Source organism: Coturnix japonica, chromosome 2 (genome assembly GCF_001577835.2).
Source record: "Coturnix japonica isolate 7356 chromosome 2, Coturnix japonica 2.1, whole genome shotgun sequence".
NCBI lineage: Eukaryota > Metazoa > Chordata > Aves > Galliformes > Phasianidae > Coturnix > Coturnix japonica.
The window spans coordinates 4,740,602-4,812,317 of NC_029517.1; the positions used below are offsets into that span (position 1 = coordinate 4,740,602).

The window sequence follows — 71,716 nt, forward strand, 5'->3', positions numbered from 1 at the left end:
TCTCAGTTACATCCTGGTTGCTGCTGAGATCTTGGCGAGTAAGACAGTCTCTATTTAACCTTATTTTTTTTATTATTTTTTTTTTCCCCTGTAAAATTAAATTAAAAAGGTATCCTCCCTCTCACTCTGTCTCAGTGATTAGGGTCTGCAATGCCTAGAGCCTGTACAGCAATCAGGATGGCATAAATAAATTATAATAAAATATATTATATAATATATAATAATATATTATTATTATTATTATATAAATTATGGCAGTGTGTTATCTTCTAATGTGACTCAGAATCAGCAAATATATGTGCTTGCAGTCCTTAGGAGTGCTTTAGAAAGGATTAAAAATATTAATTTCATAAACTGTGGGATATATAACTGATTCTAATTTGTTGTTGCATTCTTTGCCTTCACTCCCATGACTTACATTATTCACTTGGTTTATAATATGCACAATTATAACTAATTGTGTGTTCATGACTCAGAATGAGTCCTCTAGAAGTTCATCTCCATCGTGGAACAAATACGTTGAGTAAGTATCTGTGGATGTGTATGTATTTCAGTTCTATTGCCCTAATTGACTTTTTAACCTACTCTCTGTCTTTCATACAAGGTAGTTTATGAGGGGTTTGGAAAACTGTTGCTTGTGTTAGGACTTCATAAGCTTTTGCTTTGAGGCAGTATTTTTGTCTCTGGACTTAGTAACCACAATAATTATGGGGCTACGTGACAGCGTTAGTGTAGATTATGTTCTGCAGAAGTTCTGTTGAGCTACCATCCTGTCTGTCCTACCACTCCAGTTCATTACCCCACTTTGTGAAGTTACTTGGTATTCATTTGCGTTTCATAAAAATATTAGAAATAATAAAAATATCTTTATAATTAAAACAATAAAAATGTTAGAACACGAACTTCATTAGTGCTAACACAATGTAAAGGAAAAGATTCCAAATTAATTAATTTACAAACAATTATAAAATCTGTTTCATGATTTCTGATGCTGGAACAGCTTGGAGTGGCAAACTCTTAGGCAAGCAGGAACAAGAATCTGTGTGGCATTAATTCATACATCTCCAGAGGACACTTCCCTGCTTAAGAGAGCACTGAAGTTTAGATAAGAGTTATGCTTGCTGTTGACATGAAAACTGCTGTTCAAATGTATTTCAATGACAATTTTGGAATTATTCTTTCCAAATGAAGAGGGAAGCACTACATACATATAATTTCCTACTGCATTTACTGAGTACCAAATGAATGCCTTTTGAATTCCTTTGGGAGATCTCTACCTTGTTGAAATGATAAGTGCGCTCAATAAGTCCAGAAGAGCTTTTACTGATAATTTTCCATTAATAAGAATAATTGATGTCTTAAATTGAAAATCCTCAGATTTGCATTTCTGTAAGCTTTTTAACCATCTGTATAGAAATGGATGCAGTGTACCTCAAGTAAATAATACACTGAATATCCTACATTCACTTGGCTACTTGAAATAAGTATCAGGCATGAATTTTGATCCTTATTTTAGCAAGTAGCTGGAAGTTCTGTGTTACACAGATTCTGGAGACTAACTTGGAAGAGTCTGAAAGGGACTGCTGAATGCAAAAAATAAATAAAGGCACGTATGATAGCAGCCATGGAGGGATGGTTGTCAACTACTGTCTCAAACTCCTTGTAAGGACCCTGAAATAAGTTTTCCCTTCACTTCTCTATGACATTCCCTTGATTTGTTGGCCTACACAGTAAATAGTTTATCTGCATCTCTTATCCTCTTACAGTAATTGCTAATGTTGCTATTTTCCTTCGGTACTTAGATTTACTTTCACTGGCATTTACACTTTTGAATCACTGATAAAAATATTGGCAAGAGGCTTCTGTCTAAATGAATTCACTTTCCTTCGAGATCCCTGGAACTGGTTGGATTTCAGCGTGATCGTTATGGCGTAAGTGGAAACAAATGAAATATGGACTACCTGTGCTTCTGCTCAGTATTTAAAGATTTCATTGCTGGGTTGTCAAAGGCAGTCTGCAGTACAAAAAATAAAGACTAAAAAAAAATCTGAAACCATCTACTACAGATGGTCGTCTACAGTCAATAACCATCGACTTTTCCCTTGTTTTATCACTCTCTGTTCAACTATGATGCATTTATCTTTCAAAAAGGGAATGAAGCAAGATACAGCTAATCTCTACAGTCCCATCTCGTACCACTCTGTGGCCCTTGTACACGAATGAATGTGTATAATAGCTCTGCTGTCCAATGTGAGCTACTATTGAGAAAGAGGGTGTACATTTGAAAACAGAGCATTATGTATGGACACCAGCACAGTGGATTATGTTTGATACCATTCAAAATTCACTGTTCCAAGCTTTAGTTTATGATAATTATTAAGTTTTCATAGTGATTACAAGCAGCTATGGAAGGGAGATAGATTCAGATTGGTTCAGCCTGAACTGAATAACTTTGAGTGACATTTTTCTTTGTATTTTAAGTGCATATTACTTTAAGATACTGGCAAAAAATCAGCTTTACACAGATAAAGAGAAACCTTTATAAGTAAATTCACATAATTCAGAGAAAGCTTTCTGTTTTTGAATCTCAAAAAAAAAACAAAAACAAAAAAAACCCAAAACACCTCTTGGTATGTAGTTTATTAACATTCAAAATACATGCAGGATGATTAAAAGTTAAAAATGAACACTAAAATAACTATTTGGTTTATTCTAATCAAAGTGCCCTGCTTCTATAGGTTTGTGGGAGCATTCAGCAACAAGGGGAGCGTGTCGGTCCTTCGGACATTCAGGGTTCTGAGAGCTTTAAAAACCATTTCAGTAGTCCCAGGTAAGAAATCCTATGTGATTTATATCTGATTCTTTCCTCTGATCAAAATGTTTTATTTTCCTTCCTTCTCATTCCTTCTTTCCCTCCCCTTTCCCCTTTCCTCCCTTTCTCCCTTCCCTCCTTCCTCTATTCATTCATCCATTCCTTTCTTCCTTTTATTTTCTTTGTACATCGTTCACTGATTGCAGCTGAATTGGTAAACACAAGCGTTTTCCCAGTCCAGCTGGCCCAAGCAGAATAAACCAAGCAATATAAATAATATTGTGTTTAATTTTCTTTTATTATATAGTAATTATTTTGATAGCATGTTATTATGTTGATTTTACAGTGTTCTTCTAGCCTAGTCTATGTGTGATGGTTCAACAGAAACACCCCTGGCAACAGAACGGGCTTTATTATTAATCACCTTTCAGCATCCTTGGAACAAATCTTTTTTGTTGCTTTTCTCCCACTCATCTCTTAGTTATAAAGTTAGTCATTTTCTCATGACTAAATACAAACTCAGAATCAGCGTGTTGCCCCTGTGTTGTCTTTCTGGTCTTTTTGATCACATTCATTATTGCATGCAGATTTGGATGATGCTTGCTTGTCCCTCATCCTTGCCTAGATAACTTAAAGGGAATAATGGAACATCTGGGTCAATCAAATGTAAAAAAAAAAAAAAAGAAAAAAAGAAGTTCCTGTGTTAATTGCTGTCAGTTTTTCGTCTCCCTAGGACTCAAGGTCATTGTAGGTGCACTTATCCAGTCTGTTAAGAAACTTGCCAATGTGATGATCCTGACTGTTTTCTGCCTGAGCGTCTTCGCGCTCATAGGCCTCCAGCTTTTCAAGGGTAATCTGAGATACAAGTGCATGAAGAATTATACAGATTCCACCATCAGTGATTTTTTACATAACAAAACATGGGAATCCTTTGCAGCGTTTGCTAATTATACAGGTAATGTTCTTAATTCTTTCTTTATTTGACAATGTAATCACCTGCATGTGCATGTGTAACCACTGTTGTATATGAAGTTGAATATCAGGATGAGCAGCTACCTGATAATGCCCTTCATGCTGCCAGAGCAGCTTGCAGCCATCCAGGAATGTTCCCCTTCTTTTTGTTATAAACTCCTAATTTTTCAAGCTGTGTTTCTGAGAACCACATGACAACAAATGAAACATGGGGAAATTCTCTGATGTAATTCCCCAGAGTTCAGCTTTCCCTACATCTTGAAGAGTTCTAGCATCTTCACTGTGCTGCTCAGTTATGTTGTCTTCAGCTTGGAACAGAGGAATTTATTTAAAAGTCAAAATTACTTTCTTCTTCATAGCATACATAACTTATATCAGGTATGTATTTTATCTATAATAATAATTAATAACAATACTGACCTATCTGATAAGTCCAGCTGAGATCTGAGAAGCATCAGGAAGAGATGAGTTGTCCCTTACATCTGAGATAATAAACCCACATCTTAAGAGCATTAATTACCCTTTCGAACTGAAGACATTAATTCTAGTCTGCTGTTTGCTCAGGCATTAGAGTAATTCATGCACAGAGAAATAGAAGAGAATGAAGAGGGCATAGCTTCAGCATCCTGATGGACAAATCAGTATTTCTAGGCTGAGCAGCATTAGGACCTGTTTTCCAGCTGTGCTGAGTAGTGATGTGGTATGGCTTTTATCTGTATAGCCAGACACACTTTCTTCCTCCTCCAAGCAGGACTTCTTAATGCTTGGAAGCAGAAGTGGTCTATGTTACCCCCAGAATGCCCAAACTCTGTCTTAGAGAGCCAATTGACAGGAGCAATAGAATATGGTAATGGTTGCCAAATGTGAAGCTATTCTTGAGCCTGAAGCCTCCAGTTCTTCATTGGCTTCCATAGATGGGTCAAAGAGATAATATCATAAAAGCTTTCTGTTTTAAGGGATTCCCTCAGTCTGAAATGTATGCATATAGAGAAGCCTGTGTATAAGTGAGGAAAGGACATCTTGCAATAGGGAACAGTTGCTGTGAGTGTGGGGAAGCCCATTTCTTTTCCTTCAGTGTTCTTTCTGTATTTGTTTGAAGTGATTTTCATGTGTGTGCATATACACTCATAGCTCGCTGGTATTACCACCACCTCTATTAAAGTACAGAGGATGCAGACTAGAAAATGTATTGGTTTTACATTTCTTCTCTCTCGCTCTCTTTCTTTTGTTTACAGAACACTTTGCCATTAAGCCGGGTACCTCAGACATCTTGCTATGTGGTCCTAGCGCTGGGTAAATGTACTTCAGAATATTTCTTGTTTGGAACTTTTTTCTGCCTCAGTGCTTCTCTGTTTGCTTTGTCATAAGAAATGGAAATGAAGTAGAGATTCTTGGCTTTCCTTGACTGCAGAACTCAGTAAATTACAGCAGGGGACAGATAATTTAGTGTGTGTTGAGAATGAAGTGTGAACCTACAGTTGTCTTATTCAGGTCTCAATTCCTTCCAGAAGGGCTATCTTTCTCTTCCCTGTGGATGTATGAGGGTCTCATGGGAATGGTGCTGTAGGGTTGGCCTGGATTAGCAGTTTTTTCCAGCCTCTCTTTCTCTGTTGATGAATTATAGGTGCTGCTTTTTTCCTTCTCCATTTTCCAGCCAATTACTGCCTGGAGTAGAAGTTTGGCTTTCAGTGTAATGAAAAGCAGAGCTAAATAAATAATCCAAACTCTCATATGAACTGAAGTGTTTCTCCAAAACCTTCAGTTAAAAGAACTGCACTTCTCACTATCACCTCTAGGACCTGTCCTCCAGAATACACATGCAAGAAAATTGGGCCAAATCCTGATTACGGTTTCACCAGTTTTGATACATTTGGCTGGGCTTTTCTCTCCTTATTCCGCTTGATGACCCAGGACTACTGGGAACGTCTGTATCAGCAGGTACCAGCTTTGTGTTTTACTCAGAATCAGTCATGCAGACGGAGGAATATCCGAAGCACAAAATGGTTGGCAAAGAAACCTCAAATAAAAGAAGCAGCCACAAGTCATTGTGCCCTCATCCTCCCTTCTCTCCTCCAGCAAACTGTGGTCTATCCTTGACTCCCTAAAAAGGGATGTTCAAGTGCTTCCAAGCAATAGCCCTGTTACACTGCTGTCTTATAGCCTTCAAAAATTGCTTAAAGGGTTGTCTATTGTCCTTCAAAATATGATTCCTCAGCCATCCTCATGGGATATATTATGTGATCATAGGTTTGTATGCAATGGCATTATAAAGATGGGGGAGAAAGGGCTGAGGGAGGTACATTTCTCTTTAATCTTCCTAAAGCGTTTTGTCTAGAAATCCAAGTGCTTCTAAAGAATTTCAGAGACATGTTGAAAACCTACTTGGTATTAAATATGGTAATTTTTATCCCTGGGGTGTTGTGCTTACAGACCCTCAGAGCTTCTGGGAAGGTGTATATACTCTTCTTCATGCTGGTCATCTTTCTGGGCTCGTTTTATCTAGTCAATTTGATTCTGGCTGTAGTAACAATGGCATATGAAGACCAGAACAAGGCCACCATTGCTGAGACAGAGGCAAAAGAAAGGAAATTTCGGGAAGCCATGGAATTATTACAGAAGGATCAGGAGGTACGTAAATTATACCCTTGCAAAGTTTAGTCTCCATGCTATGTTACTAGACACATAAGAAAATGCATCAGTCCCTGTATACAGCCATATATGATAGTTAACTGTGGGAAGGGAAATGTTCTTAAAAGCAGTGAGATTCTTAGAGATACAGGAGAAATTCCTTGTTCTGCTGTGGTTGGTTTTTTTTTTCCCCATAGTTTTCCAACCATGAACTTTTCCACAGATAATGATCTTTAAAATCTGTTGTAAGAAATTTTAAAGACTGTAAAATATAAAATTCCATAAAGTATCAGCTTCCAAAGGAACATATGGTCATCTTCTGCTTCATCGTTTTGGATTGCTAAGCAGAGGAATATAGATTAATTCAGGTGTTAAAGTGCATTAACATCCAAGACAGAGCCCACTGTACTCGAGTGAAAAGTCACTTGTAACTTGCATAGTTTAGAAGTTTCTGGAATAAAATATTCCTCTGAATTTTGAAAACCTTCAAATCCTAAATTCAGTATGGGAAAGCAGTGAGCCACAGCGTGACTACAGTCCTATGGATACCCACAGGCAAGACTGAATTTTAATACTGCTTGGGTGTTTATTTGGGGCAATAAATATATATTCTACAGCATTACTTTCAAGCTGAGTATTTTTATTGTTAAGTAATTATGCCATATGGAGGAATAGGAGCTTTAGTGTGATTATTTTGCCCCTGGCAGGCGCAATACACACGATCATGTAACATACTGCAAATAGCAAATTGTTCTGTGCTCCATATGTTGCAGAAATTCTCTCCTCTTTCTTTTACTGTTATCACATATTGGAAAATTTTTACCAACTTTTGTGAAACACAGATTGTTAGGAAAAAAATAATATAGAGCACAGAAGTGTTTTCTTGCCGCTTGTTTTGTAAGTACCCAGCAAAAATGCCACCTGTGTTTTTGTTTTAATTTTAGTCACTGGCTGCGAAAGGGATTGATATCCTGTCAATGAGCTCCTTTGAAGGCTCTCCTTTGTCTGCCAAAGAAATCAAAGAAAGAAGCAATAGGAGAAAGAGAAATAAGTCCTTGGGGATAGAAGAGTCTGAAGAAGAACAGTTTCCCAAGTCACAGCTCACAGACAGTCAACGAAAGTTGGTAATCTATTGTCTGAATCTGAGATCCTTACAGCTTTTACAGGTTTAATACTAGAATAAATTGCTTGAAAGTGTGAAGTAAATCCCATGGCAAACACTAATCACTCTTTAGCTTTTAAAATAAACAACCTTATGAGATAAGGAGGAATTATATGCAAACTTTTCTTCCACTCTTTGCTTACAGCATTTCCTTTTCAAAGTAAAGTTTTAACAGCAGTTAAAATATGTTTTCTATAGCACCAAGGCATAGAAGAAGTGGATGAATATCAGAATTTAACTCTAGTGCCATCATTTTCTTTTTTAAAATTCTAATTTAAAATACGAATTTAATGCTTATCATAATAATAGCTGATAAAGCCAGCAGTATTTTTTATCTGCCTTTTAAAATCTAAACACAATCCTTCCTGAATAATCTAAATGAAATAAGAGTTTTAAACTTGTTATGGTTGACAAGAAATGTTCTGAAACTCTGAACTTTAATCAGTTCCCCAAATCTTCTCTACAATATTCTGCCATTCTCCCTTTATTTATTTCTTTGATCTTTCAGTCCCTCCTTGCCTTGCTGTATGGTCCCAATGCCGATCAGGTGAAACGCAGGCTTAGCCATGGCAGTGTATTCAATTTCCAAATACCTGCTTTAGAAGTTGACTCCAAAGCGTATTCCACTGATGAGGAAGCCCACAACATGGGGGAGAACAAGATCCAGGGCAGGTCAATGTCAGTGCCACAGGTGGGAAGACACTCCAGCATGCCAAGCCAGAAGAGCCATGGCTCCCACCCTGCCACCCCAAGCCGCATGCAGAGCAGCAAGCAGGCCAACGTGGACGACTGCAATGGCGTGATTTCAGTGATGGGAGGAGGGAGTGGCAAGGTGCATGGCTTAGATACAGCCCATTCTGAAGGGGTAATGCTTCCACCAGTAATGGAAGATATGGGGAAGGGTGATCTGGTAAGGAAAAATGCTATTTTAAGTATACACTTCGTATTATGGTTTCTTCATATGGTTGGTTCTTTTTAGCTTGGTTACTAGTGCTGGCATTGTAAACCACTAGGAAGTCTTCTTATCTTTTGCTCTGTCCAGGATGATTGTTTTGAGAAGCACCTTTAGCTCCTTCTCCTGTACAGCACCTTCAACATCTATAGCTTTTTCTGTAAGTCCCCTCTGCAAATGGATAGAGATATGTTATTACTATTTTACCGCTCATCTCTCTCCATTTCCATTACTCTCTGGAAGACTGTTAGGTCTGTTCGCCCTCACACATATTTCCAAGCTTTGTATTTGCCCTGTTGCTGTTACATGCTTGAGGGATCCATTTACAGTAGCCTTATTACTGATGTGTAGGACCTTTGTTCTCAACACTATTACATCTTGTAGACAGGTACATTTATTTGGCTGCGTGTCATCGTTCCTATTAACTTTCATAGTTACCCATCATTGCATCCTACTTCATTTTATTCCTGTGGTATCTCCCTAATTGTGTTTACTTCTTTAAGCAGCCAGCTGTGAATGATGAGAGCAGCATGATGCATTTACATCCTCAGCTATCAGTGGAGTACTTTAATGAGACACTTCAGAGACAAAGGGCAGCAAGTGCAGTCAGCATAATTACCAGTGTCTTAGAGGGTAAGTGGCTCCTCATTATGCTTATTTCAATCCTGAGGTAATGCTAGGGTAAAAGACCAAAATATCAATACATTTCTTAAAAGTTAACAGAGATTTATAGATGTGTAGTTAGGAATTACACGACTAACTATGCTTTTTTATTTTTTTAATTAAAAAGACTGCATTATAGCACATTCATCATGTACTAGAACTTCTCCTTCACCTTTCGTATCACATTTCATAGGACTGAGAAAGAGGTTGGAGTGATGATGGTTGGGAAGAATTTCTCTGGGGCATGAGAAGCGGGACTGGGGCAGTGGTTCCTCCTCTTTGTCCTGTGGCTGCTACTCCATCACGAATACGCACGCAGGCACAATCATTAAGATTACACAAACAGAATTAATTGCAGCGATTCCTGGACACTGAGCACTTAACGTACCGTTCTATGTGAATTTTTGAAGGCTGTATTACTGGCTGTTATTTTGCTGGCTGGTAATTTCATTTCATATCATTCTGGAAAAAAAAAGAAATCAGCCTAAATTTCCATTGTTTTCTGGATAATCCATACCTCCATAGTTCATGAATACCACCAGGTGCAGTGACTCCACCACCTCCGTAGGCAACCTCCGGTGCCCAACCACTCTTTCTGTGAAGTTCTTCCTAATATCCAGTCTGGATACTAGGAAAATGTGTCTTAGCTGCTACATTACATTACGTTAAGAGCCGTTTGGATGTGGTGCTCAGAGATGCGACTTAGCAGAGGGTTGTTAGAGTTAGGGTACTATGGGTAGGCTGCGGTTGGGCTTGATGATCTTTGAGGTCTTTTCCAACCTGAGTAATTCTATGATTCTATGATAACCCTTGGACTTATTAGTTGATGTAGGGACTACATGATCAGAGAAGCCTTGGGGCTCTATCTGAATTTTGAGGTTCCTTTTTAATTCTCTTGTCTTTTGAGTATTTGATTCAATTTAATACTTTTTTTTTTTTTTTCACCATCTTGCTTAGTAACAATTATTTAACTATAATGGAGTTTTCTTTTGCTTTTAGAACTTGAAGAATCACAACAGAAGTGCCCAAGATTCCTGAAAGATTTTGCTTTAAAGTATCTAATTTGGAACTGTTGTCCGCTTTGGTTGAGAATCAAGAAAAAAGTGGCTGCTTTCATAAAAGATCCCTTCATTGATCTCACAATAACACTTTGCATTGTTTTGAATACTTTGTTTATGGCTTTGGAACACAATAACATGACACATAATTTTAAATTAATGCTTAAAGTGGGCAACTCGGTAAGTGAATTTTCAACCACATGACCTTTTATACCAAAAACTGATTGATGAATGTTTTCGCTTGAGACACAAAGAGTAGCTGTAAAAATGAAAGGTTAGCAAACTCTATATTTATGAAGTGTACATTTCTAATACAGATGATTCCAAAATCTTATTGATGCAGTTCTAATGCACTTCGAGAAAGCAGAAAACAGCTCTCTCATTTTAACAGAAAGTACATTAGAAATTCATAAAAATTGGGTTTATTGATGTGTCTGTGAATGTTACCATAGTGGTGGAAACGTATTCTAAATAAGATTAATGAATGGTAACGTTTAGTCTGATGCTACTGTTTCTTGATTACAGATCTTTACAGGAATCTTCACTGCAGAAATGGTCTTAAAAATCATTGCTCTAGATCCCTACTATTATTTTCAGCAGCCCTGGAATATTTTTGACAGCGTAATTGTCACATTGAGTTTAATTGAGTTGACTTTATCCAAACCCAAAGGCAAAAAAGAAAGCCGAAAAGGAGGAACCCTATCAGTTTTGCGGTCCTTCAGACTGGTAAGCCTTACATATACATCATTCTATTTAACATTATGTTGTGAGTATTATAGAAGATAGTTCTTTTGTTTGTAGTTATGATGCAAGAAATTATTTTATTTTCTCAGCAGTGGGAATAAGAAATGTAGTTTTAAACTTGCAGTGTTAGAGTTGAAGTTTAATGCCATACATATTTCCATTTAATAAAGTAAGTAGTATTCAGAAAAAAAAAAATTCCAGAATATAGGTGCTATAAGACCGAAGTAAGAAACTGAAACACTAGCCTGAATAGTCTTACAAAAAATTGTCCTGATAAAAAGAATACTTAAAAATAGCTATAAATTGATGGCAAGGTGTTTGTACTGTGTACTATGAGCTGACTGGGCTTGTGCTGCAGAAAGAAAAATCTTTTTTCTGTTATACAGTGGCTGGTCTCTTAGCTTTGGTCATTTGTGTTACATGTAGACCGGGCACCACAACCTACATCAAGTGCACTGTACAAATTCCTGCCTGCATAGGCCAAGCAGTTCCCAGAACTAAGGGTAGCCAAACCCTCAAAGGACTTTGTTGGTTTATCTTTGCAATGTTGTACAGTTCTTGGGAAAATAAACCTGCAGATACTTTTCTAAAAGTGTTAGCGTCAAAGTGTCACAAACTTTAGATTGGTTGACAGTGTCTATAAAATGGTTTTTACAGGTTTGAACAGCAGAAAGGTGGGTTTTCTCTGCTGATGACTAACACAACTTTTTATGTTTTCACACAGCTGAGGGTCTTCAAACTAGCAAAGTCCTGGCCAACTTTAAACACCCTCATTAAAATCATTGGTAACTCCCTCGGTGCACTGAGTAACCTGACCTTCGTCCTGGCAATCATCGTTTTCATTTTTGCTATAGTAGGGGTGCAGCTTTTTGGAGGAAGCTATAGGACCCATGGTGATAGAATTAAAAAAAATGGTGAGATACGCTGGCACATGATGGACTTCTTCCATTCATTCCTTGTTGTCTTCCGTGTGTTGTGTGGGGAATGGATTGAGACCATGTGGGACTGCATGGTGGTAGCTGAAAAACCACTGTGCCTTCTTGTCTTCCTGCTGGTCATGGTAATAGGAAATTTAGTGGTGAGTTTTCCAATATTTTCTTGTCTTTATCCTGTCAATGCTAGAGACAACTTAATTGCCTTTTCTTCAATAAATAGTAGATCCCCAAAGCACATTTAAAACAGTTACCTGTGTTTGTTAGTCTGTAAAAGCCTGCTTTGCCTTTTGCCATTGAGCTTCTGCCCTTTTTTTCATGTTTTCAAGTCTTCCAAGATCCTTATCTGCAATAACCGAATCTACACTTGTATCACTGAAATTGGGATTTTCTTTAATCACCTCTATAGATGAATTCTCTGAAAGTCTGTTCACATAGCAAGAGCTACAGCTTATGCCAATCACTTCCATGAAGGTACTGCTGCAGATCCAGGTGTTATTCGCCCAGTGTAAATCCTACTCCAAATAGGATCAGAAGAATAATTCTGTCCCATTCTCCCATTGCATTTAAATAAATAAATGGGAAACAACAACAACAACAAATCACTCCAAAACAGGAAGAAAACCTCACTTTGAGCCTCACTTGATTTTGATATTTTTTGCAGCAATGTTGTATGTTTAACAACGTTGCTGTGCCGGAATCTGATTTTACACCCCAGCTGGGAAACTTCCACAGAGGACTGATTTAATTCTAGTTTGAAGAGGAAAGTTGTCATTGAACTGACTGGTGGTGACCACAGCATTTGTTACGACTGTAATGTTTGAAAGCTGTTTTGAACAAATAAATATGCATGATTTTAAATAACTTTTAGGGGGAAGAGTTATATGGGAATATCGAGCTTTCTGAGAAAGAAATTTAATTCATCAACTTTTATTTGGTTGGTCATAGAACAGGTTGCCCAGTGAGATTGTGAATGCTCCCACCTGTAAATGTTCAAGGTGCCAGGCTGGATGGGGCTGTGAGGAACCTGGTCTAGTGAGAGGTTGCCCTTCCTGTAACAGGAGGGTTGGAACAAGATATTTTTAAAGGTCCCTTCTAATCCAAACCATTCTGTGATTCTACAGCCATATCATTTTTGCCTTGTTTTCATTTGATCAGTAAGACTGAACTTTTGTAGCATTTGTCTTATTAATATCTTCTACATTAGAATGCAGATTTCTCAATGCAGTTTTCCAGACTTTTTATTTTATCATTATTTCAATGACTTTTTTATCATTATTTCAATGACTTTTTAGGTACTCAACCTCTTCATTGCACTGCTGCTGAATTCCTTCAGTACTGATTGTCTCCAAACAGCAGAAGATGATGGAGAGATGAACAATCTTCGGATTGCCTTTGCTAGGATTCATAAGGGACTGCAATTTGTGAAGAATGTCATGTGGGATGCCTGTTGTGGAAAGCTCAAGCATCTAAAGAAAGCACAGAAGAAGAAAAACAAGTTGACTGCCCAGAACCCACTGGGTTTGGGAAAAGAAAGAAAAAATTTTAAAGACAATTACCATATTGAATGGGCTGAAAAAAATGGCGAAATTTGCTCAGGTCTTGAAGATTTTATTACCAATCCTAATGTGTTTGTTTGTGTCCCTATTGCTGAGGAAGAGAATACAAGTGAGGGTTTTGAAGACGAGGATAAGCTGAGCACATTTTCAGGCACAGAATACAGTAATCAGGTAATAAATTTGCTTGTTTTGCTTCCAGATCAAAACCCTTTGGGCATGTTCAAGGCCAGGTTGGATAGGGTTCTGGGCAGCCAGATCTTGTACTAGATCTAGTGGTTGGCAACCATGCCCATGGTAGGGGGTTGTAACCTAATGAACCTTGATATCCCTTCCAACCCAAGCCATTCTATGGTTCTATGATATTAGGGTGCACATATACTAAAAGATAAATGCATGATAGAAGACTGTCTCTGGCACGAGGTGGCATACCTTGACTCATGTCGCCACAGTTAACAAATTTTGAACCAATCAGGAATGTTTAGAATGAGAGTAAAGTGATCAATTAGTGCCTTTTAAAATGTTCTTTTCTTGTATCAGTGTTTCCCATATGAAGCTTCCCTTTTAATCCCTATGTAAAAACTCTCACTTCTTTACTGTTGGGATCCAGGTGTCAAACAGCTCAATGAATTACTAATACCTTATTGCTGTACGGCCATTAGGGAAAATTTCACTATCTCTATTGCTAGGTATCACATTCAAAAGGATCGTATCTATGACTTCTGTCCAGAGCGCCCCACTTTAAACGTACAACTTATTTTTCTTTCCTTTCCAATTTATCTACCCCTCAAAAAGAGGAAAAAGAGAACCCTGCTAATCTACAGATTATTTTTCAGGAGGAAAATCACCTGAGGCAAAGAGGGGAAAGAGGGAAGACTTCAGGAAGCTGGAGTAAAGTGTCAGGACTCTCCTCTGAAGAATTCAGTGTGCTTTACCTAGGGAAAGATAGGAAGGTTGAACCATCATCACCAGAGCATAAGGAGGTAAATATGTAGATATATGTAGATAGCTTTTATGATGTTGACTTTCCAGTACCGGTTATGCTTGGATACGCTTCTGCTCATGGACTTGGTGGACTGGATTTCAGTGGTGGCAGCAGAACTGAGCCAGTCTGGCTGGTTAACAATGGATGTGTATTCTGTGAATGCAAATGAATCCATGCTGGGTTTTAAGAATATATATATATATATATATATATATATATATATATATATATATATATATGTAGGAAAGATAAGCATTTAGAAATGGAGGGGCATCAAAATAATTGGATTCAAATAAATAATTTACAAAATTCTCTGCTGATTTCCAGTGCTTGAAATCAGAGTCAAAAAATATTTCATTACAGGAGAAAGATCCTTCCAAGCAAAAGTGGGAAATTCCACCGAGCCAACCTGTGTCATAAATATTTTAGTTTCAAGAAAAGAACTACTATAAATTAGTTTCTCATTATGATTCATAAATAAATTAAGAATAATTCTGAATTAGGAAAACATCCAAGAAAATGAGCTCTTCTTCATCAATACACACAAAAAAACCAAACAAAATCCAAGAGTAAGTCATATGTAACAAACAACTCGTTGTACAGTATATGTATATCTGAGGGAAAACAGAAAAGCTTTGGAACTGGATAACACGTGATACAATTCCAGTTTCCAATTCTTAATTACTCTAATGGATATCCAGAATACTTCTTTATCTGTTTCTCCTGTTAGAATGTATTTTCCTGAATCTTTCTGTTTTTAGCCCACTGAGGGATGTGTATAGTTGAAAGCAAGTTTAAATCTCTCTAGTTTATGAGCTTATTAAGCAGTTAAAATTGCTTCATGTGGATAGGTACTGTACATATATGTCTTTGGCTCCTATTTGAATGCACCTACTGGTACTTCCAAGCTCACATACATTTAAAGTCACAAAGTCTATTCCATTCCTAACTCTACTTGAGATGTTAGTTCATAACAAAGTTTTGATTTTGAGTGTTATTTGCTTGTGGATCTCATTCATCTGGAACTGAATGCAGGGAGAATCAATACCTGATCTTTTGCTTGGTAGTTTGATTCTGTCAGCTCTTCTGAAGGCAGCACAGTGGATCTGACAAACCCTGAAGATCTGTTGAGGCAGATTCCAGAGTTTGCTGAAGACAAGAAGTCTCCAGAAAAGTGTTTTCCAGAAAGTAAGTTTCTCATGGTTACATGGTTGTAAAACATCAAAAATAATCTTGTTCTAGGAATGCTGAGCTGATAGGGTGAGATTAATGCCACTTAATCTGAGATGTCAGCAAGTGATTCAGTCTTCATCTCTCTGCAGTGAATAGAGAGATTGAGGCACTGGAAAAATAAACTTTCTTTCCTTAAAAACCAATGGGTTGCCTCTAAGTGGTAAAGACCAGAACATCAAAGAGTTGATATTTATAGAGAGGTGAGGTGAACTCTGCTCTACTGGACAGAGTCAAAATGAATTTTAGATTGACCCAATCAGACCTCATTTGACAGTGGAAATCAGAACAACACACATCAGATTTGCCCTTGATTTACATGTACTTTCATTACTTGCAATCATTATCTCTCACTTTCAGGCTGTGTTCGATACTTTCGTTGTTGTAAGGGTAAAGCTGTAAACTTCGGAGGAAAAACATGGTGGAATCTGAGGAAAACCTGCTACCAAATTGTTGAGCACTCCTGGTTTGAATCCTTTATCATATTCATGATTCTTCTGAGCAGCGGAGCCCTGGTTTGTGGAGCACAATTTCATGTATTTCTGTACAAGTGTTTTTATCTTTAATAGCACCCAGATAAGTTACATTTGGTAGAAAACACAGGATGTATCTTTGAACTCACCAGGTGAAAAAGAGCAGTCATTTTTTTGCTATTGTAATTATCACAGTTTTATTATTCATACTACTACAAATTAGAGAGAAAAATGCTAAAAATACACAGCCCCCACAAGCTGTTTCCTTTTAAGTGTACATTAGATTCTTCTGGCTTTCACAGTTGTGAAATTAAGATGTTTCTGTATGTCATTAAACTATGTAAATGATATTTAGTACTTCACTTATCTCAAAAGTATAAAATTACTGGGAAAAAAGTCTAAAAATAGACTTTCCTTATGAGATCCCAGCATGCATGGTCAGTATATGTCCATGAGTGTGTATATTGCAATAAAAAAGAACAAAAAAAGACAGGAAGAATTACAAGTTTGCCAGCTGGCATACATTTGAGTAAAAGATGAGGTTCAAATCTGTGTTAATCATGTATTGAATGATGAAGAGGCCTTTTTGTTTCTACACTTTAATGTTTTAAGCTTATCTTGGACTTTGCAATTTATTTATATATCTTGATTTCAGGCATTTGAAGACATTCATATAAACGAGAGACGAACCATCAAAGCTGTGTTGTTGTTCCTCGACAGATTGTTCACTTTTGTCTTCTTTCTGGAGATGATCCTGAAATGGGTGGCTTATGGCTTCAATAAGTATTTCACCAATGCCTGGTGCTGGCTTGATTTCTTCATTGTAGGCGTAAGTTGTGCATCCATCATTTCTACATTTGTATTCCCCATCCCTGGAGACACTCAAGACCAGACTGAGTGGGGCCTTGGGCAGCCTGATCTGGTGATCGGCAACCCACTGCAGAGGGTCAGAACTGGATGAGTTATGAGGTCCCTTCCAACCCAAGCCGTTCTATGGTTCTATGCAGATCCTGATACAAGACTTAGCAGCACAATCACCGATTTTTTTCTGGACATAAAGTCAAGAAAAGACTCTTGCCTCCATTAATGAGTGCATAGGATATTGTACTCTGGGCACTGATGCTATTTCATCTATTTATTTATTTATTTACAGTAGGAAAAAAAAAAAAAGAAACAGGTGCCAAGATGTTGCTAATACTTTGTTTGGTCTCCCCATTCAGATCTCCTTGATAAATATCTTTGGTAGTTCATTTGATGGCGTGAAATCTCTTAGGACTCTTCGAGCACTGAGACCCTTAAGAGCATTGTCACGATTTGAGGGGATGAGGGTAAGTCTGAACACAAATTAAGGCTTGTCAGTTGTAAAACACATGTAATGCTATTCTAATACTTGGCTGTGTGTTTCTGAGTTCATATGTCTGCACCAAGATAAGCCTGAGATTTATGAAAGCACCTTATGAGAGCACCTTTGCTGAGCTCCTCTATGCTTGGCCAATCCTTACAGACTTCACTCAAGTGATCAATCTCAAATGCTGTTGAAATTAAAATGAGACCTGGATGAACTTTACTCCTTTGCTGCACAGCCATTACTATGTTTCTGTCTTACTGACAAAGCCCAAAACAAAGTAGAGGAAAAGAATTTGGAGTTAGTAATTTTCATTCTTAAATGCTCATGAGAAGGTAATTCAGAGGGAAGAATCATCTATGTTCTGCCAGTTTTTACTGAAGTGGTTTACAAAGTGCTGTTCAGGCATACTTTACCCAACTATTTTCCCCTATATAATTATTCTTACAAAAAGTAGGTCTGATTTTCTGTAAAATATTTGCTGCCTTTTTTCATCCAAGGAGTGCTATGAAGCTGTTGAATGCGACTGATTAGAAATCTATCATTATACAAATGAAGAGGAAATCAGACATATGCAAAACTTCTATATACTATCACGTGAAAGAGCAGTGGTGACCACAGCAGTGTTTGGACTCAACTTTGGTTTAGTGAATACACTCAGATTTGTCACCACAGATAACATAAATATTCATGGTATCATCGTTACACGCTAACAAGGAACTGCAACCTCACTGCAACTGAAATGTAAATTGTGTTTGGATATCATTTGGAAGTGAAGCTGCAAGTTCTCTGCAATACTGTCACTGAAGATACAGAGAAATTAATGCATTTTGTTAATTTAGCACCAAGCTTACTATGTCTGAAGTCAATTTTGAATCAGGTTCCATCTTAGTTTCCATCTGGCTGTGCAGAATCCTTGTGACAAGGCTTCCAAAATCCTTCACAGTGCTTTTTCATTTTCATTTTGGCCCATCAGATTGCTATCTAAATGTTAAGTTCACTGGCTGTGGTACTTGGATGCATTTGTATTACTTAGCACTGTCTTATTTTGCCAAGCAAAATGTTATGTCTTAGTGTATACTCAAAAATTACTCCTGGGATCCTACAGCACAAATCAGATCCTTAGATCACAGCTGTAGACCCCAAGTGTTATGACGATGCATTAAAAAATAGTTATAACAAAATGCAACTGGACAGTCATTGCCAGTCCTTTTGAAATAGTACTTTCCACAGCATTAATAATACAGTTATTTGCACTAATGTTTATGGGAGAATAATCCATGAATCTTCTATTATAAATAGTTATCAAGAAAGCAAAACATAACAAAACTAAGGGAAAGTCATCAAAAGAGGGTGGGACTCACACTGTAGTCTCTAGATGTAGTGAGGGGTCACAGCAAAATGAAACATTTCAATCCTTCCATTGAGAGACTAAGATTATGCATCTTTTTTCAAGGTACCCACATCAACTGTGACAAATATTTACATGGAAAACATAAGGTTTCTGATTGCTGCAAAACTGATTGACAGCTTAGTTTTTTACAACAGCTGATTGAACTGAGCAGATATTTGAGTCCATCTTTGTTTAACTAAGTGCAAATTTTCTCTCCCACTTCACCCAAGGTGGTGGTCAATGCCCTTGTGGGAGCCATCCCTTCCATCATGAACGTTCTGCTCGTCTGCCTCATCTTCTGGCTCATCTTTAGCATCATGGGAGTCAACCTGTTTGCTGGGAAGTTTGGGAAATGTGTCAACCTAACAGAAGAAAATTCAGAATTGAATAGTTCAATCAATGACAAAGCAGACTGTCAAGCATGGAATCACACGGGAAAAATATTCTGGGTCAATGTTAAAGTCAACTTTGATAACGTTGGCTCTGGCTACCTGGCTCTTCTTCAGGTGGTAAGTGCTGCTTGCCTTCATTTGCCAGTGCCAAATCAGACAGACCTCCTGCCAACCCCTAACTCATCCCTATGGATGGTGAAAAACAGAGGTCTAACAGCCTGTTCTTACCTCATAGCTGGCTGATCAAAGACCGGTGCTGTTAGTGAATGAAAATTGAAAACATTGAGGTATTCTAACATGGGGACAAACTGTACCCCACCATGCTTTGTTTAAGGATAAAATGTGTCAGATGAGTGCTGTGCTAGCCTCCCTGGATAATAAAACCAATTTATGAGCCTGAGAGCTGGAGTCAGCCTCAGAAAGGATGTGTGGGTAGAATACTGACCTAATCTGCTACAGATTTGCTCAGCCATGTGGGCTGTAAGGCATTTAGTAGTCCAGGCTGGTGAAGTTTTGTCATGGCAGGATTATAGAATACTGTGGTCTGTTTCACTGTGCCAGGCTTTTCCTTCCTGTAAGAGCAGAGGCTGTCATATACAGCAATGATAATTGTCCCCGAAGTCATTTGGTTTTAGGTGTTTATGACTACAGTAAAGCCTCTTTCCCCAGCCAGTGTGTTTTGGATACTGAATATGACGTGAAGAATTTTACTCTAGAAGTTCAATGTGTTTTTGATAATCTTTCATTCTAGGCAACGTTTAAAGGTTGGATGGAGATCATGTATGCAGCAGTAGACTCACGAGAGGTCAGTTGACATTTATGTATTTCTGCAAATTCATTGTGATTTTTACACTGTGACGCTTGTTGATGGTGCTAGAGCTTTCCAGTAATGTCATTTATCAGCTGATGTAAGCATTTTGTCTGAGAATGAACCTTCACTGTCCTGATGGTGATTTGCTCTGATGGACAGTGAAATTCAGCTTCAGATGCATTCATCTGAATGTAGTTACCTGCAGTGTAAGGTCTCTGTGTGAGTTCACCTCCAAGTCCCTTCTATGGGTGATGGAGATCTAGTAAGTATGTGCAGAGCTCTCCCTGGCTATCTCTTCTGGTGAGCTGAGCACCTCTTTAGTTTTCACTGCACCTCCTAATTACTGGAAGTCTATCAGATACCAGGAGACTTCACAGAGACACCTACCTTCACACATCATCTTTTATGAATCTTGAGTCTGGAATAAACCTGTAACTGCTACAGTGGCATAGTTCAAAACATAAGACCAAACTTCATCAAGAATCAAACAAATCAACTGAATCAAACTGGATAAGCAATCATAATCTACACCGTCAGGCATCACCACTAGCACCATTTTGTCTACTGTTTATCCTGCTGGTAGTATTTACTGTCTTATCAGAAGTACCATCCAACATTGAAGAGAAAAAAGTAATGGATATTTAGAGGCAAAGAATTTAAAATTAACAGGCTATAACTATTACAGAATCACAGAATCACAGAATCACAGAATTACCCGGGTTGGAAGGGACCTCACAGGATTCATGTAGTTCCAACCCCCCTGCCTAGCAGGGCCACCAAACATACACATTTACTAGATCAGGTTGCCCAGGGCCCTGTCCAACCTGGTCTTGAACACCTCCAAGGATGGGCATCCCAAACCTCACTGGGCAGCCTGTTCCAGGACCTAACCACCCTTCTAGTAAAAGAACTTTCCCCTAACATCCAACCTAAATCTTCCCTCCTTCAACTTTAAACCATTTCCCCTAGTCCTGCTTTATCAGCCCTTTTGAAGAGGTTTACTCCCCTCCTGGGAGTAAGTTCCCTTCAGGTATTGAAGGCTGCAATAGGTCACCTCGCAACCTTCTCTTCTCCAGGCTGAACAAACCCAACTCCCTCAGCCTGTCCTCATAGGGGAGTGCTCCAGCCCCCTGATCATCTTTGTGGCCCTCCTCTGGACCCTTTTCAAAATCTCCATATCTTTTTTGTACTGAGGGCTCCACACCTGGACACAGTACTCCAGATGGGGCCTCACAAGAGCAGAGTAGAGAGGACGATCACCTCCCTATCCCTGCTGACCACCCCTCTCCTGATGGAGCCCAGGATCCCGTTTGCTTTCCGGGCTGCCAGAGCGCACTGCTGGCTCATGTTAAGTTTCTCATCTATCAGGACCCCTAGGTCTTTTTCAGCCGAGCTGCTCTCAAGGACAACTCCTCCCAGCCTGTACAGGTGCCTGGGTTCTTCCGGCCAAGTGCAAAAACCTTGCACTTTGCCGTGTTGAACCTCATTAGGTTCACCGAGCCCAGCTTTCCAGCCTGTCAAGGTCCCTCTGAATGGCATCTTGTTCCCTCCACCGTATCGACTGCACCACTCAGCTTGGTGTCATCAGCAAACTTGCTGAGGGTGCACTCCATTCCCTCATCGATGTCATTAATAAAGATGTTAAAGAGCACCGGTCCCAAGACAGACCCTTGAGGGACGCCGCTCGTTACCGCGCCTCCACCTGGACATAGAGCCATTGACCACCACCCTCTGTCTGCGGCCTTTCAACAATTGCTTATCCATCTAGTTGTCCACCCATCAAATCCACCTCCCTCCAATTTTGGAGATGAGGATGTGATGGGGGACCATGTCAAAGGCCTTGCTCAGGTCCAGGTAAATGACATCGGTCGCCTTCCCTTCATCCACCAACGCCGTCACTCCATCATAGAAGGCCACAAGATTAGTTAAGCATGACCTTCCCCTGGTGAAGCCATGCTGGCTGTCTCGGATCAATGCTTGTTCTTTATGTGATCAAGCATGTTGTCCAGGAGGATCTGTTCCATAATCTTCCCAGGCACAGAGTGAGACTCACCGGCCTGTAGTTACCCGGGTCATCCCTGCTCCCCTTCTTGTAAATGGGAGGACGTGACCCTTCCTCCAATCATCCGGGACCTCACCTGACAGCCACGACTTCTCAAATATGATGGAGAGCGGCTCAGCAACCACCTCAGCCAGCTCCTTCAGGACCCTGGGATGCACGCCATCTGCCCCATAGACTTATACTCATTCAGTCTAAGGAGGCACTCTCGGACTTGCTCTACCCTTACAGTGGGGAGGGATTTACCTCCTTGGTCCCACATGGAGGTATGGGGGTGCAAGACTTAGGGACGTGAAAAAAGACTAGAATCCTGGCCACCAGTGAAGACCGAGGTGAAGAACTCATTCAGCACCTCAGCTTTCTCTTCATCTGTTGAAGCCATTTCTCCTTTTAAATTTACCAGAGTAGGCACGCCCATTTTGGCCTGTCTCTTCTGGCCAATGTACCTGTAGAAGGTTTTCTTGTTGTTTTCACATCCCTCGCCAAGTTCAGTTCTGCCTGTGCCTTGGCTTTCCTGATCCACATCTGCAAGTTCGGACGGCATTCCTGTATTCTTCCCGCGTGACACAGCCTTGTTTCCAGAGCTTGTACACCCTTTCTTCACCCTCAGTTCTCTTAGCAGGTCCTTGCTGAGCCATGCCGGTTTTCTACCTCTCCTGCCCACTTTCTTAATCAGGGGAATGGAGACCTCTTGTGCTGCCAGGAGGGCATCCTTGAAACAGTAGCCAGCTCTCCTCAACGTCCTTATCTTTGAGGGCAGCGCGCCAGGGGATCTTGGCCAGCATTCCATTGAGTAGCTTGAAGTCTGCTCTTCTAAAGTTGAGCATCCTGGTCCTGCTCTTTGCCAGGCCCACATCGCTTGAGATCACAAACTCAACCAGGGCATGATCGCTGGAGCCCAGGCAGCCTCCAACCTTGACGCCTTTTGATGATCTCCTCAGCGTTGGTGAGCAGCAGGTCCAGCAACGCTTGACCTCTGGTCGGTCTGTCCAATACCTGAACCAGAAAGCTATCATCAATGGATTCCAAGAGGCCTTCTGAGCTCTTGCAGCTCGCGCGTGTGGTTTTCCCAACAGATGTCAGGATGGTTGAAGTCCCCCACCACTATTAGATCAAGAAAAGTAACCCTGTAGAAATCTATATATAAATATAATGTTTCAATGTGAAAAATAAATTTGGTTTTATTATTATCATTTATAATGGCCATGAAAGAAAGTTGGGTGGGTTGGGTTTTGTTTCTTTACGCTTGTTTGTTTGTATGTTTGTTTTTGCTACATAGGAGAAAATATACTCAGGCCAACATTTCTATTGGCATGAGCTTGGAATTAGAATTTTAAAAGTTTATTTGATTTTTCAGCTACTGAGTCCTTTACAGCTCCCATTCTTATTGGAAGAAGCAGAACTGATCCTTCTGAAATGTCTGTGAAATCACGTCAAGGAAGTCCAATTTAGTGACTATTTCTGCTGACTTCAGTGGGGACTCCATCAAGTATATATAGTGAGATTGCAAGTCAGGACTGAAATGGAAAGAAAGATCAGTTTTTATGCCAAAAACAAACAAACAAACAAAAACCCATCCAAAAACTAAACCTTATTCACCATTAAGCTAAGAGCGGTTTTTCTTCTATAAGCTTCTCAGTGCAAATATATTGAATACCAGTATGAATCAAATTATCCTCTTCAACAACAACGTAGCCAGAAACTAAATAAGCATCACAAAAGAAATCAAATTAACCAAGTTTTATGGTATTAATTCTTTGCAGTGACATTATTTTGAGCCACATTTTAAATAGGTCAATGATACTGAAACATTTCATAAGAACTGTGTTCAGTTTCAAGAAGCATAGTGGTCATCATGAGCAAAAATGTTCCTTTGTCTTCTATGAGGTCCTAGAATTGCACAACAATTGTTATTTTCTTCCATGATTTCATGTTCCTTCCAACAGTGTGGCACACACAGAACATTTCACATTATGAGGTATTTGTGGTTTTAAACTATAGTGATTTTGTCACAACTAGCAGTAAAGCTGCAGAGTTTAGTTCCTCCTGGAGTCAATTTGTTAGAGGATCTTCAATATGAAGATTGTTCTGAATTGGACCCATGTTATTATAGGTCATGTTTCATGTTGTTTTTCATTCCTGCAGAAAAATGAACAGCCGAGAATGGAGCACAGTTTATTTATGTATCTCTACTTTGTGATCTTCATCATCTTTGGATCTTTCTTTACCTTGAATCTCTTTGTTGGTGTTATTATAGACAATTTCAACCAGCAAAAGAAAAAGATAAGTATATTGATCGTGCTCCCTTTTTGAAAACAACATCCTTGCTGTTTTTAACATATAAAAATTTTATTTATGTCTACTAAAGCATCAGAAGAAGTAGCATGTAGGGTGAGGCTCATTCTGTTTTCTGCTCTACAATAGCTGGAACACCCAGCTCATTCCCAATGCTTCAGAGGCAATGACATTATCTCTTCTCCCCCATAGATATTACTCCATGCCTTGGTACTGAGTCTGTTTTCTTAGAAACCAGTTTTGTATGCTTCCTAAGTGTACAAGTATTTTGTGTGTTCAAGCAGAACAGGATGTGGGAATCCAGGGAAAGTCTTATTGTTACGTAGGTTTTTAGTAGCTTCTTTGTTTTCGTGTTTCTGAGCTACTTATGTTTCACCCCAGGACTTCTGCCATGTGAATGTATGGTTTATGCTACTCTGCTATTTTTGGGCCCAGTTACAAATTGTGAGGAGAGCTATTACCAGCAAGATGTGAAAAGAAAGGAATGCTTGTTTCCAGTCGTTTAGACATCCATAAGTACAACAGTGCTGCTATATCACCAAATAACATTGACGTTTCTTTATATACTTTGGTGGGGAAGATATATTTATGACAGAGGAACAGAAAAAATATTACAACGCCATGAAAAAGCTGGGATCCAAGAAACCTCAAAAACCCATTCCAAGACCATTGGTAAGAATGTCTGAACTCCTTAAAAGGAAAATTCATTATGGAATCAATATAATTCATGTAAAAATGCATATTTTATTTATTTAATATAAAATATATATACAATCTTTGTAGTGTTAGTCAGATTTGAAAAGCAATTCTATACCAGAAAGTAATATTGGAAGATTTTAGAAGTTAAAAATGTACTGAGTTTTCTGAACAGCATTTTCAGGATTGTATTCAGCTTAGAAGTGATTAAATTTCAGGATGGGAGGGACATCAAACATTCAGGGTTCCTTAAATTTCTCCATCTTTACAATAGTTAAATGGCATAGTAACAAAACAAAACAAAACAAAACAAAACAAAACAAAACAAAACAAAACAAAAAAAAAAGGATGAGTATTCCCTACTTTCCTAACTGATGCCAGATGTGTTTGTTTTCCTCTAGAACAGATACCAAGGATTCCTTTTTGACATTGCAACAAATCAAGCCTTTGATATCACCATCATGATTCTCATCTGCCTTAATATGATCACCATGATGGTGGAAACCTATGAACAAAGTGACACGAAGACCAATGTTCTTAACAAAATCAATATACTCTTCGTTGCTATTTTTACTACAGAATGTATACTGAAATTGGTGGCCCTGAGGCAGTACTATTTCTCAAATGCCTGGAACATATTTGATATAGTTGTTGTGATCATGTCAATTGTTGGTAAGTAAAACTGGATTGATAAATTCTTTAATAAATCAGTCATTCTTTTCAGAAGAAGAAAAAACAAAAACAAACAAAAAAAACTGTTTAAATTTATCCTCAAGTGGATTTTGAAATGGAATCCATAATACTGCAAAATGTCGAGCAAAAAAGAAATTCATGGTCTAAAAAACCCACCTTCCTTTATTAAAGCAATGGGAAATTATACCTTCTTAAATTTTGACTATTTTTCTAATAAGAATATTTCAAAAAATAATTAAAGGTGTTTTACATGAAATATTTCATGGTAGTTGTCAAAATTGTTATTTCTCTCAGTGAAAAACAGAATTAATGATCCAGCATGCCAACATAATCAACTAAAATACACTATGATTTCCATTTTTTTAGATATAGTGTCTACTACAATGTCTTTGATCAGTTAAAAAATGATGCTTTTTGTCATCTGTGTTTTAATAGAGAATTTAAATGTGTAGAGAATATATGAAGATTGGAGTCAGGTTATAGATGTTAGAATTCTGGTTTTGGAAACTTTGACATAAGTGGCTGAAATTAAAGGTGTGCACTGTGTAGCAAAATAAAAAAGAATGACACAAATGTATTAGATATTACATGAAGAGATTGCAGTGGAAGAATGCCATATAAAACTCTTCTGCCAATTTAACTGTTCCAAGGGCCAGGAATGCCAAAACCATAGAAGATATTTAAGGGAAGAAAAAATTCTATTTTCTTTATTGTGAGTAATGTTTTGGCTCACAATAATAATTTAGCTCTTCCTTAAGGAATTAAGTTCCTGGAGCAAAAATCTGGAAAAATATATCCAAAACATCTAAATTTAGAAAAGCCAGACCTCTGCTTTCCACTAGATCTGTATGTCAGTTTTCACACAAACTAAAGATAACATCTATTAGATGTGTGTGCTGAATGAACTTCAAGGCACTGCACTGATGTTCCTTAGTGGTTTTGATTGCACGCATCCTGTTTATGTTATCTAAGTGATGACTATGACATTGTTATTATACTTTGTTTTCTGAGTTTAGCTGCGTAAAACACAGAATCACTGAGCCGTAAGATTATAAAGTCCAACCACCACAATGCACTGTAAAGCCCACCACTAAACTATGTCCCAAGCACTATATCCACACACCTCTTAAATATCTCTGGCGATGGCTACTCCATCATATCCCCATCACATCACAGCCTGCTCAGTGCCTAACCACTCCTTGCATAAAGAAATTCACCCTGACATCTAATCTAAACCTCCCCTGGTGTAATTTGAGTCTCTTTCCTCCTGTTCTACCACTTACCACCAGAGAACAGAGACTGACACCTACCTCACCCCAGTGTCAGCAGCTGACATAAAAGTCAGAAGGTAAGAACATAACCAGCACTTGCTGAAGAATTCATGCAGGTGATTTCAGAGAAAACCATCAGTCAACAAGTGTTGACAGATGCCGATTTTTAAAGCTGTGCAATGAAAGGTGCTTGACATTCTTGGTGGAACAAATCCTGTCTTCCCGTGGATGAAAGATGTAGTTCATAATGGCTGATTTGGACTTCCATTAATGCTTGTAATGTTAAGCTATTATCTCCCATGTAATATATTCTCCAACTGTATCAATCTTGTAATTTCACCCTATAACCAGCTAAGAAATATGATATTCTAACGATTTATTACTGTTTCTTTTGTAGCCTTACTGCTTTCTGGCATTGGTAAAGCATTTGAACATTTCTTACCACCTACGCTCTTCAGGGTCATTCGCTTGGCTCGAATTGGACGAATACTGAGACTCATCAGGGCTGCCAAAGGAATTCGAACTCTTCTTTTTGCCTTAATGATGTCCCTACCTGCTCTGTTCAACATTGGGCTCTTGCTTTTTCTGGTCATGTTCATTTATGCCATTTTTGGCATGGCTAACTTTGCCTACGTGAAGATGGAAGATGGCATTGATGACATGTTCAACTTCCAAACCTTTGCTAACAGCATGCTCTGTCTCTTTGAAATCACAACGTCAGCTGGCTGGGATGGCCTTCTCAGTCCTATTTTAAACACGGGGCCACCATATTGTGATCCAAACGTAACTGGTAGAGTAGGTGAGTGTGGTAAACCTGCAGTAGGAATTGTTTATTTTGTGAGTTATATCATTATATCATTTCTCATCGTAGTAAACATGTACATAGCTGTTATTTTGGAGAACTTCAATGCTGCTACTGAGGAAAGCACAGAACCTTTAGGGGAAGATGACTTTGACATCTTTTATGAAATCTGGGAGAAGTTTGACCCTGAAGCAACTCAGTTCATAACTTTCTCTGCACTTTCAGACTTTGCAGATGCTCTGGCTGAACCTTTACGTGTACCTAAACCAAACAAAATTGAACTCATAGCAATGGACCTGCCTATGGTCAGTGGAGATAGGATCCATTGCTTGGATATCTTGTTTGCTTTTACCAAACGAGTGTTAGGGGATTCTGGGGAAATGGATACACTGAAAGTACAGATGGAGGAGAAGTTCATGTCTGTCAATCCATCCAAAAAATCCTATGAGCCCATCTCCACTACACTCAGACACAGACAAGAGGAAGCTTCTGCCACAGTCATCCAGCGTGCCTACAGGAGTCATTTGCTTCAGCGCTCCATAAAGCATGCTTCTTACCTGTATCATCACAGAACTTACAGTGCCGACACTCTTGGAGATGCTGCTCCAGAAAGAGAAGGACTCATAGCTTCTATGATGGGTGAAAACTATTGCAGGAATCTTGATGAATCTCAAACTTCATCCTCAGCATCCTTTCCCCTGTCATATGACAGTGTCACAAGAGCCACTAGTGGCAATCTGATGGTTGAGAATGAATTTACAGGTGACCAAAAATCTCTGGACATTAAATAGTTTATGGGTAACAATGTTGTAAAGAAATGTTCACAGATGATACTGTAAATACACATCGGCTGAGGCCGCCTTCCCCATTGAAATGGAACTGTCAGAATTGATCATTTAGCCATGTTTAAGCCTGATCACTTAACTGTGCCAGTGGCCAAGCTTTAGCATTGGACTCTGTGTTCACCTTTGTTCAATATTAATACAGGCAGAAAAAGCTGTGGAGGATTTTGAGCCTGTCCTATCAGTGATATCCTCTTACTTCAAAGGCAGCTCCCATGGCAGTGTGTTCACAGCAGTGACAAATAATGTCACACCTAACATCACACAGAATTTCTCCTTAGTCCACTCCCCAGTTGATATTCTCATTGAAAATCTTCTAAATAAATGGCTGCTAATTTTTTTATTTTTTAATATTTGGAAACTGAAACTTAGCCCCTGCATGATCTGTAGTGTAGAAGACTTCTTCCAATATGATCAGACTTCAGAATAAGTCACGGCATGTACGCTACTGTGTTACTGCAGCTTAACAAAGTAATAAATACAACTCTTAATATTCACAAGTTGTATTGAACCCTTGTACAGGAACTCAAACAGGGAGTGCCTTGTGGGACCATGTAAGCTCTATTGGTCAAGGTGGTGGGCATCATCCAAGGCCATGGGGTTAGGTGGTAGATATATCCTCTTGGCAGCAATTCCCCCTCTTGCCATTGCTTCCTCAATGGAAGGAACAGGTTTTTTGCCCCTGCACATGTTAGAAGAAACCACAATACAACTAATGTGGACAATTAGGAAATCTGAGTTGAGGCACTTGATTCTGAGGTTAACATTGTGCTGTGGATGTAGTTGCAGATGCTGCTTCTTATTGAATGCATGCAGATCGTCTATCATGCTCTTCACTGCATTTTCATTGCAAAGGTTTTTATCCTCATTGTGTCCTTACAAGCTTGGTTTTTGTAGAGCAACACATGTCCAAACAATACGTAGTCTTTCATCCTTGACACACATACTTTGTAGATACTTTAAGCTCATGCATTTTGCTGCCAAACGGCTGTAGTGTTATCCTTTGTCATGTACCAGAGGTAGTCATAAATTACTCTTGATGTTTTATTTCTCATTTAAATTTCAAGCATGCTACGTGCAAGTCAGTAGAATATGCTTTGTGTTTCTCCCATTTACTGGGTTGTAGCTGTACAGCTGAGTTTGCAAGACTTGTCAAGGCTCAGATGAGCTTTCCTCCAGACAGAAAGAAAACTGGGCTTTGCAGTTGGCTGGGACCTGCCATACACTCCATGTGTGACCTGTAGCAAGCTGGTTATACTCTTCAGCACCCCTTCCCTACATGGCAGTTAGATGGTCTGTCTTGTGTTCTCTCCCTTTTACCCCATCTCTTTCACTTCTTCAGATTGTGAGCTCTTTGGACAGAAATTTCCTTTAATTATAGATGGTAAAGTATATCTTAACAATGACATTGTTTATAGTTAAGGCTGTCTGAACACTGATTGCTAATAAATAATATTTATAATACCTTTTAATTTATTTTGTTTTATTCCCTAAGTTTCCCCTCCTTTCAGCTAGACCAGGCTGACAAGAGCTCCTTCCTCTCTGGACACAGGGAAAACAATTTATCTTTGCCAGGAAGGGGGGTGTTTGATTGGGTTAATACCAGGGTTGCTCTGAAAGTAATGCCTCCCATTTTATGATATTGGCCCACGACATTAGAGTCAGATATCAGTGGTATGGCAGTAGAGGTTGAACCTTCCCACCAATATTTTGCTACAGTTTGTTGCCATGCAAAATATAATTTGGTGCCCCCAGTGGCTTATCAGAGTGAGGATTGACAATGACGTGTAAGGTAAATATTGCCTTGTGCAGAAGCCTTTTGGAGTAAGAGCGATATCATTTTCAGGAAGGCAGTCTTCTTGGTATTCTCTTCTGGTTCTCCTCTGAACTCTCTTAAATTTGGATCCTACTGATGCCAATACTGAAATAATAATGAAAAACCTTGAATACTTGCACCCCATTCCTAGAATCATAGAATAGCTCTAGGTTGGAAGACACATATCCAGTTCCAACCTTCTGCCATGGGCTGGTTGCCCCCCACCATGCCATGCTGCCCTGGGGCCCATCCAACCTGGCACTGTGCACCATTCAGGGATGGGACACCCACAGCTTCTCTGTGGAGAAGAGGAGTTAGAGGAGATACAAACAAGATAGGAAAAGACTGTGTGGAACTGACAAAAAAAGAAGAATAAAACCCTTTTTTTTTTTTTTTTTTTTATTTTTAAAGTCAGGATCTGTAGTGACTTTACCACTGAGACTATTACCATAATGGGATTGTATTGATCACTCAGTTCAGTGATTCTCAGCTACATCTTAGGGAAATCAGTGGAACTGCATTGTACTTTAAAGCAAACAGAGGACCTTCCTCCCATTTGCCAAAAGCCTTTGCAATTCAACAACTGTACATTAAAACTGGATTAAGTGCAGAGAAGCAATACCAGAACAAAAAGCATTCTTTGTTATGAAAAGAGATCCAAGTTCGGATTGTTCAGCTTAGAAATAACAGCGGAGAAGATGCACTGTAACCCTCAGTACATAAAACAGTGGGAAAACACATACAAGGGAGAAAGGTATTCAAAAGACACATGGAATAGCCAGGAAGTAAATTACCTTGGATATTAGAAATATCTTCTGTTCTGAGGATGGGGCTATGAAAACATGCTGCATCAGAAGCAGTGGAGCCAGCTTGACTGAAAGGTGAATAGCTGTACATTTCTGTGAGAGATTATGTGCTTCCACACTTTAAAGAGAAGGGTGACCCAGCAGACCTCCGGGCTCCAACTCAGAGCAATCATAAAATCAGCAGTTAAGTTGGGATCTGCACCAGAGCAGTGAAACTTGTTGAATGCTTCCTCCTAGTGGTTTGAGATCAAAATGACATACTCAAAGTGCAAAAGAAGTTGAGAGTTTGATGTCAAGTAGAGAGGTTTATACATAAATACACAAATAACGCTCTTAAAAAGAGAGTTAGCAACAACCAGAGGGCTGTATAGAGGAGGTGATTAAAAAAATAAAGACACAGGAATGTCTTAGAGTGAGGCACTAGGGAAGTATTAGAGTTCAAGATTATCTGTCTGTCTGTCCATCCATCCATCCATTCATCCATCCATCCATCCATCCTTCCACCATAGGCAGATATAATAGTTAAACTAGGTAAACATTCTCCCTTACATTTGATGAAGATGATATTCAACACAGCATTATTTTTTCCTTGTCTAACAGGATATGCTTGAATGGAAATGTGAGTACATCTGTGGATGAACAGAGGAGAGAATTAAAGCAATCAAACTGGGGGCCAAAGTAATCCCTGCTCAGAAATGCTGCTGAGAGCTGGCATGTGGATCTGCATATCTCTCAGTGAGGGTTTTGTGGGAATGTGACAGAACAGGAAAGACACAACAGGATGAATAAAATAAACAAAATCTAATTGGAATGTAATGCTTGTATTTGAAAAGGAGGCAGAAAACATTCCAAGCAATCAGAGACTCGCTAAGTTGCCAGTGGGTGCAGAAGTTCTGGTATTTGCAAGGGGAAAACTGCTTCTGTCCGCCTTGTGAATGATCACAGTTCAATTGCATTTAGCAATATTTTATCCGTAACCTGAACAGTGCAGTCTAGAAAATATTAATGCAATGGGAAAGCACCGTTGAGATCTCATCTGCACCCATGTATGCATTGGTAAATTGTGTTCAGGAAAGATTCTTACAAAGCAAACAAGAATTAAAGGGTTTCTATGATAAGGGATTAGAAAGGTTTAGAAAGAAGCCTGGAAGCCTAGTTTGCTTAATCCTGCAAAATGAAAATAGTGGAGAGAACTGTGGCTGTTTTTGAGAGGGGAATAAATGTCAGCGAGGGTTAAACTGGAGCACTGAGCAATGCTTATTTTGAGTGCAGTCTGTATCAAACACACTACCAAGTGCATGCAGTGGTTGCAGATTCCCTGCTGCAGTTTTGCATGCTGTGGACTCTCTCCATGATTGCATGTCTACAGGCCCAGCTTCTGGCATGCAAGAAAGCTGCAAAATGCATCTAGAAAATATGTCATCCACACCCTTTTCAAGTGGGGGAACAAACTGCTCCAGAATATCAGAATCTAATAATTCAAGATGTGTTCACCATATCCTATCGATTGAGATCTGGAAGGCCTGCTTTTGGATGGTATAACTACAACCTAACTGAGAGGGGCCTGGGCCACAAGTGCAGGTTTAACATTACATTAAAGGGTTCTCTAGTACTTGCTGTTCCATACGATGACAAAACCTTTTCACTATCAGCACTCTAATATGAGAGGAATGACCTCTTAAAGTACTCCACACAGTCATTTTCCCTAGTAATCAAATAATCTTTTGGCTCTTTTTGTAGTCTTCCTCAGTTCTCCAACACACAACATATGAATGATGTTGCCATATCAGACCCTCTGGCTTCATAACTACTGCCTGTAATGCTCATTAGAATCCTGTGAGGATACAGCCAGTTTTTTGTTTGTTTTTATTTTCCCTCTGGGAGCTGAAGAGTAGTGACTGCCTGTAAGGAGCTTTATAGGATGTGGCAGGGAAAGGGTTAACCCAAGTGGCCATCAACACAGATGTAAGTTGTAAAAGATCAGGGGAAAAAGGAAGGAAAAACTAAAAAGAAGATGGAAAGACAGGAAGGAGAAGAAGTTTGTGTAAGACAGAGAGGATGGCCTGGAAGAGGAGTCTCCCAGATTTGTTAAGGTAAGGTTTGGGGAGGTTGGGTACTGTTTTGGGGTATGAGCAGATGAAGAAACACCTGATTAAACTTAACAGGGCTGAGGAGGATCAAATGTTGTATGTATTCACATAAATGAAAGGAGAAAATTCAATCAGGGTCACTGTTGCTCTTTGTAAGACTAGTAAGCTGGGGAACACTTAGTTTCATGTCTTCTGCCTCTAAATCACCACTTAATCTTGAAAGGAAATGTCTTTACTGTTATAAGAAGCACTTGTTTAGTGATATCTTAGAACATTCTGCTTGGTGATCTTGAAAGATCTGACAAAACCCTTTTTGTTCTTCCCCCCTCAAATGGGGAAAAGCATCAGATAAATCTGTTGCTACCCTGGTTTGTCAGTGCTCAATCCCTAAAACCACTGCTGACTGTGAGAGGCTCTAACAGTATGGTCTGGTTTGTCTCTCCTGAGCATGCTCGTTGCTGTTTGCATATCAGACTCATGTTTTTGGCAGATCTTTTACCTAGATGAGGTTCAAGTTTTGTTTTCAAGGTTCTCTTTGCGTTGTGAACACAGCTTTATGCCCAAGTGAGAACCAAGTGTCTGTTGTGGTGACAGCATTACAGGATGCAACACAGGAATCATATCTGCGCCACAGATATCTCTCAATCAGCACAGTAGAGAAGTGACAGCACTAATTGTTTGGATTCAAGAAACAATATGAAAACATGTACTGCAGTGATAGTTGATATCAAGCTGTTGACCGATCTCAACAATGTTTGCTTATTCAACCTCAGATATGCTATTGCCATGGCATGAACAAAGCGCATGTTGCATGGGGAACTGTCACTCTGTATATATGCTATAAGCCAGTGTCAATTTTTAGTGTCTAAGTGGGTAATGCAGCATGCATTGCATGCTATTTGTTGGCATGGATCGCAGGATTGAGATGTTTAATTAATAGCAGAGGATGCTGAAACTCTTCATGCAACAGTGTTTGTCAGTTGTGCATGAAAATGACAGCTCTTTGCTCTCTTGAAGTGTGTGGCTCATTCCTGAGATAAAGATACTCACACAGGTAATAAGAAACTATGAAAACCTAATGTTGGGGTGAGAATATGCCTATTTCCATCACTCTGACCTTTCTACCAGCTCTGACTGTACTGTATGACATGTCTGGCTTTTTTATGTGTCATAAATCAAGCAGGGTGCTTGATGTAAGGCAAACCCAGACAAGTAGGCTGCCTTGGGGGACCCCCAGTAGGATGGGAGAGACACTGTAAATATCCTTCCTGAGCACAGTTGTAGTTAATTTCACCTCATTTACCCAAACATCTTAATGTGAATACTTTGTTCTCAGCATTATGTATATACACATATGTGTGTGTATATATATAGATATGTCTTCCCTCTTGTATTTGGAAGTTTCTTTTATTCAGGGAAAAGGCAGCTGGAGATATTTCAGGTTCATCTGACAAATACTTCCCAATTTATTATCAAGCTCTCTTTTCTATTGAGGCTGTGTCATAGTAAGGGATAAAAAAATGATGCCCAATGCACCCAACAGTTCAGCTGTTAATTCATTTTTAATTGCTTTGGGAAATTTGATATTGCTTGGTTGATGGTGTTGAGCCAGTTTATATCAGCTGAGAGCCTTTTCTGTTAGAACTTTTGTGAATTTAACTTAGGTTGCAGAGGCTTTGCTTTTGTGCTTGCTTGTTTTTGGTAAGCTGTGAGACAAGCTCATGTTAGATTTATACATTAGAAACAATCCTGAATTTCTCTTTCCCATTTAGATTAAACTGTGTTCTGAGTCAGTCTTAGATGCATTACCAGGCCTTTTAGCAAACACTGTCGTATCTCCTAATACTTAAATTCTGCAAACTTTCATCAAAATCCATTTTTTAGTTATTTGCACAAACCTTAGCAGCCCATTAGCTGACATCAGCCCTGATATCTGATCCAAACAACAACTCTTCAGATGAATAAACCAATTATGCTGTGCTTTTCTGGACAGTGTTCCCCTTCTCTCATGATCTGTTTCTGGAGCTGTGCCTCCAGGCAGTGCTGATTCCTCAGGAGGATGTGATATCCGCTGTTCTTTCAAGATAAGAATGGGTGTCTTCACATCTTACTTCTTCCCACACAGCCCAGATGGGAAGAACCCAGCTGGATGTGCAGTGAATTTATTGTTAATGATGGTGCTACTCCAGCTTTAGACTAAATGCAGGGGAGAAGGACAGCTCCAGAGGCTGATTAATTATATCCAGACGGGGATGGGAAAATCAGGAGTGTCTCTCTGGTGACTTTTTGGAGAGTATATGCCTTATTCAGTGGTGGATTTACCTACCTTTTAGAAACCTAGATGAGAGCAGAGAAGTCCCACAATAACTGATGCAAGGTGAGAAGGACTGTGCAAATCTCAAAGCTGTAAAGCAGCAACCTTGATGGGTTTACAGGACAGTCTAAGTTTTAAGGGAAAGGCTTGGACCCTGCAGCAGGGTCAAATCTGCTTTGGTCAGTTTGTCAAGTGAATCCCAACACTCATTTCAGTTCCAGAGTTTCTTGTATGAATTAGAGCCCTGACTCTGTCATAGCCTTTCTTTCCAAGGAGATAACAGAGCTTGATGTAGTTATTGGTGCCATATTTCTCAGAAAAGTTCTTGCTGGGTATATTGTTGGAGCCAGGTATTCAGAACATGTGGACTTGGAGATCTCATCCTGTTTTGTTGTTTGTTTGGTTTTTTTTCCAGAAGAAGTTATTCCTATTGTTTGGTAACAAGTGGTGGTGTTTGCCCATTGTACAGGCTGGGTTTCACAGCTGATTTTGTCTGTGTACTAAATATATATTAAATATAAGTAATAGGGAAGCTGGGTTTAGACTGTTGTGATACAGGTTAGTTTTACCCTACTGATGATGTGTCGTTGTGCTACTAATGATACTAAACTCAAGGCAGGAAATAAGACTGCAGAGTGGTGAGAGGATCTTGGGGAGTGACTCACATGAATGAGTTACTGATGTATTACAGAAAAACAATACAATGGTGGCTGCAGTAATTAAAACACGTAAGGTAAGCTTCCACTCAAATCAGAAGTGGATAAATTCCTCTGATAAATACTCGTCTTCTAACTCCTCCTTTACTTCAAACCCCATCATCTAAACCAATTCAGAATCTCTCATTTTAGTGTTCATTTTCTTCTTTCTTCTCCTTTGTTATGAATAAGACTAAAGGAAAAATAAATAAATAAAAGGAACAAGTAAAAATCCATTAGAAAAAGCAAAATATGAACAGTGCAAGAGAGTGAGAAAAGCTTGTCCAGCATCCATCCTTTCTATTGAACACCTGGGTGTCCTCAAAGAGGGGTGACTCTTGACCCCATGCAACTCTTTGGGAGAAGTCAGTTGTTAGGATTTTGTGCTATTGTCTGGGGGTGGCTGTGTTTGTGCTGGGGATAGCAATTTCCTTCCCAATATCTGGCTCCATTCCTCTCTCATTTAAAATCACCCCCAAATCAATGCTTGAAAATGGATGAAAGAATAAATGAAAAAAACTCTCCAAGAAAGCACTCAAACTCTGCAGGAAAAAAAAAAAAAGAAAAAGAGAAAGCTGGACTTTGCTTGTTGCTGAGGAAAGCATTCAATATCCAGCAAGGGTCTGACCCTGCACTCAGAGGGGGTCAGCTTGGAAAGCAAATGCAGTTGTTCAGTGCACGCATTGATGTCCTTTAATGCCAGATTTCCAGTCAAGAGCAGTACAGCTCTTAAAGGCCCCATTTGTCAGAGGTAGGATGCTACATTAAGGATGAAGTACAAAAAGCTGAGAGACTTCAGCAATTACAGTTTTGTTTAAAATCTTCTCTAAACCAAAGGGACTCAAAGGATTCCTTGATTTTTAACAGGGTAAACTTTCAGATGCTTGGAGGACCTGGTGACTTTAGTATAGATTATCCCATTGGGTAATTGAGCTTGTTGCATTAGCAGCCAGATCCTGGTTGAGTGCTGTCCTCCCCATCCTTTCTTGTTATTTTGAGAGTCAGGCTGGCTTATTGTGTTAGGGTTACAGGTGACTGATGGCAGAGAGTCCTCTTATTGAAGCTCTAACTTTGTTTCCCATCTGGTTTGATCTTGTTGGGAAAAGAAAATGAGGGGCAAAGGTGTGATGAGAGTTGATGGAAGTTTGGAATTGGGAGTGAGTAGGTGAGGGGTGAGATGTTTGCAGTCTGTACTTGCAGAAACGCAGACGAAAGAGAGAAGGAGGCAACTCAGATGTGTGTGAGGCAGTGATTCTCCCCTTGGGCAAAATAGCCTTTTGTGCTCACCAAGTAGAAAATGGCTTTAGCCAACACAACCACAGTTTGTGAGTTGCCTGCTTGTCATTGATTCCTTTTCTACTTACTGATTTCCACCCAGGCTTTTGCTGGTTGCCCATTCTTATGCCTTCATCACACAAGGAGGATGAGTGCCAGTACTCATAACATCTGTCTCTGAGAGCAACAAGACTCAGTCAAGTTTTCCGTATGCATGTAATAAGAGGAGAGCATTAATACGGAAGAGTTTCAGGGTAGGTCCCCTTGGCCTCTGCTCATTTTGAAGAATCTAATAAATAAATAAAACTAATAACAGTTCCAGAATGTAATCTTTCCACTCTTTTCAAAAAGCAAGATGATTTTGTCATGTCTTTGTACTGTTGCAGTAGTTGGAAATGGGTGTAGGAATGGGCACACCAGAGGTAAGAGGTCATATAGGAGTGATCTGGTGGACCAGAGACATTGGGAGCAAAACAACACAGGCAGTCAAACCCCTGTAGCCTACTGGGTTTGCAATTTACTAAGTGTAAGGCTGAAAACATCAGTGAGGAGAGATAGGCTAAAAATGCTGTAGAAACTTTATATGAAAACCCTACAAGAAAAAGGAGAGCTCAGTTTAATTTACATCAAATGTTTCAAGCTTCTGTTAGATATTCTGACTCATGTAAACTCTTGTAAGCACGTTTAGTCTGAGACATGGCCTATGTGAGCAGCAGTAGGCGTACAACAGTCCTAAGGATGTTCACAGGATTATTTCTATGCTGGAAGATGTTATGGTCTTTATTGCTTAGCTATGCTGAATCTTTCTACCCCAAGCACTTCCCAGAAACTGAAGTGGCAGTGTCTGAATACAAGCTAACAGGCATTGCAATTAATTAGATGGTTCAAATTAAATAAAAAAAAAGAAATGTTAACGGTTGATGATTCACTTAAAATACCAAGTGTACTGGAAGGAAGCTTGATTTTAATTGGTGTTAAATGGAGGAAGGAGGGCAGCTGGACTGTAATGAAAGAGTAAAAAGGGATAGGGATGTTAATGCAGAAAATGACTATCACTCTGTGTTTGCCTCCAGTACTTGTGTGTGCTCGTTAGCTGTGCCTCCATGGTGCATATGAAGTCATGTTTCTAACTGCAGGCTTGCACAAATCATTTGAGTTGTGTAGTGTATAAGAGTGTCTCTGGATGATCGAGTAAGGCAAAGGTTTTCTCAAACTGCCTACCCAAAGGAAAAAAGAAGGTGTCTAGAAGGTTTAAAGATGTATCAAACAAGACCTTGTGTCATGTATGGTCAACTTTTGGAATCCTGATGGAGCTGTGGGCGTCCCTGTTCATTGCAGGGGAGTTGAACCAGATGACCTTTAAGTTTCCCTTCCAACACAAATGATTTTGTGATACTGATGCTGCTAATCACTAAAGTCAATGTGAACACATTCCCTGCTTCCCTGCTCTCTAAACTACCTAACAACCAAATATTTGTGCTGTCCATGGGCACGGACATAATTTAACACAGCATAACCTTCACCCCCTTCCAAATTAAAACGCAGCTGTGTTCTGGTTTTTAACACAAGTGGCCTAATTATGTGTGTTGGGTGGGGGGAGGGGGGGGGGGGGGGAGCCACTTCTGGGATGCACTGGGGAAAGGAGGCAAACTAAATCTTACTTTAATGATGTGAGCTGTTATGTGCCTATCAGGGCACTGAATGCTTTCTTCACACTTGGACACGTTCGCTGTCTGAGGCGCTGCCTGCCCGTAACATTTTTTTCCCCCTTAAATTAGATTAGCTCACTTCAGGATTACATTTTTGAGTCTAATTGAACAAATGTAGCAATTTAGCCAGGCGTTACAGGATTTCCCCATGGATGCTTGATGAGAGATGCTCCACGAGGATGATAGACTTAATTAAAAGATAGAAGCTGAAGACTGATACAGATGTATCAGCTGACATAGCAGCAAGATTTATATCAGGGTCTCTTAGCTTATCAAAATCAAAGCTGGGGATGAAAAGAAATTCAGATCCTCTAAATCTTGTTCTTGAGCTTTCCATAGCACAGAGAAGGTTTGGGTAAGGATGGAATACAGCCCCATAGGTTTGTTTTGTTTGCTCTCGGTGGGGCTAGGAAGCATCAGGGAAGTATGTTTGTGGGATCTAGGATCTTCCCTGTCTTAGAAGAAGTATGGGTCACAATGGGATAGCCAAGGCCCTTTTACCTAATTAATAAAGCAGTGAGTTGGTGATAGGTCTTTCTGCACCTTCAGTCTTCTGTCATTTTATGTGGGAAAACCCTTGTCCCGGTGTCTCCCTCTGTTTCAAAGGGATTTATAGCAAATAACAATATTATTTTTTGCCCAGTAGAGGGAAGTATTGGCTAAACTGAGCATTGCCTTTGAAAACCCAATAGCACCCAGTGCTCCAGCAGCTTCTTGTACCACTGAATAAGAGGTACGGTAGCAAAAGGCTTCATAGAGAGCCATGGTCTGTGGAAATCAAAAGTGCTCACATAAAAGGGGGAGGGCAGGCCTTTCAAATTTAAAAGAAAATGTGTGTGTATATATAGAGGCAAATTAAGTTTTGCAGGATTCTGAGGAATTGTAATTTTATTTTATTTTTTTTAAATTTATTTTAAGAAAAAGAACAGTATGTTTCGAACCAAATCTCTCCTCCAAACTCTCTCGTTTGCAAGAGCTGCGTGTCTTTCCAATTTCTTTGTTTCCTTAAAACAGGTGGCAACAAATGTGTGGGGATTTAGGATGAAAGGTTCTATAAATACCTTGGAACAATAAATGGCTCTTTGTAAGCAGCACTGCTGTCTGTAATTCCTTTAAGAGAGCAGTGAATGCTTCAGAGGAAAAAGGTGGGTTTTTGGAGGGAAGTGAATAGAAAGATGACATCAACTGATCTCCCACGTAGTATTTACTTTGCTGCTGGTGCTTCCATCTGACATACACGTTTATTGGGTTTCAGCTGACTCATTTGAACTTCTTCACAGACGTTGCGGTAAGTCAACATTACCTGAATGCTTCTTGCAGATTTGGGTGAGGTAACGCATGTTTAATCAATTTCATCTCTTTGATCAGTCTGTCTATAGGGCTGCAGTTAACGTGGTTGCTGTATGATGAGTTTTTCCATTATGAGTTGTCTGTGTCCCAAGGATGCTTTCTCCTTGCTGAGCGAGTTTGTTGCTGCACAGGTCCATATCCCGCCTTGATGTGCTGCCCTTCAGCATAGGGGTGCATTTCCATAAAGCAATGCTTTTGGGGAGGAAATTTATATATAGCAATTGAATAACATGTGTATGCTTGATCTGGAATCCTGGGGGCAAGTTTTTCTGGGCTCTCCCTAGGATGGGATATGGGGGATCCTCTTAGTCCTGGCATAGAATGCATACAACAGATAGCTTTCCCTTCCTGTCATTTTCCCTCTTCTGTCTTTTTCCCTACCTTTCCCTTATTTTCTTTGTTTCTTCTGTAAATAGTACTCTGTGTTTCCTGTAAGCTCTGCTCAGACTGAGCTGATTTCATTACCAGAGGATCAAGGATTTGCTGGTGTTAGGAGTAATTTCTCCATTTCTAAAGGCAGACGAAATGAGGATGGATCTTTCTTGTGCTTCTTCAGGATTTTACAGTGCTTCTTTCATCCATAAGAAAGAGTGGCAGAGTTGAAAACTTAGAACAGTATTGTTCAATACTGGCTGCAAAGGAGAGAACAGCTGGTTGGACCAATGGACGGGAACTTCAATGAAAGCTCAGGGGCTTTCCCTTCTGTTCCTTGGCTGTGACTCTAAACCTGTGGCGCTGAGGTGCTGGATGCTCCCCTGTGCCCTCACACTTAATTTCTGGGACCAGGCCTGGCACAATCACTGGGACTACTAAAGAAGGAATTGGGGAATGAAGCCCCATTTTCAGCCTCATGCATGGCTCTGTGGGAGCAGTCAGCACGGTTCTGAGCTTCCTGCAGGGATGCTGGTCCCACTGCCCCATAGCTGACTTTGTGTACTTTAGAGGATGTCCTTTCCCCTGCACAGCCACCATTCAGCTTCATATGGAGTGATTGATTACAAAGGCCCTTCTCTGAAGATTTGTCTTCCTCTGTCTCCTACCTCCTACAACATCCCGCATTGCTGCAGGCTTTCAGGGGTGGTTTTCCCATCAGGAACCTTCCTTCCTGCTCACATCCACCCTCCTCCATCTTCACCCACTTTCATTTCCCTTTGTGTTCTTCTTTTTCTAGTCCCAACCTTTTCTTCCTTGCTCCTTCTCTCCACCTGCCCTTCCCCACGATAAGCTTATTCATTCTATTTTCCAGTTTGCATCTATGCCAATTCTGATCTCCTTATCTGTTAATTTCTTTGGATATGAGCTTCCTTCTGAATTCAGACCTTCTCATTGCTCACCTTCCTAGTGCCACTGCTGCTTTTTGGGGCATCCTCAGTACTTTGCTGACTGATCTGCTCTTTTCCCAGCACTTGTGTTGTAGAATTGATATCCAGCCTTCAGCTGCTTTCACAGCAGTGTTTCTTACTGCTCCAGGTTCATTGTAGATCAGTTTCATGCACTGCAGAGCCCATCATTGGGCAGGGGAAGCACTGCTCATTTCTCTGTATACACTATTTTACCTTGTTCAGAATTGTGAGCATTTTTTGCAGTTCTTCAGAAGTTTCTTCCAGTTCTGCAATCCTGAATACTTCAGTATTTCTAACAAACTGCTGCTCCTCTCTCCACCTATGAGCTTCCATTTCTGACCATCTCACTTATCACCAGGCAGATTATTTTGTGGCAAAAGTTGCTCTATTTGCTCACTTCCACTTCGTCCTGTAAGCATGACCCAGCCTCAACTCTTCCTTAAGGACTGAAGCACTTGGGGCAGAAGCTTGCAGGAGTGCTTACATTTGGTTGTGTTTGGTTGTCCATGGGAAGAACCAAAGCCAGCTTTGGCACTACTCAGCCTGTCCCCTTCCCCTGGTTGTTGGTGTCCTCCTGTCCTGTGTACCCCCAAGCATCTCTCCTTGCTGTCAGACAAATCCTTCCTTCAAACCCCCTCAATTCCCTGATGGCAACCCACAACATTCATATTCCCTGTTCTTCCCCATTCCACCTTCCTTCCCAGTTTTCTCTATTCCACCTTGCTTCCTAGTCCACTTTCTCCCCATTTCTTTATTCCCAATTCCTCCTTTCCTCTCCTTCCTCCCTTTCCCTCTTCACTTCTTTTCTCCCTCTTCACCCCTCATGCTTGCCTATCTTTTTCCCATCCCTCCTTCTTCCTCACATTTCCCTCATCCAACCCTCTTCTCCATCTCTTCAACCTCTCTCTTCTCTACCCATGTGTACTCACCTTCCTCTCCAAACTTTTTCCCTCTGTGTTCTGTCCCACCTCACCCCTTGTTTCTCATCCTTCTCCAGGCGTGCTCACCCCTTCCTTTCCCCAAATCCCCTTAACTTCCTAGTGACAACCCCAAACTTTCATCACAGTTCCACCCCACCTTCTTCCCCAACCTTCACCAGTCTCCTGTATCTTCAGCTCTTCTTTCCTTCCTATACCTTTTCCTTTTTCAATCTTTAATCCTTTCTTGTTCCTCCCTTCTGTTCTCCATCCACCTCTCCTTCCCTTCTGTGCTTCGCCCAGTCTACCTTCACCTCCATCCTTCCTCCTAATTTTCTCCCCCCAGCCTTCCTTCTGTCCCTCAGTACCTTTTCTTTTTCCTATTTTTTCTTCCCCAGCCTTTCTCACCCTTCCATTTTTCCTGACTTTCCATCTTTTTCCCCACCCCATCCCTCTCTCCTTTGACACACCCCTCTCCATCCCTTCCCACCCTTCCTCTCCACCCTTCCCCTGCCATTCTTTCCCCTCCCTATCCCTCCATCTTTCCTCCCCCTCCCCACCCTTCCCTCCCTTCCCTTCCCCATCCTTCCTCTCCCCCGCTCCCCCTCCCTCCTCCCACCGGCGGCAGAGGGCGCTGCGGACCCGATCCGCCCCAGCCCGGCTCCTCTCTGTAGGGCGGGGAGATGCGGGAGGTGCCTCCCTTCCATCCCTCTGCCCTCCCTCTCCCCTCCCTCCCTCCCCCGCCGCCCGGCCGGGGCTGCGCTCCCCCGGCTGCCGCACACGGCGCGGCGGCTCCGAGCCATGAGCCCTACGCGGCGGCCGGGCAGAACGCCCCGCAGCCGGGCCCTTCCCGTGGGACGGACCGCTCGGGGACTAAAACTCTTATGGATACAATGAAGTGGCTCTGGGACTCTTGGTTTAGCAGGAATATTTAAATAAACCAATGTAAGTTTCTCTTTTTTGTTTGCTTGTTAATAAAAAAAAAGAAAAAAAAAAAAAAAAGAAAAAAAAGAAAGGAAAAAAAAAGCATAAGGAGAAACCCCCCTTCCCCTCCTCTCCCCCCTCTTCCCCTCTTCCCCCCCCTCCCCCGTCCCCCCGAGACGTCCGGTTCAGAGCGAGTCGGAAGAAAGAGGAATTTGTTGCGACGGGATTTCCCCCTTCCCCAAACTTTCCCCTCGAGGTGGGACTGGTGCCGTCCCGTCCAGGCAGGGCGAGGTGAGGCTTCGGGAAGGAGAAGTTGGCTCAGCAGAGCTTGCGCCGGGGTGTGGAAATGGTTTAGATGTGGATGTAGATGTTGTGCTGGTGAAGAGTAACTCTGGTTGGGAATTGGTCTAGATTCTGTCTTGCTTCTGCATCCAGAAGTGCCGGAAAGAGACAACAACACAGAAAATACTCTGCAGATTGTTTGGTGAATGTCATGTGGTGTCGGATGGCTTTGAATGGAATTTTAGTGGCCCGTTTAGAAGGGAAGAAATAAGCTTGAATGGTTATTTCCGCGGTGGCAAGGAAAATTAATCATTCTCATGTATCATGAGAGCGTTACTGATATTACTTGTAAGAACTGCCATAATATATTAAGCATATGTCTTAATAACACCACTCATCTCAAAGCCCTTTGCGAAACACCCGTACTTGAAACGTTTGGAGTTTTTCCAGCACAAATTAAAAACTCTGCTCGGCTTAAGGAAGTAGAGGAAAACAGGGAAAGCTGTGCAGCACACTGACAAGGTGATCATGATTTGATCAAGGCTGCCCCGAGGGGACCGGTGACATACTGGGAGCACCGTAAGAGAGAATGAAGGCTAAATTAAAGCAAAAGTTATGCAACCAAAGTGTGGCTGCATATGGGAACAAACCAGACCTTCTTTTTTATTTAATTTTTAATATATCTTTTTTTTTTCTCCCTGGATATTTGGGTGAGAAAGTGGAGATGAGCTTCTAAAAAGCAGAGAGATGCGTGAGCTGTGCTCACCTACGGCAACAGGTCTTGCTTTGCCTGGAAAGGATGAGCTGAGCTTTGAGAGTGCTTGAGCTGAGCCTTTCCAGCTGAGGCTGGGGCAGCTGCTGATCCTGCAGACGGGTGTCATATCCACAGCTTGTGGCCCCGATTTTATTTTTTCTTTTCACCAGGGTGACGAGCTGCTATTCCCAAAATACAGGGCGTATGGTGGAATAAAGGCGGCGATTCAAAGAGGATTTGTCAATACTAAAAATAAACAGGCCCGCAGATGTGTCCTAGGGGGTCACGTCCAGTCATAGCGTTTTCAGGGCCGATGTGCCTATTTAGTGATTTTGCGTGAGCGTGTCCTGTCCAAGGTGCTGAAGTTGATTTTGCTGATATTTCTCGGGATTTGAGGGCTTTGCACGAGTTGGTTTTGGGAAGCTTCCGCTTGTCTTGAGGCGGTACGGTTTGATTTGGAGGGTCCCTCCTGGGTGGCACAAAGAGGAAGCAGGGATGTGTTTTCAGACACGTATATTTGATCCGTCCTTTTGGCGTGGGAAAGCAGGCCAGGTGGAGCTGCAGATGGATCCAGCAGATCCTATAAGCTTTTGGTGGCAGAGAACTGGAAAGGTCAGAGCTTTAAGGCAGCGAGGAGTGAAATTCCCTCATTCTAGTGGACCAAGAAAGTGGTGGTTTTGAGTGTCTCTGCTGTTGTTTTGGGTTCCTTGCCTCTGATGAGATGCCTTATTCCAAAAAAGTTGAGGGGGAGCCTCAACTGGGTTGAGGGTAGAAATGATGCAAATGGGACTGGAATGATACCCGATGATTTTGATAGTATTTTTATTCTTCTTGTGTAGCATCTAAAAACAGCAAATGTGGTTGTCAGAGACCTTCAGAAATAGTCAGTCCTTAAGGGAAAAAGTGTGTCTTTTGGGGAAAGTGTCTCAAAAATTAAGCAATGGAGTCCTGCACTGCAAATTGTTGTATTTTTAGATTAATGTGCCAAAAGCTCTCAGACTTAAGTAGTTTAGTTTATGTAATCTTTGGTATGAGACAGACCACAGTATTGCCAGAAATGAGTATAGTGGAAAATATTATTTGTCTTTGCTTGGTGTTTGATGTTGTGATGTGCTTCTCATCAGTTCTTGAAACTAATTTTGAGTCCGTTCATAATGTAGATTGGTACTTTTTAAGACTCTCAAAGTGTTTTACAAACACAGATGATCAGACTTTGATACCTGAGTTTTTTGTGGATAAATAGTTCATGCTGCGAGGAGTCCTGTAGGTTTAAAGCACACAAAAAGTCTGTACAGTATGGTAGAGTAACTGATGTTGTTTCATATCCTCAGTCACTCGTCAGAGATCACAGAGGAACTCAGTTGCATCATTGTCTGTGTACCCTAAATACCTTGACCATGAAGGGTGTATGTGGATCATGAGGCTTCCTGACTCTGTGTGACAGCTTATGAGGATAGAGTCTAAAAAGTGCAACACAGTGGAGAGCATTATATTCCTGGTCTGAACCAGAAACTAGTCTCCGTTCTTGCTATGATGGACTAACTCCTGTGGGACTAGCACACAACTCATGAGACTTACACAGGCTACAGAGAACAGTTGAGTAGTAACTGCATTCTTGATTTAAATGCATAATCAAAATTATGTTTAAAATTGTACTGACAGGAAATGACATTCTCAGAGGTGCAGGAGATTTATGAAATAGAACTAGTTTAATTTTATGTTAAAAATCTTGTGGTTTCTTTTTTTATTATTATTTTTTTCTGTATTGGACAGGGATTTATCTCTTCTTGACTGTTTTCTTTACCATTTTCAATTGTGTATCTTGAAGGAATGCTCTGTCCATGTATGTGAGGAAAGAACTTTTAGGCTTGCGTGCTAAAGAATGTTGAGTGGCTGTTCTGAAATCGTGGTCATGTTTTTTGAAAGAAACAGATCAATATCTGTTGCTACCTTGGTTTACTTTTGGAAGCTCAATATGACAAATAGAAAGAGACCTTTTGTTTTCAGAGGGCGGATGCTCAGTTTTTCCCAAAAATTACTACCTTGTAAGTTGTCTCCAATCATCCGCAAGAATTACTCTGAGAAATTATAGGTCTGATAGTTAAAAAGTGGCAACAAGTAATTTCTCAGTTCAGTTAAATGAAGCTCCTATTTCACAAAGGCGGTATATCTCTGAATTATATGCTTAACTTCTGCTTCTGTTTACATGCTGTCTTGTGGTAGAGCCATAATCAATGTGTGAAGCAATTTATATTTTGAATTCTATAATTGCTTCTCACTTTTACTGTCTATTTTTTGTGCTTATCCCATTGCTTAAGATACTCAAGACCAGGTTGGATGGGGCTTAGGGAAATTTGATCTAGCAGGAGGTGTCCCTGCCTGTGGCAATGGGGTTGGTACTAGGTCATTTTTAAAGTCCCTTCCAACCTGAACCATTCTGTGATCTGAACCTGGAGGAAAACTACATGAAATCAGTCAGGTATATTCCTTTTAGCTTAGGGTGACTGTCTTGTCTGTACTGTCACACTGTTCAGATAAACGTGATAAATATTTGTTTATCTTTAAACTAACCATTGTCTTTATGACTGAACTAAACTCCTGATTTGTTTTCTACTGATCTTTTATTATTTATTTTGTGAACCAACCGTTGGGCCCACTTTCACCTGGCTCTGTCTCTTTGTCTCTTTGGGTTTCTCTTGCGAAGTGACAGTTTCTAAATCAGGAAGGAAATCAGGTCACATTTCTGGCTCTGCAGGACTTATCTCACTGCTCTTCTTTCAAAGTAATTAGAGTTACTAATAATGAGAAAAAGAAAACTTTTTTTTTTTTTTTCTTCAGAACTGGTATGTTCCTAACCCCTCTCTCCTGGCTGTTTTTTGTGTCACAGAAGAGATAAGAGTTTATTGAGGAGGCTCCTTTTCTCCATCAGACTGTGACTTCCTTTAAGTTGAGCTGCAGGTGATATGGTCACCCTTACAAAGATACCCCATGTTCCTTAGATTAGCTGAGTTTATTTATTCCCCACTCATTCTGTTATGGGCTGCCCTGTGGCACTGGGTAAGAACCCACGATGGAGCTGGTTAGATCTCAGCCTGGGAGAAGAACAACGTACTGACCAAAGCTGACTGTATCCCAATCCCTGAGCAGGCTGGGGAAATCTTGGTGGGACAGTATAAGCAGAATAGAAAGCATAATGGTTTTATTAAACACACGTAGTGCCAGCAATGACAACCATAGTTTGTACCCTTCCTATTCAGGCCTCTTATCAGTTACAATTTGCTGGGGTATACTCTCAGGAAAAATGGCAAGTGAAGCTCAAAAATTCACTCTTCCTTAATACATCCACCTTTGAGGAGATGTGACTCAGGAGGCTTCCTCTTCTTCACGCAAAATTTTCATTGATGTCAAAAGATCTCTTATTTTCCATAGCAAAAACGTGCTTCCCTGCTCTCTGTAATCAATGAAACTGTTTTTGTCTCAATTCTGCATGACAAAAATGGCTTGGTTTTCATTATTATTATTATTATTTTGTAGTTTTATAATATTGCAGTGGCTTTTTGAGTAGAAAAGCATCACACATCAAATAATGAAGTTCTAGTTTTGCAGCATGTTTTGTTACAAGTGCTGCTAAGCACCGAGTTTTCCTTTTTTTTTTTCTTTTTTTTTCTTACTGTACTTAATTAATTTGAAAGTGGAACAATTTGTGCTCTATCCTGGAAAAAAAAATAACTCTGTGCTTTACCAGGTTGTGTATTTCAACTTTCAGCTTGATTTGAACTTTCTTGATTTGCACAGCTTCTGCCAAAGAGGCTTTTTTATGGCAAAGCCCTACTAACCGGTTAGAGGTCCTTTATAAAGCTAGCTGGGTTCCTAAGGTTCTAAAACTGCTCTTTATCCAACATATGACTTGCAGATATCTTTCAAATGATGCCTTGCTAGTTTTATTCTAGCGCCAGTATAAGTACAGAGTGTTTATGAAGTTATATGGGTAGTTAATATCGGAGTGCATAACACTGGAGGCAGACTGGGGCATGGGTAATTTGTCTGTGCCAGAAGCCTGAAGTAGTCGTGGAGTTTGTAGGCTGATTTTGCTCATTAAGCTGTGGTTTGGGGCTTTAGAGAAGTCTGTTTTTCTTTTTGCTGTTTCTAAATGCTTTATATAACACTGAAACATCTGTGCAATAGGAAGGTATGGAAGAACTCGCCCATGGACAAATTCTTTCAAGACCCATTAATTGGAGATGGATTAGATAGTCCATTCACAAGGATTATATTGTTTATAATGATTTTTCAGAGATTCTTTTTCTTATTGTAATGAAATGGTCACTCTTCCCAAACAAATGTGCAGTTGTTTGTGTCTCAGTATCTGAATATGTCACCGTTCCTCCAGGCTGGCTTACAGCATGCCTACATGAGGTCTAGAAGTCGCAGGAACCAGGTGCCCACTTGACCCTGGGTAATCAGAACAGAACAGCTCATGGGGATCATTTCTGCTGATTCCAAGTAAGCAAAGTTCACCCCTGTTGGAGTTTGCTCAGGTTTTGTGCCCTACTGCCAGGCTACTTCAGTCCTCCAAAAAGCATTTTTACTGCTGGGCTGTACATTTATAACATCACATAATGGCTTGGGTTAGAGGAGGCCTTAAAGAGCATCCAATTCAAACCCCCTTGCTGTGGGCAGGGTTGCCAACCACCAGCTCAGGGTGCTAGTGCCCCATTTAACATTTGAATCCATCCAAGGATGGGGAAGACAAGGGCAGACATTGCCTGAGGGGGGAAATCCTGAAAAATACCAAGTTTTCAGGAAGTGTACTGGTGGCAATTAAACGAGACCTTTGCAATCATGTAAAGCTCATAAGGATGAATGATTCTGTGATGAAATTTTCTTTTTCCTCCCTGGTGTAGGCACCAAGAGAGAGGAATTCTAGGGGGAGGCTTTTGTGGCAGTGGGAAGCCCTTCTGGTGCCTACATGGCTGGAGATGCAGCACTGACTGTGGAGAAATAACAGGAAAGCTCCAGCCCAACCTGCACAGCATCATTAGAGTGTTACAACCTGACCCGCAGATGAGCATTTAGCATCATCCGAGGTCTGACACGTTAGTAGCTGTTACATAATGCACAATTATAGAATCACGCCAAAGCGTTTTTAAAATACCTGCCTGATTACTACAGGGTAATTGCACCGTGTGTCATGGGGCTGGGTGCTGTGGTTAAGGCACCCCCTGCACTCATGCATATTTCCCTCCCTGCTTGGAATACTCTATCGGGTGCAGCCAGTGGTGCCACCTCCTTGGCCAGGAGAAGACCTCCTCCTCCAAAGCTCCTCAGCATTTGTGTCCTTGTCCTGCTTTGCATGTTACAAGTGTTGTCTTTTTCTTCAGGATGAGGGTTTCTGATCATCTCTCCCCTCATTTAGCACAGCAGTGTGACTCAGCTGCCTCCTCACCTTTCCAATGGCCAAGCACATCATCTCCGTTGCCTCTCCAGCTGCATCTCAAGCCCTCAGCATGGAGCGACGTGTGGCTCCTGTGCTGCTGGAGGCACTGAGAAGGTCCATACATTTGTTAAGCAGAGGGCCAGGTTCTGTGCTCGGCTCTATAAACCCAGATCAACTCATCTGACTTTGGCAGAGCTAATCCAGATTTGCACAGCAATTTCCCTGAGGACTCCCCAGTTTTGCTCTGGGTGACAGTTATTGTGCCAGTGTCAGAATACATCTGATCTAGCCAGATTCCCTGTCTTGAACCATTAGTTATTTCCTGGCAAAAGTTTCTCAGAAAGAGCTGTTGTATTTGAAAACAATATACAAATTCTATTGCCAGTGCCAGAAAGTAAAGGGATTTTTTTCCCCCTCCTGTTGAAACTAAATATAATTTGAAAGATAATGTACAGGGATTTAAATATAGTATGCAATTATACATTGCATATGAATAGTTTCTCTCATTTTTAACATGCTTAGATATTTTTTCTTTTTGAGTCTTTTTCAGCAGACAGCTGTTAGATAAAGAGGGAAAAGTGAATAGTTGTTATGAAACCACATGACATCGCTAAAGAAAAAAATATAGGAATATGTGAGGGGAAAATATGGAATAAATCTTCTCTCTCTTCCTCCTTTATTTTTTTCTTTTTTGTTTCAACTTTTCTTAATATTCCAGCCCTTCCTTAGCTGAAGTAACGTAGTTTCTCAATATAATGTTGTAGGGTCTGCAACAAATTTCCTTTGCACTTCTGTTCCTACTAGGTTCAATACATTTCAAGTCAAGGCTCTGAATTCTTCAAAGAGGATGAAATGGGGGTAGAAACCTTCCTGAGAAAGTCTGAATTCTTGGATTCTTTTACCCTTGGTGGAAGTTTTGCTCGAGTTGCACTGGGTTTTCTTTGAAGTTGACTAAACTTGAAAACCTCAAATTCACTCATGGCCCCATGTCACCCCAGCAAGTGGCAGCAATGTGTTTCATACACATTCATATACAACCTGTGGCTGTGAACACCCCAAAAACTGCGCTCTAGGTCACACATTATTTTTATTTTGAGGAAATAGGGTTAAAAAAAATATAACAAAAAACCCCGAAACTTTAAAATAATATAACAATAATAAAAACTCCTGGTGCTGTTCTCCCGGGAACAAGGAGAAATAAATATGAGGTTATGGTCTGAAAACACTGAAAGATTCTGGGCTGCGGTTTTCTGTTATTAATTAGCTAAATTGATATTCAGAACCTGAAACAAGGCTTTTAGGCACATCTCTCGTGCCTGATTCTGATGGCTGTCTCCTCACAGGGTGAATCAGGAGACTGTTTATTGAAGTCAATGATGCAACGTCAACATAAATGCAACATAAGGGAGTAAGGGGCTTTGTTTGTGAGCATAAAAGTTCCCTGGGTAGTTTAACACTAACTGTGAAAATTACCAAATAGCTGCAAAGCACAGGCTTTAAATGTAGCTGAAGTTAAGTTTTCTGGAATGTTTCCAGCACTATTTTAAGGACCTAATCCAGAGCCCCGTTGCAGCCAAAGGTAAAGCTCCCTTTGACTTTGGATCAGGCATTATATTTATAAGCACCATTCTCCCCGCCTAGACCTTTGTAGTGGTGTTTTGCAGATGTTTTTTGATATACTGTTAGGACAGATGTAATGTCTTTTGTAACCCTGTAGGGCCTGGATTGGTTGAATTTAAGAAAGAACACAACAGTGCTGTTGCATTATTCCAGTGTTTCTTGTGTTTAGTCATTCATTGGACAAGCTGTTGCCTGGTTTTTTAAGAAGACTGGTTTTGCTGTTGTTTTTACTGTGTATCTGTCCTATCCTGTAGTAATTTAACCTGTTGGATTATCTGGTTTGGAGATTTGGTACTGGAAGATACTTGAGTTATGCAAGCTTTATTGAAAGATATTCCTGGATGAAGAGTAGAGGGACTCAAAGAAAAGCCTTTTCCAACCTAGATGATTCTGTCGTTCAGTAAGAAGGTAACTTCAGCCACACAGCTTCACAACAGCTGATCCACCACAGATCCATAGGTTTGTTGTTCAAAGAACTTTTATTGTTTTGTACCATATTGTACTGGATTTTGTTACTCCACTACCAGGCTTGTGTCCATTCAGCCTATGTTAACCAAGGCCCTGTGATGCAGGGTGTACGGTACATAGGGATTGTTATGTAGTTTTAAATGGAATTTAAGGAGTAAAGCTTTAGGATTTCAGCCCCTTTTGAAATCATATCTGTAAATACTCCATCATAAAGATTTGTGGTCCTATTAAAGACCAGGAGAGGTGGAAGAGGGGCATAGACATTGTCCAAGAGGATCTTGGCCTTCCACTCTAATCTTCTCCCATATGTAGCAAAGGATAGGTTCCCCTGCCTGTCTGGGGATATTTGACTGTGCTGGCACCAAATCAAGTGTGAATATATATATATATACATACAAACCTCTGACTATCAGGATTAAAACAGGAATATCAGAAATGCCATTTCCAGCTTCACCAGCTGGAACACAGTTTCTAACTTAGCTGGTTGCACATTCTCCATTTTGCTGTGATCTGTCTCCAGTGATGTCAGACTGAGGATGTGTGTGCCTGGCTACTACATAATACTGCTGAAAGTGGGACTGGGATGCAGTGTGGGGTATAGAATCACAGGATCGTTTGAGTTGGAAGGGACCCTTAAAGGTCATCTAGTTCAACTCTCCTGGGGATGAATGGGGGCGTTTACAGATAGATAGGTCAGATATGCTGAGAACCTCCCCTATGCATGTGCATCCTCACAGCAATGCTTTGGCTGCTTCTCTCCCAACCCTGACCTCAGGCATGGCTACAAGGTGTTATGAGGAAGGGAAAATGGAGGGTGCCCCTGACCCCAGTAATCCCCAGCTGTCACTGTGCCTGCCGGGAGGCACCCATGGTCAGCACAGATTAGCACAGCCACCACGGGGACTGGCCTGGGATCAAAGCAGCACAGAGGTGGCTGAGAGCCACCTTCAGCCCCTCCTCCCTCACCCCAATCTGCAGCAGCCTTTGCCTTCTCTGAGCAATTGAACCCATTCTCTGGCATCACTTACAGATCAGAATACTCTTTTTTTTTTGCATTGTGTTGCATAGAATGTTCATGGCCAGGTTTGGGATACAATCATCTTTTTTTTTTTTAATCATCTTGCTAAGGTAAGATAGGGTATACGCGACTGCTTTTTTACTTGATGAACCAAAACCGGGGCCTGCTGACCCCAAAACATATAAGTTATGGTGACCCAATTAACAACATAATGGCTTAAGCTGCAAGGAGTCCTAAAGCCCATCCAGTTCCACACCCTTTGTCTGGGGGTGGGTGAGCCTTTTTGGAGAAGTCCCTCATCCCATGCCCTCCCCTTGGGCATTTTCGCTTTGAGCTTCTCATGCCCAGGTCAACAGCAGCCCTGCATGCTGCTCAGCATGGGGTGATGGTTGGACTAGATGATCTTAGTGCTCTTTCCAACCCTAATGATCCTATGACAAGGGCAGGTGTGCCAACATGCTCCATGTTTGCTGGCTCATGTGGTGTTCCTCGTGGCAGTGATTTTGGATTTCTTATATTCTGAGTGAAATCTAGGGGAATGTTCTTGCAAAGACATTCTGTTCTCTCACTCCAGTGAACCAGGATCCCACCATGAACATGGGGCACCATCAGTTAATGCTCACTGTAGATTGTGGGAGCTCAACACACAAAATGGTTTGGGTTTTGGATAGTCGTGTTTGGGACCAGGAGTTGGACTTGGTGATCCTTGTGGGAAACTCCCAGCACTGGATATCCTGTGATTCTCTGATTCTCAGACTCAAAAATGCAGGTCCTTGCACATTTATGTCTGTGTGATGTAAAATATTTTCATGTTGGTTCTAATATTCTCCTAGTGCTAGTTAGAAAGCTGGTTTTATATTCATAGCTGATTTTGCACACGTTTGAATGGTTCCGTGGTACATTATTTCTTTCAGGAGGTTTCTATAATGTCAATGAATGTGATAGTTGTGATTAGCATGGGAGATTATTGCTTATAGCAACTACACAATGTATTAGGCATCCCATCAGTCTTGCTGTTAGAACACTCTGCAGAATTCAATAAGTGACATTGTTTACACAGTTGCCTTTGTGAGCTTGAGAAACTTCGCAAAAATGTGTTATAATCTGGGCAATAGGTTTGTTAAAAAGCAAGTTGGCTTCATTGATTGCATTTCTTCACTTTAGTTACTGAACTGCATGCTAAAAATAAATTAAAAAAAAAAAAAAAAGAAGCCATAATTGAGATCAATCTCTAATTGATTTTTTACTTGTGCTCAGTTAAAAGCAGAACTGGCGATTTCTGGAATGTTACTGATGTTCAGGAGCTTTGTAGAGCTGTATGTGAGAGAAAGCATCGATAGCAGAAAGCAAGGTCTCTTGATTTAGGCTTCATATGGAGTTTTTGGCACATAAATGTCAGACTAAAGTTCAAGTGTTCATCAAAGTCCTACAACGCCTTTAAACGTCAATGAAATTCCTGTTAAAGACTGTCCTGTGAGGATTTGCTGCCTGGAAAGGCTGTTTCCTCCAACCAGAAATCAGTGATCCATGGGCTGTGTAAGCAAATGGGGTGGTGGTTATACTGGAGGGACTCCAACTGGGGGACCTGTAGTGGGATGTGTGATCCCCGTACAACAAAATTTGGTCTCAGCTGCTGTGTGTTGGCTTTAGCCACAGGTCAGCCAAGGACAGCTGGGTCGGACTGTTCTGCTCTGCACTGTCCCTTACAGGACATGCATGGGGCTCAGGTTGCAACTCCAGTGCTAAACATCACAGAAAAGGCTCTTTCCAAGAAACGTGAGGTCAGGCGGGGACCCACGTGCTGCATCCCACTCCTCCATTTCCAAAAATACCACTGCTTTTCTGGTTGTTTCCCCAGCCTTGTGCCCTGGGGACTGAGCTGGGGGGGAGAGCCAAAGCAGAGGACAGCCTATTTTTAGGCTGACTATCTCCCACTCCCTGGCAGGCTGGGTGGTGTTGCGGGACAGTGCTCGCCTATCTGCAGTACAGCCCCTAGAGCAGGAGAGGAATGGGGATTTCAGAGAGGGACTCTGTGCAGGTCTAAATGGACAGTAATGGTCAATTCTCACCATTGCATCTTATTTGTAACTGGATAGCTTTCTCTTCTGTCCCTTCTCATTTTGTTTCAGACCTACACAAACACTGTGCTGTGTGTTGTTTTCAAGCCCAAGTGCGGTATTTGTGCCTTTCTGTTGATTTGACAGTAGGATAAACAAAAACAAACAAACGATACAGGTTATAGGACTTAGGCTCAACTCTATCCTTCAGAAATTACTGAAGTGAAACTGTGACCATCTAATCCTATTGCAGAGTAGCAGAGGTCTCCCCATAATTCATTAGAGTTGGTGGCAGAGCATATAATGATGGAATCATAGACCGGCTTAAATTAGAAGGGACCTTAAAGATCATCCAGCTCCAAAGCCCTCTGCCATGAGCAGGACTGCCAACCACTCGATCAGGCTGCCCAGAGAGGTAGTTTTTCCATCTTTCAGCCTTTGATAAGCTGACAGTCTTTGTTAAATCATGCTTACATTATTCTGTTGATAATGTACACATTTGGCCTTATTCATATTTCTTTGGTTCCAGTTTCTGGTCACTGGGTTTCTTCTATCTGTGTCCAACAAACTGCAAAGCCCTCTGCAATATGTACCGCAGCAGAATTGCTGCATCTGTACCTGTCCGAGGGTACTGGTAAAGCATTGGATTCATCCCTTCCCTTACTTTTGGGTACAATGGAGCTCTCTGCATCATTTACCGTAAGCCTGCTTTCCAGTCTGTAATTGTCCTTAGTGATGCTTCCCTCAATCTTTCTATACCATAACCCTTGACTTGGCGATATCAGATCTGAGCACTGTAGAAGGGTGATGTTCCCATCAAATTATATTAATGTCCTCTCAGCCCTGATTAACCAAGTCCTGCATCAGCGATTCTCTTCTTGTACCCAGAAAGCAGAAAGGCCAACAGTCACTCAGATTTTTCTGCCCATCCTTACAAAATACTGCCACTGTGGTTTTCTTCTGGTGCTTTACAACAGTTCCCAATTGTCGGAAAGCAACGCTGATGCTCAGAGCCCATCTTTAGTCTGTAGTAGCACTTGGGTGCAGTTATCCTGACTTGTTGATGCAAAAAAGTCAAACTAGGGAAGCTGCTGTATGTCATAATTCTTTATCACTTCTGAAGTGGAAAGAATGTCATTCTCAGCATGTTATCATTCTGTTGTATGGTTTTTTTTTCTGAGTGCGGAACAAATATATCGGATAATAGATATATTTTGGTCCTTCAGTGTTTGAAAAGTTCCTTCTTGTCCTCAGAAAGGGCATTGATGCCTCTTGCCTCCCATTTCTCACTGTGTATTTTTAATTTATTGCTGGCCCTCCTATTCTTGTCTTTCTTTTATTCATTTATTTCCTGATCTGTTTTTATTTTCTTCTTAATGTGTTTTATGCAGTGGAAAAGTCGGGGGGCAGGGGGTTTATCTTATTAATGCTTATCTATATCTATCTAATAGATAGAAGTCAAGTGGCTGGGGGCTATGGTCTTTTTAGCAATGTCCAGCATCAGGACAAGGGGCACTGGCCACCAACTGGAACAGGGGAAGTTTCACCTGAGCATGAGAAAGAAATTCTTTGCTGTGAGGCTGACATACCGTGGAACAGGCTGCCCAGAGGGGGGCTGGAATCTCCTTCTGTGGAGATATTCAAGACCCACTGATTTATTTCTTTTTCATTTACAGAAAATACCAGAATTGTCTTTCAGACCCACTGATACCGGGGTCCCTCAGTGAGAAATGCAAGGCCTCCTGGTTTTCACTGGATACAAACTCTGGGCTGATGCATATTTATTTATTATTATTTTCTGTTTCATGCTGCTGATTGTCCCAGATGCAGAGGAGGAAAATGACTTTCAAATGAGAAGATTTTCATAAGCCTACAACATGGCTGTACTCAGAATACAAACTTTAATCAGTTATTATCTGGAAAAATATCTAACAAAACCCCAGTCTTTGCTGAGCTCCCCAGTCATCCCCCCATCAGCTGCAGGGTCGCCCTGGGAGGAAGCGTGTCTCTTGTGTAAGGAATGTGGGGCTCCTTGTAAGTACCTTGTAGCAGAGATCATTCACCTTTGTTATGTGCCCTGAGAGTAACAATAAATATTAATGATAGTGATGAGTTTGGCTTTGCTTCGCTGGGGAAATAAAATATTTTTAGTCCTGGGAATTTCTGCATGTTTGTGGCCAAACCTGTCTTTGGGAATGAAGGATCTGCTTCAGTTCAATGGTCAGGTTCCTGCACTCTTGGCTAAAGGGGTGCCCCCAACACTAGGGAGGCCTCATACTTCCCAGCACCCCAAAGCACCCTGTGCTTTTGGGCAGCCAGCCCCAGGTAGGAGGAAGCTCTGCTGCAAGAGCCCACGTCAATCTTCATACTCACTCTGCACCCTGGGTGCTCTCCCTGCCCAAAGAGCTTTTGCTCTGCACCTAAAAAATGCAGATACTCGTGTAAGTGGTTGGAGTAAAGAGCTACCAGAGGAGGCAATTTTTTTTCAGGACACAACCAGAGAGGCTACTTAGCATAGTTTTACAGGCTGCTAATGTGGTTTTATTGCTTCTAGGACCTGACCTATTATTGTTATGTGCTGGGGGATGCTTTTATTCATTTGGAGCTTGTCCAGGGATGTCTAACGGGCCTATGTACTGCATGACCTAGGTGTGCTCAGCGTAAGACTCCTCCCCTGCACTGGGAAGGAGGGATGCAAGGAGGGACACCTCTGTGGTTCCTATCTCTGCATGAGGCCACAAGCTCAGTTTTGCTCTCTTGTCGACTCAGTGTGCGTGTGCAGAGTGATTTGGTCCAAAAGCTGCTGTGCAGTGAATCATTCCCTTCTGCTGCTAATGGGAAACTCAACAGTGCCCAGATTAGAAATGGGCAAAGGATGGTTTCTCAGCATTGCCTTTCCCCGTAGTGCTGAGCCCATGAGTTGCACAGCCACAGCTGCTCTGCTCCATCCGTCTTCTTCCTCCAATGGGTTGAGCCATTGAGATGAAGAGTGAGGCAGAGGAGGGTGGAGGAAACAGAGAGCCCTGGTTAGGCAAAGAGCCCTCAATCATTCTGACCAACCACCATTGGCATTTACCACATTCTATATGTTTTTGTGTTGCTAGTTTTTACTTTCTCTCCAATTTTGCAGCCTCAAACTGCTGAAGTGAATGTTTGTGGGTTTTTTTTGTTTTTTTGTTTGTTTTTTTTTTGTTTGTTTGGTTTTTTTTGTTTTTTTAATGCTTAAAATGCTGAAACATAATAAAATCTTGGTTGTGATGCTTTCTGTGATGCTTAAATACAGATTGAGAAAGTCGTCTTTAGGCAAATAGTGACTTTTAAGCCTGAATAGTCCAGTCCTGTCTGTATTTTGAAAATCTGAAGTGATCTTTGTTACTCAAAGTAGCAATTTCATATTGAAAGTGGCATAATTTTGTATTATGGAGGTAGGAATTTTAGATGACTAATGGGATTTCACCGTTGGGCACTTAGAGCACAAGTGCACGTGTTTAACTTCAAATTAACAGTGCCTTAACTTTTGGTTATCCCTGAAGAGCTCAGTCACAGAATCAAAGAATCAGGAGTCAGAAGGGACCTGAGGGTCCAACCTCCTCCTGAAGCAGTTCCATGCAGTACATTGCATTGGAAAGTGTCCAGATGGGTTTTGAATATCTCTAGAGAAGGAGAATCCACAACCTCTCTGGGCTGTCTGTTCCTATGCACAATCACTCTCACAGCGAAGAAGCTCTTCCTTGTATTAGTATGGAACTTCCTGTGTTCCAGTTTCTGCCCATTGTCCCCTTTTCTGTTGCTGCATGCCTCCAAAGCATCTACCTCCATCAACTTGACTCCCACACTGTAGATGTTTATAAGCAGTTATGTGATCCTCTTTCACACTTCTCCACAGTAAAGAGTCTCATGCCACTCAGCCTTGATCTCAATGGTTTTCTGTCTTTCTATCCAATTAACTTTCTGTTCTAGTCTAGTTGCATAAAGTCAAGCCCAGTTAAGCCAAGTCAAAGGATGCATTCATTTGAATTATCTGCAATTATTTTTAGAGGTTACTTTTTAAGGGCAGGACTTTGCTTAAACACTGTTCCTGCCTCTTCTGTTCCATGACACTTCACTTATCCCTCTAAGTGGTGAGAACAGATGAAATCAGATGATAGATTGAGCACATCAGACCCTCTGGAATGAGAGCTATAAAGTGGTTACTGAAGACCACCACGGTCAGGCAAGGCAGCTCTAGTTTTGCTTTCAGTTCAGTCAGTCTCAAGGAAGCTTGGGATGTGACATCTCACAGAGGAAAGGATAAAGCATGTTGAAGCAAAGGGAAACATAATTTTGGAAGAGAGGGCCATCACCTCAGAGAGCAGAGACTGTGTCTGTATGAGATTAGGGGGTGGATGTTGCTCTGAGTGATGTTCTCAGTGGATGCTTTGGAGCAAGCTGAATGAGGATGTTGGACAAGTATTAGTGTTGCCAAATCTGGCTGGGGGATCCAGGGAATGATCTCAAAGAAGAGAAAATGATAGCTACTACCTTAAATTAATAAATGTAGGAAGAAAAGAAAAAAAAAAAAAAAAAAAAAGCAATAACATCTCCTGGCTTTATCTTGGCAGTATCCTTCAACCAGAAGGAAATCTGGTTTTGTTGCATCTCCTCTTCAAGCTTCCACAGATAGCCCCAGAATGCTCCCTTCAGTCCCAGAGGCCTGATAAAGGATCCTTCCACCTATAGCTCTACAGAGGTTTTGTCTTCACCACCATTTATTTATTTATTTATTTCTCCAAAGCCTTTCTTTTGCTTCCTTCCAAGAAGGAGCACTTCCCACCCCAACAAATAGCACTGGATGCAGGCTTTTAGCTAACAAGAGCAGAGCAAATGCATGCCTTCCTTACACAGCTAATCAGGTATAGAGAGAAGGGGCATTTGGCACTTGTGTGTGATGCTGGACATTGCCTGGAGGTTTCTCTGTCTCTGCACACATTTCATTTTGGCTTAAAGCTGCCTTGTTCTCACTATGTGCTTTGCTAGATAGGATGGTTAAATGTAGTGCTTCAGTGATCAAACACAAAGCTGTTGTCTTCAGGAAAGCTGAGTTTTTCAACCAAAATCTGTGCTACTCTCCAGACCTCAAAATGGACATCTACTGGGGTCCTGCCCAGCTTTTGCTCTGCATGGAGTTTGCCATGTATATTGAGGCCATGCTGTAGGAATAACAGAGCATTGGAAGTATTTCATCATGAGTGGTTCTAACCCTGACCCTAGCCCCATATAGACTCTGAAAATGCGGACTTCACAAGACTGCTGAAAGTAGAGCAAAATGTCTGTGAAATATAAAATATGTATGTATATATAAAAAAGGAAAAAAGTTGAGAGCAAAAGGAGGAGGAAGTGCACTACTAGTTCAGTAAAAAAGACAATTGTACCTGCTAGTAGCAAGAACAACTTCATCATCCAATGCGTGAACTTTTTCCAGCTTGTCACAACAAATACTGCACACCCAAGGCTATTGGTTGCATTAGAAATAAAACAGTGAGCATAGGGAGCTGCAGCTTGTGTTGGCACAGAAGCCAGGCACCAGTTAGAGCCTTTGTGAATATATTACTTTTTAGCAAGCAGGAGAACTGGTGAGGATGTGAAATGGCGTCAAGGATGCACTTTATTTCCCACCTCCTCTGAATTGTGTGTTGCTCAAGCCTAAGTGCTAAGTCAAGGCTCAAGTGATAGCATTATCTCCTGTTTTGCCGGGAGTACTTAAAAGATATCTATCACCTTACAGCTGATGGTCACTTTGCTGTATTTAAGATAGGACCAGTTTTTATTCTAGGACTGGGCAGCAGACAGCAGAAGAAGGAAAATCTGTGTGAATGAATAGCGGGATTTTATTTACCTTCCTATAAGCAGTCCAATACAATGCAAAAAGAGAAACAACAATAAAACAGGTTGTAAATGAGCTGGAGATAGCACATGCCTAAGAGTTTACCCTGAGGAAGAAGGGAAGCCCTCATTTCTCTTGTCATAAGTACTTGAAGGTAGTTCCCTGCTGGACATCACTGATTAATCTTATTTGAGGTAAAATTGCCTGGTTTCTGTCTGATCCAGGAACTGGATGACCAGAAGAGCAAGTGAACTGCATATTCTGGAAACAGTTTCCAAAACATAGGCTGTTGTGGTGGAACTATGTAACCACGGTGTACATGACCTCGCCACCCAGTTTTTTGTCAGCATCTTTACCTCAGCGGAGCTGTTCACAAGATAAAGGAATACATGGCTGAGGGTCATGGGGAAGGAGCAGCAGGATGAACTAACCTATGGAAAGAGGTGCAGTTGGTACTACCCTGCCTTTTGACAGTGTCCTTGTTTCCTTCAGGATAAGACTTGCAGAATATGCAACTTCACTGAATCATTTAGACTGGAAAGACCACCAAGATCATCTAGTCCAGCTATCAGCCCATCATACCATGCCCACTAACCATGCCACTGAGGGAGACACTTATTCTTTTCTTGAACACCTCCAGGGATGGTGACCCCACCACCTCCCTGGGCAGCCTGTTCTAATACATTGTCACTCATTCTGAGAAGAAATCGTTCCTAATATCCAGCTTGAACCTCCCATGGTGCAACTGAAAGCCATTACTTCTTGTCCTATCACTGTTAGCTGAGAGAAGTAACATCCTGAAACTTTTGAGATGGATGCAGCAGATGTGGGCTTAAAAACCACAAGCTTACTATTATTTTTGGATTTATATATCATAAGACTGTCTACATTCTGCCTTGGAAATGCTCATGTGGCAGGAGAGAAGGGCAGAGCACAGCAAGCCTAAGCTGTGGAGATGGATCTTTCGGACCTGCATTGTCCAACCCACAAAAAGCAATTTCTCCAACCAAGTTTGGCCTCTCAGCCACCTAAATTCTATCTTGTGTTTTCAGTTTTAAAGCCAGCTGTGTAGATTTGTCTGTTGGATGCTGACTTTGAGTTGAGAACTGCCTCCAGAATCAGGCTGACTGATGGGAGAGCAGCTTGGCTGTTGAGTGGGAAGACAACCTCCTGTTGTGGGCATAACTGCTGCATTCCTTGACTGGGAGAGGAGCAGAGTAAGTCTGTCCGTGTAGGACTTACAAGGAAATGGCATTTTTATGGGAATATCTGAAATGCCTCTTACAAGCATCCCATTAAACACTCCTCTTGAGTCTGGCCACAGGCCAATCTGGAGTCCTTTGAACTCCTTGCCCTCCAGGTAGAAGCTGATGTTGAGTTTTCCTCTTGGGTTTCAGGACACCAGGTCATTGGTAGCCACAGTGAGGAGAGCTGCCTCAAGCATTGCCAACAGAGTTGTGTGAGTCTCATTGGCCATGCTAGGGGTTTCACAGAGCTTTGTCTTCTGCAGCTTTTGTGGCATGGTGTCCACTGGCAGACCTCTGTTTTTAGCAGAGACAGAAGTCAGATTACAGCTGGTGACCAGGCAGTCTGCCAGTGTGCATCATCCATTTCTCATGATATATGGCAGCTGAGCTAATTTTTTTTTTTTTTTTTTTTTTTCTTATTTTTTTATTTTATTAGTTCCTTTTTTTTTTTTTTTTTTTTTTTAGTGGAAGCTTTAAAAATGTTGAACTTGCCATGTAGGAAAATGTCTTGTTAGATCCATGCTCATCTACATCCATTTGTTGCAAGAGTACATGAGTTTGGGAGTGTATTCCTGCTCCTGGTTCAAAACTTGCTTTTGGGACAACATTGTGCACCAGACATCTTGTAAAGATATACAGTTCAGATATACAGTGTGATGCATATAGCTGGGGAAATAATGCTAGAAGTGTGTGTAAATTCATAGCCCTCCTTTGCAGCTCTCTTGTACCATATGTTGCTCTCAGAGAGAATAGGATTTCAGCCTAGCAATCAGGCTCCTTGGGGAGAATTTCACTGCCTCTTGGCTTCCCTAGTCAGAAGCTTTGTGTGAAGTTGCTGCTCCTGAACTCAAATGAGGTCTGAACACTGCCAAGGAGGGCTGAATGGCTTTCATGACTTCACTGTTCTGTACAGTTCTGCTTTAAGGGATTTATTCACATCAGTGTTTGTTTACTCTTTGGGACCTGAGCTTTATATCTTAATATTTCAAGGTGGAAGAGAGGACTACAATATTATTGCTGTACAGCATCACTGATTCTACTTTTCTAAGGTTATTATCCTAAAATAAGATAAATACCACTTACATTGCTTTTTGAGTAGCAAAAAATAAGTATTTGTAGCTTTCTGATGTACCTTTACCTTGCCCTTCAAAGTTTATAGTTTCTTTCACACTTGGGGGCTAAGAAGCAATGTATTCAATGGCTCAGAGCTATGTGTTATATTGATGATTTGCTTATATCCCTAAATTGATTGACATACTGACTGCCACCTCTCAGAACAAGAAAGGAGTTGGATTTACCCCCGTGTGGGGACAGTGATTTATTTTACATAGCTCTTCATTTCTATAGGATGAGTGGGCATTTAGTATATCTGAAATGTCTACTTCCATCTCAAGTATAGTTGAAATTGGCCAATGGATTCAAAAGTTATTACACCTCTGATAAGATCAGATAAGCCTGTTTCATCAGAAAACTAGGCTAAAAAGGGAAAAAAAAAATCTAGTGCAAGGACTCCTGTGATGTCCTCTGCACATCCTGTTTTTTTCAGCATCCGTTGTAGTTAATACTGCAAGCTCTGAGTATTTACATATGAGTGATGCAGCACATACTGAAACACTGCTCTCCTCTGCTTTGTTTATGTTACACCTAGAATATCGAATGTGGTTATCTCACTGATGTGGCATTAGTCCTCTCTGTCTCAGGATCTGAAATGTCTTGTATGAGTGAGGTGTGGCTCTAGGCTATACATATCTGCACATCCCTTCCCCAAAAGAGGATTTAACTGCCTTGTGTCCTGGTCTCTATTCATGGAGAGGCTGCAAGACAGGCCAACAGGCTGGCCGTCCTGTATGCATGATCAGCTGATGAGGACTTTGCTTCTTCTCTGGGTCTAGATATGAACATGGACGTGCTATAGTTGAGTAGGGGTGTGAGGTTGTGCCCATCTCAGTCCCAGATACGTGCGTGACCGTCATTTTTCACAGCTGACAACATCATGCTGTCTATTAGTTGCCAGTTTATAAATTTAAGTTTAAAGACTCATACTGGTGGGGAAGTCTGTGATGTGCTGTTTTTGGTCTCTAGATAAGCCAGATAAGCAGTTGCCACTTCATACAGCAAACTCCAGGAGGAGTGCTGGAAAGGGGCTTGTTAGAGCCTATAATCTGAGTGAAGGGTGAGGATGAAAGCCAGCCACAGCTGCAAGAAGTAGAATCATAGGATCACAGAATCATTAAGGTTGGGAAAGGCCTCTAAGGTCATCTAGTCAAACTGTTATTCCATCCCCAACATGCCCACTAAACCTTGTCTGTCAGAGCCATATCTGCCTTGTTATTGAACACCTCCAGGGACAGTGACTCCACCACCTCCCTGGGCAGTCCGTGCCAATGCCCTTTTCTTTCTGAGAATATTTTTTTCCTAATATCCAACCCAAACCACCCCTGGCACAACTTGAGGCCATTACTTTTCATCCTATTGACAAGTAGTTAAAGTCAGTGAAGGTATTAAGACTTGGAATTGAGTTTGGGGCTAAATAAAGATGTGTTTTGGGAGGCAGACATTTAAATGCAACATAAAGGTATAAGGGTAAACTTTGGGGTTCTGAATTCTCTTGCTATTTATAGCTCAGTTTCCCATGTTCCTGTTTATATGGCAGAGCCAGTACAAATTTTCAAGCAGACACGCAAATCCAGAAATAAAAGGAATATAGCTGTTTGTGAACACGCCTCCCACACACAATTCCAGTGAACCAGCTGGGCTGCAGCACTTGTCCCTCCCTTCCTGCTTCTCTGGCATCCCCATCATCTCATCCCTCATGACACATCTGAGCTGATGAGCATTGCTGAAGTCCGTAAGGCAGATTTCCGGAGCTGGATGGCAAATGAACTCCAGGCAGTTGTTTGGAGAGTCCACTTTGGTTCCCAACAATCAGTAGATTCTGAATATTGCCAAGGAAAGAAGTATTTATGGCTCAAAATCAGTGTTTTGAACTCTTATTTGGAGTGATTCAGTTGAGCTAGTAGACAACATTGTTTTTTAAGGTGATGGATATCAGGTGAAATTCATACCTGACAAAGAAAAGATTTCATCTTGTGCATTCTTGTGCTTTCAGACCTCCTGAATCTTGTCACAGCCTGTGGTGAGGGTTCCTGCTTGCACTTCTTGAATAGGAAGGCAGAGGGCTGCTGGTAAAGCCTTGGAGATCTGTGATCCCTTTCTCATGCTGATGGAAGAGGCAAATAACTTCAGATCATTTTGCTTGGCATTCAGCTTGCAGTGTGTTCGTCCGATGCTTAACAGCAAAGTAATTGCATTTGGGGCCTCTGGGTTCTGCTGTCAAAGAATAAAAAATAGCAACAAAAATTTCTGGGAGCTGGGTTTTAGTTCAGAGGCTCAAAAAGTTTGTGCACACTTGAAAATCCTCCCTACCCTTCCTACTCATCTTAGTATTTAACATTATGAAGGAACACTTGGTACCATGCCTAGTTTTCAGGATTAGTAAATTGCTTTGTCGCTTGTGTTAATCTAAAGCCCTTGACTATGCAGCAGAAAATCATCCCAGCTCCTTCATGGAGAAGTCTGGGAGGAGGGCATTAATCTGGTGTGTGTAATGAAGCACTGCACTCAGAAGGGTCATTATCTGCTCACTGCCAGCCTGCAGGACGGAAAGGACCACGCCGCATTGACCCTGATGGCATCAGGTGTGCAGCTGGAGGAAACCTTGTTGTCTCCCACGGCAGTCAGAAGAGAGCTCTGAAAATGGCTTGGTGTCAGAAGGCAGTTTTCCTGCTGAAGTCTGCCCTTTCCTTCCTTCAATCTGCAGAGCTGTTTTATGTTGGCAATTTGCTCTCTGGGTGAAGCTGAATGTAAGATGGCTTCTGCCCCTGCACTTTGTGGGGTTGGTTTATGGGAGATGTGGGTACACTGTGCTGCCTAGCAGTGGCTCGCAGCTTGGGTCTAAATAATGCAAGATGCTTTTTCATGCCTCTACCCACCATGAGCAGCTTATGTTCATTGTATCTGTTCCTACCATATGGTTCCCCCACCCCAACCATTTGCTGAAACCAGCTCACGTTCATTGTTTTCTTTTGTTGCTGATTTGTAGAGGTGTTTTTTAACTCCTGTGCTGCAGTAGGTATGGCCCCATATAGCCCAGCTCTGACAGACCCCCAATACCAGCTCTCTCCCTCCCTCCCTATCCCCATTTGTCTTATATCTCATTTTGCAACTGCTATTATTTCATCCCTCTGAGGCACTTACTACTAAGGCTACCCCAGTGATGGATGCTGCCAGACCAGATGCTTAAATATTAAGAAAGGTGGAAAGAGCCAATTTTGCAATTCCTTTATGCAGAATAGACAGTGATGGAGTTGTGGATCTTAGAGCTGACCAGTGCAGTAAGCTGTGGAGTAAAAAGTTGATAGAAGCAAGTTAAACTGAAGTTTTAGCTGGGACCATAGCTGACAGAGAAGCCAACATGCTTATCACACTGGCTGTTTGCATTGGACCACTAAAGGGCATTTCCAGGAGAATGGGCTGGCCTCCACCTGTATCCTGTGCCTTCTCTAATTTCTGTTGAGTGAGATAAATTTGTGCCTAGATGATCTTATGTATTTGCAGTTTTCTGAACTTTGACATGCAAAACCTGATGTGAACATAGAACCCTGTGCCTGGCCCTAGAGACGATTATCTTAGCTGTCAATCTGGTCTGTAATCCTTGCAGAGCAATATCTCAAGTCACCTGTCTATGTGACCACCTTAATAAATCAGTGTGTGACTGGCTGGAGTTGCTGGAGGTTTGGTATTATCAGAAAGCCTGGTGGCAATATTCAGATACCAAAAGAACAGAAAGTCTTGATTAACGCTGAGTTAGCTGTCTCTTCTCTAATGGTGTTTCCAGTTCAATGCATGTCTTGATAACAGCGTTTGGTCTGAAGGCCTCAGACTTATTGATGGTCACAGATCAAAATACCATCACTTCTAATAAATTATGCTGCCCTATTTCTGTTATGAAGTGCACCAAGGAATAACATCTATAAAAGCAGGGGGAAAATATGAGCAGTCTCAACAATGAATCATAGCCCTTCTATCCAGAGTGAGAATGAAAATGATTGAAGTGCATTTTCAGAAATGAAATTTGAGGAATGCAAATTTGACTCTGATGATGTTTCCATATTGTGGACCTGTAGCACAGTGAGGCTGCTGTTGTTAGTAGAGGACACCAAATTCCACCCTTCCTTGCGTACATCTCCTCCTGCATCCCTCTTTGCCCATTTATCCCACCTTAGATCAGGTGTAGTTTCGGAAATCTGAGGATAAATATATCAGCACTATTGCAAAAAGGCTCATTATCTTTTTCTTATAGCTCAGGAGTGTAATGATGCCATAAAATTTTGATGGACCAAAGTTAAATGTTCACAGTCTCCAAGTTATCATCTCTCTGTTATTATCTTTGAACATGAGAGCAAGTGAGAGAAGTGTGATCATGCAAAGCTCTCAATATCCATACTGTCAATACCAGCTGAGTAAATTAAGACTTTTTAAGACAAGAGTTTGTGAATATAAAACTATCTTCATCTTGCCAGAGCTGATCTCTCAAACTAGTGTGGAGTGTGCCTGCAATCTTGTTACTCTTCCAGTGTTTTTACCGTGTTCCTATGCAGTCTGACTTAATAGCTTCAAAAAATGTTAACTTTCAGTCATGTAAAATGTGAAAATTGCCTTCCTTCATTTAAAAATAGTGAGAGGTGAGAGTCTCCCTCTTTCACTCTCTCTCTCTGTTTTGTTGGTAATAGAAAACAAATCGGAAGACATCCTGCTTCAGAGCATGTGAAACTGAAAGTCCAGAATTGCTCACTTGTGACCATTTACACAATGAAACACAAAAGCAGCTGTTCGGGCAGTTCAGGTATTTCCTTAAGGTGAAAACTTTTGCTCTGCGACTACCTGTGAGTGCCTATTAAAACGCAGATAGCGGAGCAGAGCAGATTGTGTTGCACTGCCCATCTGCACATCAGATACCCCTCCTTACTTCTTAGTAAGTGCAAGAAGCTGGATATAATGTCATGCAGTCATAATTCTTGGCAATTGCAATAGTTCATATGTTTATTGGAAGCTGAAGCTTTGGAGCGTTTATCAGATCTCTTTATGCTTCCTGCATTAGTGCCTGGGTTGTTTTTTTTTTTTTTTTTTTTTTTTTTTTCACTTTATCTCTCAGGCTTCCAAAGCCTGAGGGAAAGAACTCTGTGTCCAGCAGAGTGTTCTGGGGGGGAATAACTGCTGGAAAAAGAGAACAAGTCCAGAAACACCTCCATGGGTAATGGTGTTTGGTGGGTTGTTTTTAGTGGTTTTGAGAAGGACAGAGAGAAACTGGAGGTGCTCAAAGTCAGGTTGGATGGGACCCTGGGCATTCTGTATTAGTTTAGTTTAGTGGCTGGCATACCTGTCCACAGCAGGGATTTGCGACTGGATGGTCTTTAAGGTCCCTTCTAACCCAAGTCATTCTTTGATTTCATGAACCTCCTCTGAAGTAGCAAGGTGTAAAACAGACGTGCTACCTGTGAGATGTTTCTTCCCTTGGAAGGAAGGTGGGCAGTAGTGGACTGGGGCATTGGAACTTGATGATCCTTAAGGTCCATCCAACCCAAGCCATTCTGTGATTCATTCTATGGCAGTACTTTCTGCCTTCTGAAAGTGTATTGAACTTAACTGTTGGCCTCGAGGTATCATTTAGAGTCTGGACTGAGGTTTGGAGCCATGGCTTGTAATGGAGGGCATTACAAAGCAGCTGGTACTATGGCATGGTTTCTAGCTGGGCAAAGCACATCTCAGTGTAAGGAGGTATAAGGGTGCTCCAAGCTTCCCAGCTCTCACAGTTCCATCACCCTGAATGAGCCAAGTAGAGCTGCGTTTGTCCTTAGGACAGTGATACAGTGCACATTTTCCACTGGGATGAAATTCCTTCTTGTAATAAATGCCCTATTTAAATAATCAAAGTCCCAGAGATGAGATGCAACTGGCCCATTTGCCCAAGAGAGCGTTTCAGCATACTTTTACCCAACAGTTGGTCTGAGATCAAAAAGACTTGGCACTGCGCTGTTTCCTGGATAACACGCCGTCATTATTTATTCATCTGAACCAAAGTGCTTGATGTTTTCATGCAATCAGTTAGAGCTTTATCATCTGCCTCCCTACTATTTTTTTTGTTTCTCTTTTCTTTTTAAGATTTGTTGTGTTTCAAGAATGTTTTGAAGCTGTTGCAGTGGGAAATCCATGGCTTCAGCTGCAGCTTGCTCATCCTTAATCTGATTTTTTTAATAATTCAGTTTTTACTCATTCAAACCTCCAAAAGATCCTTGTCTTTATTTAAACGTTTTGTGCTTAGATGGTAAACTAAAGATGACTTTTGGAAATAAAGCATGTTTTCCTGGGTTTTAATAGATACTGTCACATTTATTGCTTTGTGATTTAAAGAGATATCTCCGTAAGGACAAAGCCAAGTAATTTCAATATATATATTGATGTTGGTATCTAAATGACTATGGTAAGTTCATTATTATTTTTTTAATATATAATTTGTAAAAGCAATCAGAAGGATGTTAAGTCAGTGGGTGAACCAGCAGTGGGATGGGGTGAGGCTGATTTCTGTCCCATCCTTCTTAGAGAGAAAGTATTAACTTAGAAAATTGTGATTCTCTATGAGAAATCTGTTTCTCTTTCATTTGGGAGGATTTCTTATTACGCAAAGGAATTGATATCACAAGTGAATGCACTTTACTAAAGTGATACCCTTATTGGAAAGGCATTTTTCCAAGAGGTTCAATGGGAAATTTGCAGTCAGCTCTTACATGGGGCAGGACACACTGCTCCCCTTTCCTCTTGAAGGGGTGGTTTCATGCAGAACAAGCACTTCTACAGATCCATGCCACTGTTGTGGTTTCGTAAACTTCCTAATGTGGCAACTAAACTAATTTAAAAAGAAAACAAGAACAAAAACCCACATCATAAAGAACAGAGAATGTATGTCTGTATGTCTTTTCTCAGTGGTCAGCCATAGGAGTCTTAGCTGTTACCTGGAAGGGTTTTCTGAAACACATTGTCTTGCTGGTGCTCAGCTGGGCATTATCTGCAAACGTACCAGATAATATAGAAAAGAAAATGAAACAAAACCAAGCAAAAAACGGACTTGATGGGCTTATTCTGACCATTCACACTGCAGGAAGGCCTGATCCCCAAGCTGATTGTGCTTCTTTATAAAATTAATCCATAAGATTTTCTGCTCATAAATAACTGTGAAATGATTGAACTTTGAAACATCAGACTTCTCATGTGCTAAACCTCACGGAAGAATAATCTCTTGATAAATTTAGTTTTAAAGCAACGAAAGCATAGATGATTGCAATTCTATTTATAGACATGCGCAGTAAACAGTTTCCACTTGGTTTATAGGAATGTTAGGTTAAGTTGGAGCCTCTCAATGAAGAAAGAGATGCGAGAATGTGGAGAAACATCAAGGGTCAGTGGGGCAAGCAGTTCTGGCCCAGGTTTGGATACAGTTTTAGGAAGGAGATGGGCACAGATTGCATTTGCCAAGGCAGAGAGAACGAAGCAATGAGAGAGATATTGACATTCACTGATGCTTTCTGAATCTTTATTGAGGCTGAACAGTGGATGTGAGCACAGTGAGGCAGTGGCTGGTTGATTTCAGCAGAGGTAACAGTGGCAGTGGCCACTCCGCTGGTACAGTTTTGCGAGTGCTGCATGCAGGCTCTTGTTCATCACTGGAGACCATACACAGCTAAAGGTGGTGCCTACCTTGAAAAATAGTGCTTTGCAGCTGAGAATTTCCTCTGTTAAAGTGTTACTGTGCTCTTTGTAACAGTGTCCTTGTGTTTGTGACATTTGGTTGTGGATGCCCCATACTTGGAGGCATTCAAGGCCAGGCTGGATGTGGTTCTGGTCTGGTGGT

General features: G+C 40.9%; 3 protein-coding genes across 8 annotated transcripts in view; all 3 read left to right on the forward strand.

Annotated features, from left to right (window-relative positions):
* Positions 1-467: 467 nt before the first annotated feature.
* LOC116653037 (sodium channel protein type 5 subunit alpha-like) lies at positions 468-9,740 on the forward strand. The gene is made up of 11 exons (XM_032443184.1): positions 468-523; positions 1,803-1,931; positions 2,739-2,830; positions 3,546-3,767; positions 5,020-5,077; positions 5,581-5,722; positions 6,215-6,412; positions 7,357-7,536; positions 8,083-8,484; positions 9,033-9,159; positions 9,715-9,740. Exons 1-11 carry the CDS (start codon positions 468-470, stop codon positions 9,738-9,740), a joined length of 1,632 nt encoding a protein of 543 aa, XP_032299075.1.
* Positions 9,741-10,778: 1,038 nt separating this feature from the next.
* LOC107308739 (sodium channel protein type 5 subunit alpha-like) lies at positions 10,779-29,627 on the forward strand. The gene is made up of 13 exons (XM_032443023.1): positions 10,779-10,973; positions 11,716-12,069; positions 13,219-13,653; positions 15,532-15,652; positions 16,055-16,209; positions 16,823-17,005; positions 17,388-17,495; positions 19,136-19,414; positions 20,049-20,102; positions 24,313-24,450; positions 25,030-25,134; positions 25,560-25,830; positions 27,520-29,627. The coding sequence occupies exons 1-13, from the start codon at positions 10,800-10,802 to the stop codon at positions 28,713-28,715; spliced, it is 3,573 nt and encodes a 1,190-aa protein (XP_032298914.1). The 5' UTR covers positions 10,779-10,799; the 3' UTR covers positions 28,716-29,627.
* A 14,190-nt stretch (positions 29,628-43,817) lies between these two features.
* Positions 43,818-71,716, forward strand: part of LOC107308775 (sodium channel protein type 5 subunit alpha-like) — a 195,104-nt gene continuing 167,205 nt past the window's right edge. For 5 of the 6 annotated variants that reach the window (XM_015852888.2, XM_015852891.2, XM_015852892.2 and 2 more), the window contains exon 1: positions 43,818-44,026. The gene's annotated coding sequence lies outside the window, so the exon portion shown is untranslated. Of the gene's footprint in view, positions 44,027-46,487; positions 46,637-71,716 lie in introns of those variants that run through there. The other variant, XM_015852890.2, reaches the window with a different exon arrangement.

Coding starts and splice junctions, on each gene's coding strand:
- LOC116653037 (XM_032443184.1), top strand. CDS start 468: ATGACTCAGAATGAGTCCTCTAGAAGTTCATCTCCATCGTGGAACAAA. Junction 2,831..3,545: donor AACCATTTCAGTAGTCCCAG/GTAAGAAATCCT, acceptor TCGTCTCCCTAG/GACTCAAGGTCATTGTAGGT. Junction 3,768..5,019: donor AGCGTTTGCTAATTATACAG/GTAATGTTCTTA, acceptor TTTTGTTTACAG/AACACTTTGCCATTAAGCCG.
- LOC107308739 (XM_032443023.1), top strand. CDS start 10,800: ATGGTCTTAAAAATCATTGCTCTAGATCCCTACTATTATTTTCAGCAG. Junction 16,210..16,822: donor TTCTGAGCAGCGGAGCCCTG/GTTTGTGGAGCA, acceptor TCTTGATTTCAG/GCATTTGAAGACATTCATAT. Junction 17,006..17,387: donor TCATTGTAGGCGTAAGTTGT/GCATCCATCATT, acceptor CTCCCCATTCAG/ATCTCCTTGATAAATATCTT.